General features: G+C 34.4%; 2 protein-coding genes and 2 pseudogenes across 2 annotated transcripts; 3 read left to right on the forward strand and 1 right to left on the reverse strand.

The window, feature by feature from the left end:
- The first annotated feature begins 7,967 nt into the window (after positions 1-7,967).
- LOC136419010 (jerky protein homolog-like) lies at positions 7,968-8,894 on the forward strand. The gene has a single exon (XM_066405200.1). It carries the CDS (start codon positions 7,968-7,970, stop codon positions 8,892-8,894), a length of 927 nt encoding a protein of 308 aa, XP_066261297.1.
- A 15,084-nt stretch (positions 8,895-23,978) lies between these two features.
- On the reverse strand, positions 23,979-28,941 carry LOC136419011 (piggyBac transposable element-derived protein 4-like; annotated as a pseudogene).
- A 19,040-nt stretch (positions 28,942-47,981) lies between these two features.
- On the forward strand, positions 47,982-48,818 carry LOC136419012 (tigger transposable element-derived protein 6-like). The gene has a single exon (XM_066405202.1). The coding sequence runs from the start codon at positions 47,982-47,984 to the stop codon at positions 48,816-48,818; it is 837 nt and encodes a 278-aa protein (XP_066261299.1).
- Positions 48,819-49,482: 664 nt separating this feature from the next.
- On the forward strand, positions 49,483-50,772 carry LOC136419013 (uncharacterized; annotated as a pseudogene).
- Positions 50,773-72,089: the final 21,317 nt, after the last annotated feature.

Consider the following 72,089-nt stretch of genomic DNA (forward strand, 5'->3'; position numbering starts at 1 on the left):
TATATGAAAAAAGAGAAATGTAAATCCCGTTTTATTATTAAAGAACTGAGCAGTACATGAGGTAAAAGAAACTGCACTAGATGTGGGGAACCCAGGTATTACAACAGAACCCTTGGATTCTAATGTGCAATGTGATAGTGTGAATTTAAAACGGAAATCTGAACAAAGTCATTCTAAATTAAATATATGTGAGCTTTCATAAAGAAAGTAATATGGGGTTGCTTATCAACTCATTTAATGTAAATGCAAAAAACATGTTGTCTCATAATATTGTAACTTAGCCTTGGACATATGCAGAATGTCACAGGCCACCTACTGGTGCCCCATTGTAAATTAGAAATGGACTAAACTTGTAGTAGTCAAAATAGATCATTTGTGGTAAAATATAAAGGTCTGTTTATCATCTCACCTAAAAACATATGGAGGTGCGAATAAGATCATTAAGGGATGTAAGCGTGGGAAGAATGTGGAAGGTATGGTGGCAGGCTTTTTGGATGAAAAGCAGATGCACCCGGGGTGATTCTCACGCATCAAAAAGGGATTCATTCGATTCCCGATTCTAGAGAAATAAAGAAATATTGCTCAAACTTGTGTTTTTGTTTCTCTATGAGTTAGGAATCTTTTGACATATTATTATACATACATATTCTGTATACAGGGTAGTTCACGTAACTGTTTCATTAGCAACTTTTGTACTTGTAACTAATCTAAATTTTTCATATTTGGGGGTTAAACTAATATAGATACACTCTACTTTTTTAAAATATTTTGAAGGTAATATCACTTCCGGTTATACCGGAAGTCGAGGTCAACTTCCTTATTTCAAATAGAACACCCAGTATATTTTTGCATTTTTGGAATCTAGTGATTAAGCTGATTAAATTCTTATTAGGTACTCTTATACCTAAACCTAAAAATTTTAAAGATATTTTGGTTTAAAAGAAAAATCTTTTTAAAACACCATTTCTATAAGATTTAAAATTCTCAGCTATTATTGAAGCTGGCTTTACGAAAATTTGCTGACATGTTAACTAGATATGGTAGATTAGGTTAATGTGAAGTTTATATAAATATCATACAGGGTATCCAAAAAGCCACATCATATTTAAACAACTTTGATAGCTTGAAGTCGCTTATTTCAAATGGCATACCCCATATATTTTTATATGTCTAAAATTTAAATTTAATTCTGAATCGATTATTATTAAGCATCCCTATACTTAAAATTAACGCTTTTGCTCTAATTTGCGATTTTTTAATATTGTACAGTAATAATTGTAAGTATCTTAGTTGGCTTTGAAAAGAACATGGCTACTTCCTGTAACATGCGTTAATGTAATTATCAATTTAATAAGTTCGCTCAGCAGTTTAGAATCATGAATTTTAATAATACTTATTCAAATAGTGATATTTTAAATTTATTCTTTATTCATGGAGAGTGTAACAAAGTATTGGAGAGAACTTGCCGTACATTCAACGAAAAATATCCGCATCTTCCCAAAATCACCCATCAAAGTGATATGACCTTCAAAATATTTTAAAAAAGTAGAGTGTATCTATATTAGTTTAATCCCCAAATATGAAAAATTTAGATTAGTTACAATACAAAAGTTTCTAATGAAACAGTTACGTGAATCACCCTGTATATTTCTTTAGTAATATGTGTCTTATTAAATGTTTAAAAAAATTTTATTATCATATCTTTATATAAATCTGGGAGACCTTTTAGGTTTTTAACACCATTATTGATAGTTTGACTATTATAACCCGATTCTTTAATTAATTCTTGTAATTCAGGTATATTGGTCATTAAATTATCTAATCCTATTAATTCACTCTCAAGGGGGTAAATCATTTGATTTGTTTTTCCATTTAATTAGATTTATTTTTTAAACAGTACCAAGCGATGCCATTCAACACAATACTTTACTATTTGCCACGGGACCATTCCTCAATACCATATTATATTACCATAATTCGCTTTCTTAATACTATACAATACTTTACATTACAATTGAATACAACAATACCTTACATTATGATTTAATACTCCACAGTATAATACTTTACAATAACTTAAAAAATAATTTAAATAAATAACAAAAATTTCGAGAACGATTACACCTGATTAATTTATTAAACTTTTAACATCTTATAATTTTTTATCTAATTCTATTAATTTCTTTTGTGAAAAATATAAAATTAATCCTAAAACTGTAATAAAATATTTAAAAGCTAATAATATATCCTATAATCAAAAAGGAGTTGTTAATTTACCACCCTGACATAATTATGAACGATTTACTTTAAATTTACATATCTCCTCTAGGGCAAGCACAACGTGTGTAGTTAAAAAAACTGAAACTATTTTTAAAAAAAGTTAAATTTCAAGAACTGCTGAAAAAATATCGATCATTAAGAGACTTGAATAATGTTTAATTAGTTTTTAATATTCAATTGCATAGTTACGATTTCTTATTTATGTAATTGCGTTATTATTCTTTGGTACATTAATTTTAATGTCTTTTGAAAAGATTTGTAGCTATTCTTTAATATTTGTAAATCAGATTGCTGCTTCTTTGGTGATTTGAATATTCTATTACCACTTTATCTTATCTTGCTTTCATTTTTAATTTATATCAATTAACCTATTTATAGAACTTGATCATTCAGATTTAGTGCATTTAGCACTTGTTCTTTCACAATTATTAATATTTATTCTTACTCATAGGTAATATTTTTATTCTTAATTGTTCCCAAATGTTTCCATTTGTTCTCAAGTTACATGTATTTTTAATGGACATTGTGTTAAGCTCCTATTATTTGGTAAATAAGTAATATCAACTCACGACTGCGTTAGTAGCATTTGGTCTTCAAAAGTTCAGTAAAGTTCATATAGATACCTAATATTTTAGCATTCAATAATAATAAACTTACTTTTAAAACAGTATATAGATATAATGAATGAATTGGTTGAGAAATTGCACAATCTAGAATCTTCTGTTGAACAGAAAAGTCAATTTAAAGCAATGTTTGTTTTATAATTTTGCAAACTGTGTACGTGCATTATTAGAAATGAATTTAAAGTTGTATTCAATTAATATGTTTCTTAACCAATGGACATTACAAGAACAGTAGGCCTATGGACTGAGATGTTAAAGTTAAAGAATCTTGTATTACCAATTTAAATTATTACACGAATATAGTTATTAGTTCGTTGCATACAAATGTTGACGTTTTGTCTGTTTTCATATTTTCTAGATGCAGACGAGAGAGGAACTGCGTGAAGTTTACAAGCAGCGTCGGAAAAATAAAATTTTGGGAATGGTTAATTTTAATAACGTGTATGCTAACATCGGGCAGGGTTATTACCCCGTGGACGTAGAAGTTACTAACGACAGAGTGAACATCATATCTCCCGAGGTAATAAGCCTGTTGTTAACCCAAAGTAGTATCATCACTTATGATGATGGGGTTGGTGTAGACACCGTCTTATTAGAATTAACCTACTCTCATATACCGAGACTGACTTTAAAATTTGCAACTCCACATAGCAAAGAACAATTTATTTCCCTAATTTCGCAAGGAGCAACGAGCAGGTAAGAAATTACGATTACATTTTACAGAGTTGAGAATTTCTATACTAATTCAATTGTTCATTTTGTTTTTATAGTGCCTCCGGGAACTGTTCAGCTGCCAATTCGGTGGATCCGGCAGATATACCGTAATATCCCCGATTGTCAGAATTAATTATAAAAAATTTTGAAAAAAATGTGTATCCTTCATTTTTTCCTGTCCTTCCGTCCTTATCAAGCCTTTGTAAATAAGGAAAGTACATTATGAGGATTTGTAAACCAGGGTAAATGCAAACATTTCTAACAGGTTTTCAAGTAATAATTCTAAATGTATTATTAATATTAACCTTACTCCGGTTACCTAAAGTTCATAACACAAACGGATGTTATGTGTCCAATAGACACATACCATTTACTTATAAATGCCATAATCGTCGAGAGGTAAACTGTACCATATGAACTTGGTACACCATTACTTTTATGTGGTAAGTCAATCTATAGGACTTAGTACAGTTTTCATTTTGTTTTGAAAATTGGTCAACACTTGACTAATAACAAACAATCCTGCTAGATTTGTTTGTACCTGTTTTGATCGTATGTGGACATCTAAAATCGTGACGTTAGTTGTACTTCAACCGTCAAAATAAGTGTATAGTAACACATGTTCGCGTAAATTAGTGCCAAAAAATAAGACTTCTTCAAGAACTAATAAAACTTTTGCTGCGCTGCAGAACATGCAGCTTCCTGAGAATTATGAAAGTGTCGATTATAGTATGTTATTATGACTTTTGTAGTTGCTAAGCTTTATCGTAATATAATAACATTCTAATTCTACTCCATAAAAGATAACTCAACTAAATCTACTCAAATATCAACTGCATGCAAGGCCATTTCACGTGTTGTTACTACAAACACTACTATTTCTGCTGATAAGCTCTGGTTATTCTATAATAATATTTTATGAAATACAACATTCAAATATTAAACGTTCTAAGGAAATGCAAATGATCAAATAACCGTAGAAAATTATTGTCTACTTCGAAGCCCTGAATCGACAATTCATGAAATTAATACAATATAACTTCTTTAATCCGAAACTCCAGTAATTCGAACACAAGATGTCGAAATCATAATCCGAACAAAATCTCTTTAACCCTCCGTTAAATGCCTTGGGTCTCACAGACCCATAATATTTTAAAAATGCAAAATTTCTATGAAACATTTATCCAACGCAACTCATATTACAAGTACCTTCGTAGAGAGAGTCATATTATAGATTTTTATAATTAATAGGTTAATTATGTTCAAAACGGGGTTGAAAGATGGCGTGTGGATTTGTCAAATCCGAGGCATTCATTATTGCAAGTTACGCCGCCGCAGTTAAGGTTCTGTTTTTCTCTTAAAATTGGAATTGATTGTGTGAGTATTTTTATTTTCTTCGCAATTTTTGTAAAAATATTATGTGCTCGTACAAAAAAGAGACCACACGTCTTTTAAGATTATACGAACAAGTAGATGCAGATGAAGAGTGCATAGATGACGAGGATGACTCAGGCGCTGATCCTGATTATGAAGAGCTGAGTGACCATGATAGCAATAGTGAGCAAGAGCTAGAGGATATTGATTTTGAAAATAAGAAGAAACTAACAGGTAATAAAAATAAAGGAAAAGATGGTACGACATGGGAAAGTACATATCCTCCCAAAAATGTACGTACCAAAAGTTGCAACATTATTACCCATTTACATGGTAGTAGAGGAAAAGCTCGTCAAAATTCCGCAAAAATGTTGGGACTATTTAGTAGACGAAGATATGATAAATTTGATAGTGCTAAATACAAACATTTACATAGCCAAAATGAGCAGAAATGAAATACCTACTTATAAAACAAAAGATGCAACTGTTACAGATATCAAGAGAGTTTTTGGTTTGTTATATATAGCAGGTGTTTTACACGGTGGACGAATGAATTTAGAAGAATATTGGACTACTGATGGGACCGGCTATACGATATTTCCCGCTACGATGGGCATAAATCGTTTTCGTTTTCTGTTAGCTTCTTAATAGAAATCTAAATCTAATGATTAGACAACATTCATACAAGAAAAGAATGGCGTAAAGGTGACAAATTAGCAGCAGTAAGAAATTTTTTCGATGATTTTGTGAGCAATTGCAAAAATAGTTACGTCATCGGGGAATATATCACACTTGATGAAATGTTGTGGGCATTTCGTGGAAGGTGCAGTTTCAGAATGTACATTGCAAATAAGCCTATCAAGTATGGCCTTAAAATCTTTACGTTAACAGATTCCAGAACATATTATACGGTAAATATGGAGATTTGCGCAGGTTTACAAAAAGAGGGTCCTTATGCATTGACCAATAATACCAACGACTTAGTTATGTGCATGACAAGACTATTACATGGAACCAATCGTAACATAACCATGGACAGTTGGTTTACTAGTGTAGAGGTTGCCAAAAGAGTGCTTAGTGAGCATAAACTGACAATGGATGGAACAGTCCGTAAAAATAAAAGACAAATTCCTACCGAATTTGTATAAACAAAAAACAGATAATTATTTAGTACAATGTTTGGGTTTACTAAAGATATTACTTTGGCATCATATGTTCCAAAAAGAGGAAAATGCATACTAATATTATCAACCCTTCACCATGATAACAACTTGGATCAGGAAACTGGAGAAAAAAACAAGCCGGAGATTATTACATTTTATAATATCACCAAAGGGGGAATTGATAGTGCAGACAATATAATGCAGCTAATATAATTTAGCAAGAAATACTCGTAGGTGGCCGAACGTTGTTCTGTATGGTGTACTGAATATTGCAAGTATATTCTGTTATTTTTGTTTGTAAAAATAAACTATATTTTGAAGGTATCAATGCATTCGTTATCTACCGTACTAACGATCAGGAAGCAGATGGTATGAAACGAAAAGAATTTTTTAAAAATCTTGGGTTCCAGCTGATACGGGAACAATTGGCAAGTAGATTTGACAACAAATTTCTTCCTCAAAAAACTCGAGAAGATGCAAGACAATTTTTAGGCATGCCTCTAGAAGAAGTTCAAAAGGCCCGTTCTGAAAATAACAAAAGAGGACGTTGCAAATTTTGCAAAGACAGAGAAACCAAGTATTTTTGTGAAAAATGTAATACCTATTTTTGCTTGAAACACTTCAAATTTATATGTAATAACTGCATTACAGACATACTCTGAATACCAAAAAAATAATAAAAATTAAGATTTTACATTCTGAAAAATGCTTCGTTTTTGCATTCTTATATAATTTTTAAAAAAATGTTAAAGATTTTTTTATTACCCGTACGTAAATAAATAAGTTTTTATTGTTCATTGCAATACTCCTATTAAAAAATTTTACAAAAATCAATTTTGGACAAGATCCCGAAATATGGGTCTCACAGACCCAGGGCATTTATTAAAGTATATTTTGAAGGCCATTCACCGTAGGGTTAATCCGAACAGTCAAGTGATTCCTACATGTAAATGAGGGAATCCCTTAATTTAGTGCTTTCACAATTCTGTGCCGTTTACCTTTTAGTTTTATTTAGACTATTAACCTTCATGGGCTGCCTTCACTTTTACTCTATAATTTTCAATATGTCTTCTAAAAGAAAACACGTCACATTGTCTCTACAAGACAAAATTGAGATTATGAAGAACTTAGACTTAGGCTGTACAATAACCTTTTTATCAAAAAAATACAAGGTGAGAAAATCAACAATTTTTGATATAAAAAAAAAGAAAAACAGTATTCTCGCTTATGCCACTTCATCGTCCATTTCTGTAGTGAATAAGCGAAAAACATTGAAAGTAAGTGCTTATCCTAAACTTGACAAAACAGTTTGCACTTAATTTCTGCAAGATCTAAAAGTAAAGAGATTACAAATTATTAATGTACATTTTTAATTCTATAACAAACTCTTAAAATGATTGTAGGTGTGCCAATATCAGAGAATAGTTTGCGTGAAAAAGCACAATTTTTTTTATGGCCATTTTTAAAACGAAGGTTATTTCAAAGCCAGTATCGGATGGCTCGATAAATTTAAGAATAGATACGGAATTAGGCAACTTGCAATTACGGGAGAGAAATTATCAAGTGATGAAACTGCTGTTGCACCTTTTAAAAATTTGTTTCTGAAAAAAATTCAGGAAATGCAGTTGTCTCTTGATCAAATTTATAACGCGGATGAAAGTGGACTTTTTTGGAAATTGCTTCCCCAAAAAACGCTTGCTCAGCAAGCTGAGACCTCTGCTCCGGGCAGAAACATGAGCAAGGAGCAAATTACATTTATGCCATGCCCTAATGCTTCTGGAACGCATAAACTGAAGTTAGTTCAGGTTAGGGAATGTCTCAGAAGCCAAGAGCCTTTGGAAGTGAATCGCTGCCAGTGATATATCAAGGACAGAAAAAAGCCTGGATTACCAAAGACATTTTTAAAAACTGGTTCTATACATGTTTTGTTCCTGAAGTACGCAAAAAAATGCAACAGTTGAACTTAGACTCTAAGGCAATTTTAGTAGTAGACAACGCTTCAGGACACCCCGAAGATATATGCTCAGATGATAAGAAAATTATTTTATTTTTTTTGCCTCCAAACGTAACCCCTTTAGTGCAACCTATGGATCAAAATGTGATTCAAGCGATCAAGTTGCACTACAGGAAGGCTTTGTTAAAACGCATTGTTACTTGTGAGAATACCGACATAGCTGCAGAACTAAAAAAAATTAATCTTAACGATGTTATGTTTGAATTGAGCAAAGCATGGGAAAACGTAAAGCCAGAACTTATTAAAAATTCGTGGACCAAACTTTTAGGTCAAGTGAACGATGACTGGGATGAAGATGATGATCTTCCACTAGCTCAATGGAAGAATAAAATGGAGTTAGGAAACATAGATAAAGAAATCGAAGAAGTTAATATTCTCATAAATCAAATTGTATCCGAAGATGTAACAAGGCAAGAAGTTGTTGAATGGGTTGCTGGACGAGAAGAATCATGTGATTATAACGATATGGAAATTTTGAGGCATGTTGAGTCTGAAAATTCTCGAACTTCAGATGAAGAAGTGGACGCTACGAAAGAGATGTTACAAGGTGTGAAACACGTAGACGCAGTTAAATGTTTCGAAACGTGTTTAAAATGGACTCAGGAAAATGATGAATCTGAAAATCACATTATATTATTATGCGAGATGAAGAAACGAGTTGAAAAGGCTGAAAAAGCAAACATTAAACAAAGCAAAATTATAAAATTTTTTATACCTTCGTTTTAAAATTTATTAATTTTTTTTAGACAATTGGTTTTTTAAATTTTATTCTCGAAATAAAGCCGATTTGTTGAATATTTATTGATATTTTTCATTGTGGATAAATTGAAGTTCGCAAATAATTAGGTAGATACAATCTTTTCAATAATTCGGATAGCCACGTGCAATCATTATTTCGGACTAAAGAAGTTCTGCTGTAATACAAAATGTGTCGTTAACCCTAGAATGTGTCGTTAACCTTGGACATTCGTAAAAGTTACGATACTCCATAAAAATTTTTAAAGTTCGGGTATTCCCAGGTCCTGCTTTACTGTGAGCCTTTAGCTATTTGTCCCAATAGTTGTTATCTAACCGGTGGTGTGTGCATTTCTCATATTTTTTAACGCTTAATCACATATTTTTGAAGCTCGTCGTTAATTTTACGAATATCCAGTATTCACGTTACTTTTTTTGTATATTATTGTGACATCGTACATTGAATAATTGGACTAGTGTTTTTATTTTTTGGTGGTAAGCTACATTTTTGATACGTTGAAATTTTTAATAATTATTTATATATTTTGTAAAGAACATGGCGCAAAAACCCTTGACTTAAAAAGAAATAGAGACTGAAATACAGCGTATAATGGATGGTGAAGGCTGTGAATCTGATCCTTTTGAAGACAGTGGAAGTGATTGGGAGGAGGATAATATATTAGATATCGGAAAAAGTAATTGACGTTTTCTGTTTATAGGTTAGGTGAAAAAATCTGTTAGTTTTCTTGTAATGTTTAATTTAAATCTGTCTATATGACCTTATAGCTTATTGTTCACTCTTTCTAATGGTGTATTTAATTTCCTGATTGGAGATGTTTTTACTTGTCTTTTTGTAAATTTAAAATAGTATATTCAAGTGCTATTATTCGTGCAAATTTTCTTTATGTTTAAAAATGGATTGAAAGCCGCAGAAGCAGCACGTCATATCCGTAATGCATTTGGTGAAGACGTTGTAAGTGATGAAGTCGCACGGTTTTGGTTTCGAAGATTTAAAAGTGGTAATGAATGCATAGAAGATGAACAACGTCAAGGCTGTCCTGAAATTTGTTCCAACGAAGAAATTAAACAATATTTTGGGCAAAATCCTCGCGCAACATGTTCAGAAATAGGCCAGGCATTGAATTGTGATGAGTCAACCATCAGAAAACGGCTTCATGCAATGAATTACCTCAAAAAGTTAGATAAATGGATTCCACACAAATTAACTGATGAAAACAAAACCACGCGCCTTACAACTGCCAATTCTCTAATTGCACGTAATAGAAACGAACCATTTATTAATCGTATAATAAGATGCGACAAAAAGTGGATTGATTACAACAACTCTCGCCGATCTGGACAGTGGATAGAGGCTGGTAAGCCTGGTGGAACAATACCGAAAAAAAACCTAACGCCTAAGATTTTAATGACGGTTGAATATCTGTTTGAAATGAAATCTGTTTGAATATCATATTGAATATCTGCCAAAGGGCCAAACAATTAACTCAACATCTTATTGTTCCCAAATCGATAAAGTTCATCAAAAACTTATTGAAAAACGTACCTCTTTAGTCAACAGAAAAGGTCTTCTACTTCTTCATGATAATGTAAGACCGCACGTTGCTTTTGAAACGCGAAAAAAACTTGAAAGTGTTAAGTGGGAGGTACTACCGCATCCACCGTATAGTCCCGACCTATCTTCTTGTGATTACTATTTGTTTTTATCATTATCTAATTTTTTATGTAATAAACAGTTCAAAAATTAAAAAGAGGTCAAAACCGAAGTTGATCGTTTCTTTAGTTCTGAAAACCCAGAATTTTTTTCTCGTGGAATGAATTTACTTGTAGAACGTTGGCAAAAAGTTATCGATTCAAATGGCGATTACTTTGTTGAATAAAATTTTATTTGAAACAACTTATGCATCTTTAATTTTACACGTTTGAAACGTAAATTATTATACTTTTTCCGGTACCAATAGAATACGAATCAGAAAGTTCAGATGATGACTTGTTTATACCGCAGCCTTCGGCCAACACTAATCAGGCCAATCTATTTGAAAACTCTTGATCTACCACACAACAACCATTAGAAGAAACTAGTAGCAATGATATTGGTGAACAAGGTGTGTCAACTAGCGCAGGTCAGTCCAATTTATCTCAACATTGCCCATCTTCAAAAAGTAATAATTCGGAGAGGAATATGGAAAACAATCTTTTTTTACCTCGTTATATAATATATAACCCAAGACCAAATATTTGAAAGGAAAAAATGGTCACAAATGGTCAGCGGAAATGTCTGCAAGGCGTGGAAAAACTAAAGGAAGAAAAATTATTCATTTTTTACCTGGTCCTAATGCAGATGTTACAAACTGTTCAACTTTTGATGAGTATTTCTTACACTTTTTTTCAAATGAAACATTAGATATCATTCTCTTACACACAAATGCCGAAATCACCATACAGACAGAAAAATATGAGTAACGCGAATGTATCCCAAACAACGAAAATTGAGATAAAAGCTCTTCTTGCAATTTTGATAAAGTCTGCAACGAACAAAGATAACCATTTGTTGACAAAATATATGTTTGATACCAAAATATCAGGAACATTTTACAGAGCCTGTATAAGCGGTAAGCGTTTTTCATTCCTAATAAATTGTCTTAGATTTAATGATAAAGGAACTAGACTGGAAAGGAAAAAATCTGATTCATTTGCACCCATTCGTGAGATATGGGATGTTTTCATTACAAAGTGTAGAAACTCGTACATACATTCTTCTTACCTAACTATCGACGAGCAATTTGGTTGGATTTCGCGGACGTTGTCCGTTTAGGATGTATATTCCGAGTAAGCCGTGCAAGTATGGCATCAAAATAATCATGATGTGCGATTCTTCTTCAAAATATGCCATTAGATGCCAGTCCCTACTTAGGAAAATCTACGAAAACAAACGGATTGCCATTGGCTACGTACTTTGTAAAATAACTTACTAAATCTGTCCATGGTAGTAATAGAAACATTACCATGGATAATTGGTTTACATCTGTAGGTTTGGCTGATGATCTATTGAAAGATCCGTATAAACTTAATAATAATAAGGACTCTCCGAAAAAACAAAAGAGAAATTCCCAAGGAAATGTTAGATGTTAGAGAGAGAAATCCTAACACATCCATGTTTTGTCACGATCGAATGAAGACAATGGTATCGTACATGCCAAAAAAGAATAAAATTGTTTTACTTTTATCCACTCTTCATGAAGGGACTAAAATATCATCCATAGGAAAACCTGCAATTATAATGAATTATAACAAAACAAAGGGTGGAGCAGACACATTCGTCCAAATGTGTTCTAATATAAATTCTAGTCGCAAAACTTGAAGGTGGCCGATGGTTACATTTTACGACATCATAAATATTGCATGCATAAATTCCTATATAATTTATTGCTCAAATTTTGTGAAACTGAACAAAAAATCTTTGAGTAGATATAAATATATTATTGAATTAACTCGTTGTCTTGCAGAACCACGGTAGAAAGAAAAATTAAACATCAAAACTTTGCGTCGTAATATTCGACAAGATATTAACGATATTCTAAATATTTCGGTGGAAAATGTAACAACCGAATATCAAAATAAGAAACGAAAAATTTGTTTCTACTGTCCCAGTAATAAAAGGCGTATAACAACTACATACTGTGACCAGTGCAAGCAAGCCATATGTGGGGAACATCGCGGAAATAATATATGTATTGTCTGCTCTAGAATGTGAAAATTTGCTTCTATAAAATCATTTATGAATTTATGAAAGCATATTATATTTAGTAATATTTTTGCCAATTTTCTTGTAATAAAATTTTTTTTAGATGTAATGTTTTTTTGAAAGTCGTAAATTTTACGACACTCCAGTATTAACGTATGTTTATAATAGTCCAATGTTCTAGGGCTAAGAAATGCTTAAAGTTTTTATTCCTTAAAGTTGTGGACTTTCAATTATACCATCAAAAACACCTCTAATAATAGAACGACCTGCTGTATGTGGGACGAATCTATCAGTGGACAAGGTGGAAACGAAATTGCCTCACATTTATTAACCTTCGAACGGGCGCGCTGGGGTCAGAACAACCCCATCTTCCGTGTTTTGTTAAATAAACCTTAAAACTCCACGCAAACTGGGACTATCTCCCGTTCTATTCTAAAAGTAACTTTCGGACTTGGGTTAGTGAGGGTAATCCGGAACCTTCCCCTCGCTACCAGTGCACTATTTGGTGTGGAAGTTGTCGCTTCACTTTTGGGGCCATCTTGACCTCGCGCGCTTTGTCATGTAAGATTTACAAAATAATTTCTTGTTGCATTTTCTTCATTTCTTTTTTACTTCTACTTTGTTTTATGTTTATATTCTTTTTTATGGTCAGTGTTAAGGCTGTAACTAGTCACATCGGACTATTTCCTTAATTAAGATACCCGATGCTACGCCCCTGTATTTGTAATTTCGTTTTAGTTCCCGAATCCTACTAGGTTTTTTTTCTGTAAGTTAGTTTAGTAATAGTCACGTGCATTCAAGGAATTCTCAGCGTTAGCACCCATCATCCCCAGATGGTGGTTGTTTTATGATTGGGATTTCTAGCAATGTTCTTTGTCGGAGCCATACTGTCCGTCCAATTTAAACGCCGCTCCGCCGGCCTGGCCAACGAAGGCCCAGTCGGCTATTCATCTGGACGTTGCGCGTTAACACAATGAGTAGCCGGGAAGCCGACAATTGCTTCTAAATTAGGGGTACGTCTATGAGTACCGGCCCTTAGCTCTATTATTTAAGACCCAAAAAATGTAGAAATCTCTCTCTCATCTATCATCTCTCAGTGCAACAACATCACGACCAAGAGACTGTGAGATCCTCAGCTACCTCGCGCACCCCTTTCCGACTTGTAATATCCACTCCGGGCGTGAATTATTAAGTTAGTTAAGTGCATTACTTCGTGTATTGTTCAATAGTGCAATAAATGAATTGTAAAGTACTCCCGAGTTCATTGTCCGCGAGTCACGAGATCCTGTAAAATATTCACGAGGGTGGTACTCGCGCCAATCGAGGAACGAACCCCCTAACCCGAACAGTCAGGGAGAAACACCAGGCAGATAATGTAAAGAAAAGAAATAGGAAGGAAACGATGAAAAAACATCGAGGATGTTCCTAAAATTTTGGCCGAAATATCAGAGGAATCTGATAATGAACTCGACGACGAATTTCCAGAATACGATCATGACCTCAATGAAGAAGAAATTATTTCCAGTGACCACGGTTCAGAATCAGAGCAAGAAATCGGCGATGGTGATGATGAGTCAAGTGACAACAGAGACAGTCATTTCTATAGCGGAAAAGATAACGTCAGTTGTTGGAAAAAATCATCCCCCAAGGGGTCCAAAACAAAAAAGAAGAATATCGTCAAAATTTTACCCGAACCTAAATCTCATGCTCGTAATATTTCATCAGAATTGGACGCGTTTTTCAAATTTTTCGACACGAACATGATTGACAATATTATAAAATACACCAACATGTATATTTCAGGCTCTTCCATAAACTATGCGAGGGCAAGAGACTGCAAATCGACAACTAGGGAGGAGCTAACGGCATTTCTTGGGGCTTTGTTTTTGATTGGGACTCATAAGGGTGGTCGTGTGAATGTTATAGAGCTGTGGAACTCTGATGGAACTGGGATGGAGATGTTGAGGGCCTTGATGAGCTAAAAACGATTCCTATTTCTTTTGAGATATGTACGCTTCGACGACCTTCAAACAAGACAGGAACGTAGAGATACGAACAAGTTAGCTCCCATTCGTCAAATTTTTTATTCCTTTGTCACAAATTGCATAAATTGCTACAGCATGAGCGAATATGTGACAATAGACGAAATGCTCCATTATTTCGCGAGAGATGTTTTTAGATCTAGTACATTCCTAGTAAACCGGCGAAATATGGGATCAAGGTGTTCGCGATGTGTGATGCAAAAACTTGCTATACTAGTAAATTGGAAGTGTATGTTGGAAATCAGCCTCCTGGTCCGTGTCATATATCGAACAGACCTCTCGATATTGTGAAGCGTTTGGTAAGTCCAATAGAAAATTCAAACCGAAATATTACCACAGACAACTGGTACACATCTCAAGAATTGGCGGAGTATTTGCTTCACAAAAAAATTACATTGCTAGGGACTATGAGAAAAAACAAAACACAAATTCCTCCAGAATTTTTACCCCACAAGAACAAAAAAGTAAAATCATCCATATTTGGTTTTCAAAAAAACTGTACATTAGTTTCAAACGTTGGCTTCTTATCATATTTTTTATGATGATGAATATTTCGGGGATAAATGGAAGAGTATTATTTAGTTATGTAAACAGTGGGGAAGTACCAAAAAGACGATTTTTTTTTTAATTTGCCATTTGGGCTCATGAAACCACACTTACAGGCACGATCACTAATACCATCGCTACCGACAGTAACAAAGGAATTTTTAAAAAGATATGAAAATCATCCGACGACATCAAATGAGCCTCCTCTAAAATGGCCAACAACATCCAAAAGATGTTTTTACTGTGATAGAAAAAAGGATAAGACTGCAAGAAAATCATGTGATATCTGCAATAATAATATTTGCAAAGAACATTCCAAAGAAATGAAGAAATTAGCCTGTCTTCAGTACTCAATAACTGTTACCTAAACATTTTTGTTTCGTTTTTATAATACACCAAATGTTTCTGTTCTGTTTCTGTGTTTTTATGTTATATTTATGTAACATTGTTTTTGTATGACGTTCACATATTATAGAAACAGTATAAAAAAGTTTAATTTTATTTATATTTATTCATATTTGCTTACCCATATACAATTAAAGTTTATATTTGTTTTTTTTACTATTAAATTGTTTTAAAATGAATGGTTTTTACTTTAAACTATGTTGAAAATCTTACGTAATCATATAATACCTTATATAACAATTTAAAGTATCAAAATTTAATCCAGTACGTAGAACGTAAAGAAAAAATCTTGTGGGGTCAATCTGACCCCGCGCACCTGATCGTGGTAATTTCAGAGGCGCGCCTGCTAAAAGGTTAAAGTGGGCTTTATAAAATCTTGATGGAATTGACAAACTTACGATATGGTCGGACAATTGGCCATCTCAAAATCGTAATATAAATTTAATTTTGGGATACCTATTAATAATGAAATATACTTCGACACTCAAAATAATCAATCACAAATATTTATTACGAGGACACACTTATCTAGAAGTGGATAGTAACCACTCCTTAATTGAGCGCGAACGCAAGAAAATGTCAAAATTTAAAATTATGATTCCGTGGGACTGGCAACAGCTAATCCGTGTAGCCAGCCAAAAAAATCCTTTTTCAGTAATTAACATAGACATTCACGATTTTAAAAATTTTATGGTGCTCTTAGAAGGATCTGGGGCACCCTTTTTAAATAGAAAAAAGTATGAAAATGGAGATAATTTTAAAATATCTCAGTTAGTGCACATTCAAGTATGGGCTGATGAATACGGCAAAACATTTTGTAAGACCAGCTTTGATAATGTAAGTTTCGAGGTAATTGATTTAAATCGTTCCCCTCGAAGCTCAATATTCCCAAATGAACTTCCACCCATTAAGACAAATAAGAAACCCATAAGCGACAAGAAATATAAAAACCTTCAAAATTTGATACAATGAGTTCAAAAAGTTTTCCATGATTTTTATAAAAATCTTTCTCATGAAAGTACAACTGATGAAACTGATTAAGTAGGTAAAGAAATCAGGATTTTAACTTATTTGTTTCACAATTCCGCAACTGAATTTTTTTTTTTTTAAATGAAGTATAAAGTAATCTTTAAACGTTGTTTTAGTTAAGTAAAGAAAATATTCTGCATAAAATTGTGTTTTATTGTGTTATATTTTCCAAAACATGACCAAGTTATCTTGATTTAGTATTGGGGTTCAAATTAAGATCGTAGCGCCCTCTTACCTCGGCATAATAAAATAATAGTGAATACTAAATTTCATATTTCTTCTAGTTTTATACCGGTTTCTTCTGATATTTTAAAATTTTTGGTGAAGTGTTATTAATTTTACGCAGATAGCATATCGTTTATTTTGAATAAGGAGTAGAACTAGAATACTAACAGTTTACAAAATGATCAAAAGGTAATTCGTATTAAGTCCATTTTTTTCAAAATCATAATATTTCAAAATTACAGACCTAATCATATTTTGGGTTGAATAACTTTGAAGTAGTATACTAAGCAATTTTTTCAAATGAATTTAATGACTTATCTCGAAAAGGCCACTTAATCTTCCTTTAAATTGTTCTCCTACAAAATTTACAATTTGTGACTTAGTATAGTTTATCTCTGAGGTACAGATATATAGTGCAACAGCAACGTAAGCGTACCCTCCTCGACAATAGTTCATTTCACATAAAGGATCAAAATTTTTAAAAAATCTTTTAACAAAATGATTTATGACTAAATTTATATTAAATTTTAACTTCAACGAAACACAAAATAAATCTTTATTTTAATGAAAATAACAAAACGTATAATTTCAACTCAAAAAAGGATGCGTACGAATACTACCTATTTATGTTTAGCAATAGATCTCTAACATCTGACATGTTACTGCAAGTTAACTTTTGTTTTCTGTGTTAGTTGTAATCTGACCATCATTGAAATAGGTTGTTCACTAATCAAAGATTCTAACTTCTAAGCATGGCGCCAAAAACTAAAGAGATTTGCACTGAATTACGTGAGCAAATCGTCAGGCTGAAAAATGAGGGAAATTCTTTCAGCACTATTGTCCAAATTGTTGGACGGGCAAAATCTAGTATCCAGCGAGTATTAGCAAATTTTTCAGCAACAAATTCTTTCAAAAGTAAACGTAGAAGCGGCCGACCGGCGAAAATAACTCCTCGCATTAAGCGTTATATTTAACGTTTAGTCACAAATAATCCCAAAACAACTGCAGTAGAAATTCAAAATACATTGGAAAATGATCACGACATAAATGTTCATCCAGAAACGGTACGGGCTGTTCTCCGCAATAGAGGTTTTCATAGTAGAGTGCCCAGGAAAAAACTATTCATAACCAATAACAACAAAAAAAAACAGTTGGAATTTGCACATCAACATATTGATAAAACCAATAATTTTTGGAGTTCCATCATATTTAGTGATGAAAGCAAATTTAATTTGTTTGGCTGTGATAGAAAACAAAAAGTATGGAGAAAGGCATACGAAGGGCTAAATCCCAAAAATATTATTCCAACCATAAAACATGGAGGAAGATCGGTGATGGTTGGAGGTGTATGCCTGCAGCTGGGGTGGGTAATTTAGTATTTGTGGATACAACGATGGATCGCTTTGTCTATTTGAATATATTGAAAAACAATTTGAAGTAGTCGGCAAAAAAACTCGGTCTTTCTAGCGGATGGTGCTTTCAATAGGATAACAATCCAAAACATACATACATCCGCTATTGTAAAGGAGTGGCTAATACATAATGTACCTAAACAGCTTCATTTTCCACCCCAGTCTCCAGACTTAAACCCCATTGAACATTTATGGGATGAATTGGAGCGCGGCATTTGAAAGAGACACACAACAAAAAAGATTTGATGGACGCCTTATCTCAAGAATGGGCTCAAATTTCTTCTGAAATGACAAAAAAACCAAGAGTCCAAAGGAGGACCTACAAAGTATTAGTTATTTTTGTTTTTTTTTTAAATTTTTCGTGGTGAGTTGTCTGGTACGCATATTTTTTGAGTTGTAATTAAGCATTAGGTTAGTTTTATTAAAATAAGGATAAACTTTATGTTTTGTTGAATAAAAATGTTTTGTTATGTTTAGTTATGAATCATTTTCTTAAAAGATTTTTTCTTATTCTGATCGCATATGTCAAATAAGCTATTTTCGAGAGGGGTACGCATACTTTTCTGTTCCACTGTATGTTTTCAACTTAACCTAAGGCATATTTACGAATTTGAATCAGTCCAGGTATTATACAATTTCTTTACCTTAATATGCATTGAAGAAAGGGCGTAAGTCACATTCGCATTACTTCAAAATAAGACGAATAGGCGTATCTCATTTATAATATAGCCTAGCGTACTATATTTAGCATAGCGAAATAAGTTAGAGTGCTTAATAAACAGACTAGATTATTGAGTTTATCCAGTCTAATAGCTTTAGTTATTGTAAGTGCGTCATTGAAAACGGATAAAGTTATTTCACACCGATTTGTTTTAGTTATAAATTATTTAGTAACTTGATATTTATTGGAATGGCCGAATACGGCGTGCAATTTGCTAAGTAAGGGTGCTTTTTATGCTTATACATATTAACTCAGAATTTCTTTTTGCTGATTATTCTAAAGCATAGATGTACCAATTGTTACAAAGTTTTAAATATAAAAAAACTTTTATTATTTTAACATAATTTGCATAATTCAAAATTTGACGACGTGGAAAAGAAGAAAAAGCTGCTACTTTCGAAGAAAAATATAAAAGCTAGATTGCAAATTTGTCAAAAAGTATGCTACCTGGACTGAAGATGATGGGATGAAAGTGATTTGGTCAGACGAAACAAAAATTAACCAATTTGGAACAGATGGTCGAGAATGGAATTGGAAACGGAGAGAAGAAGCTATGCAACCTAAAGATTTTTATCTGATCGTTAAACATGGTGGTGGCAATATTAAGGTTTGGGGGTGCATGACGGCATATGAGGTCGGAACGTTAAAGAAAATTGATGGCATTATGAACCAATATGTATATAAATCTATTTTAACGGACCATCTCTTGAAAACTGTGGATAATTTGCCTTATCCCACAAATGAAGTCATCTTCCAATACGATAACGACCCCAAACACACTGCAAAGTCAGTGAAAGGATGGTTAGATACTCAACCATTTAAAATTTTTCAGTTGCCGGCACAAAGCCCAGATTTCAATCCCATAGAAAATCTATGGGCCTATATTAAATATCACTTAAAAGAAGATTATAATTTACCACCATCTTCAATAAAAGTCCTATGGGAGAGAATGAAGGAAATTTGGAATGAAATATCTCCAGATTTCTGCGAGACCTTAATAAGAAATATGCCAAAGCGACTTCTTGCCGTTATGAAGACAAAAGGTCTCTGGACTAGATATTAGTTATTTTTGAACAAGATTTCCAGTGCTAATATTTTCGGTGCGAAACTGAACCAACTTACGCTTTTTAAAATTATTGAAGTTATATTAATTATTTTTGACAATTTTTTTTAACGTTTTTAATGCTAAGTAAATGTACTTTTGTTGAAGTAAGTGTTAAATTTTTTACATACATATACAGTACAACCCCAACTATCCGAATCGCGGTTATACGAAGTCCTGTTTATCCGAAATGAATTTGAAAAATCAAAAATCCCAATTACACGGAAAAATCCGTATTATCCGAAACGCACTTAGAACTTCTCTAAAAATACATTTTATGCAAGCTTAAAGTTCGCCGCGCGGTTCCTTTACGAAGTATTGCTCGATGGTTCCCCATATAACCTAAAACGCATGTTATTATTGAAGAGGTTGTAGTTTTGCTGTAATAAATAAAGTATTTTACAAAATGGAACGTCATAATAACACTAAGCGTAAACGTGTTGTTATTACTTTAAATGAAAAACTTGAAGTTGTTCGACGTGGATAATGGAGAACTGCTTAAAAATATAGCAAAAGATTTAGGTGTAGGTATTAGTACTGTTGCAGAGTGGAGAAAAAATCGCGAGAAACTTGAAAAATGGTGAACATACGAAAGTAGATGATTCATTATTTTTATGGTTTACACAAAACCGAGAACGTGGAATATCAATTTCAGGGCCAATTCTAAAACAAAAAGCCGTGAGTTTAAGCGAAGAGTTGCCGGCCGTTGATGCGCCTGCAAATTTTTCTGCAAGTGATGGATGGTTACACAGATGGAAAAAAAGACATGGTGTACGCCAACTGAAAGCCTGTGGAGAAAAATTGTCCACCAATGTAACTGCCGCACAAAATTTTGAAATGTTCATGAAAGAACATGGTTTACAACCAGAACAAGTGTACAACTGTGACGAAACAGGTTTGAACTACAAAATGTTGCCGTCAAATATCTTAGCTTCTAAAACCGAAGTTGGGGCACCTGGTCACAAGCATAGCAAAGAACGTAGCACTGTTCTTGTATGCAGTAACGCTTCTGGCAGACACAAACTTCCATTATGTGTTGGTAAATCTGCATATCCCCGGACCTTTAAAAATATCCGAAGCAATGCTTTTCCTGTCTTATATAGGAATCAAAAAAGTGCCTAGATAGATACAAAATTTTTGAAAAACTGGTTTTTCAAAGATTTTGTCTTAGAAGTAGAAATTAAAAAAAAAATGGATATTCCAGAAAATGCATTTTATTATTAGATAATGCCCCAACTCACCCAAATGTAGAGCAACTTAAAAGTGGGAAAATAAAAACTCCTTTTTTTTGTTTTTGCCTCCTGCTGTAACTTCTCTCATCCAGCCTATGGACCAGTGTGTACTGGAAAATTTGAAACGCAATTACCGGCGATTGCTATTGGAGTATATTTTAGATAAAGTAAATGAAAATGACAGCAATTTAATTGATTGTCTAAAGAAGATAAATTTAAGAAATGTTGTTTATTGGATAGCATCAGCCTGGAATCAAGTAAAGAATAGTACTCTGCAGAAATCTTGGTCAAAATTAATTCAACTAAAGGAGGAAGATCACACAGATGCAGAGACCGAAGAAAACGAAAGTTAATATGAAATTATCACAAGAGTATCAGGATGTGAAAATGTTACGGAAATAAATGTTTCTCAATGGTTAAATGGTGATAGTGTGGAAGATTTAATGACTGACCAAGAATTAATCAAAAGTGTATCCCAGAATACTGATGAAGTAGACAGTGGTGACGATGATGATTACGAAGTAGAAGCCAGTTCAATATAAGAAACATATAGAAGCTAAAAAGGGGGCAGTTTTCGGAATCTCGGAAACGGCTGAATTTAGGGATAGGGTAATGTTAACAAAAGATGAAAGATGTAGATTTTTGAATTCTGAACCCAATGCCGTGGAGAAAATTGAAGTATTCCATTTGAAGTCATGCCATTTCGGAGGTTCTAGGGAACCGTTTTTAAAGTGTGAATATGTCAAAACGTAATTTGTGAAATCCTCTTGGAGCCCCAAAAGACTAATTCCAAAATTCGTGGCGGTTGGCGCACAATATCGAATTCCGTGGGATCTTGCAGTTCTGAAAATTTTCAAATTTTCCGGAATAATTCGGAAACAGTAAATTTTAAAGGTAAGACACCTTACATAAAGTGACCTTAAAATTTGACGATAAATCCGAAAATTGCAAAAAATGGGGGTTTCGATTTAAAATAACGAAGTTGGTGGTTACTTCCGGTATAACCGGAAGTGTCACAAAGTTGAAAATATTTTCCAGAGGTCGATAAAGATTTATATGCATTTTTTCAGATTTTTATATTTGATGGTTGACCAGATACTTCTAATGATTATATTTAGCTGGTACACCCTGTATATATTTTTTTACTACTAATATGTTTAATTAAACTCGTCCTACTTTAAAACTAAAGAAATATTTAAGTTTACCTTCTCGCTGCGAATTTAGGCATATCTGGGTTAAAGGCTGTTTTAACTCTTTTGTTAAAAGGAGCACCAATAGGGTTTTAAGGTATATTACCTGCTGTCATAGTTTTTATTTTATAATGACGGCATCTTTATAACAAATTTTTTACTTTAAAAAAATGGATTTAAATCAATAAAAACCTTTAAACGGTAATATTTCTAAACTTGTTATTTTGAGATACGCCCCTTGGCCGTGTTAACGATGAATTATTGTGATGCTTGTTTAATTTCTTAGTTGTTTTATAATAAAATTTTTTTATCGTGTAGCTACGTTTTCACATGTTTTTATTCATAAAATGCTACTTTTCTCGATAAAGGTTCACGTTAAAGCTTTTGACCAAGAAAGTTTTTTGTGTAAAAAACATTAGCGGTATAAAATTCGTTTCCAAAATGCCAATTTTCCTTGTGGCGTAAAAATTAGGGGCAAAAAAATCTCACGCAACTATAAAATGTCTGCCACTGGCACATGAAAAAAATTTAATTAGCACTCGAAATGTAGCTAATACCACTGTTAACATGTGTACACAATCTGAGATCGGTATGTCAAACGGCTCGTGAGATATCGTTAATAAACTGAAAATAAACATATTTTTTAACATCCTGTATCTCGAAAACGGTGCGTTTGTGAACCTATGTTGATAGGAACTTTTTTCATATAATAGGCCAAGGAATCACACCCTTCATTCCTGAACCCCTTACTTTTAAACATCCTGTATAAACTATCCCCTACCCTATGATAAAATACAAAAAATGTAAAGTAACCTCTGTTGTTCTATCTTTCCTAATGTGTTTCTCATTGTTGGACAATGCTTTCTTTCATAAGGCAAAATTTATGAAAGTATCACTTCCATCAGACACATAAATTATTTTTCGATAGATATGTTTGGTCTAGTCCCTCCAGGATTAAAAAAAAAGTAAACACACAGGTTCGATGTATGAGTGTCTGAAGCGATGCTTGATAAATTCATTCTTTTTCTACGTCTTGATATAATAAGACACTCTTTTAAAATCTATCGGACCGAGCATATCAGAAAATAGAAAATCACTAGTAATTAATGTGTTTTCTTTTCATCCTCATGATCCAATACTCATAAATTACACTCGATATGTTTATTAATATAAGTTTAACGTTAATTTATGGGGATCTTCCCCCTGTTTCTTCTAAAAAGTTCTCTTAGTTTCCTCTAAAATGTATATTCCTCCTTACACTTATTGTTGAAATCAACAATGATCCCTACTTGGTTAATAAGGAAAAAATACATAAATCATATACTGAGAAAATTATCTCTTCTCTTATATGGCTAACTGAATTACCTTCCCTTGTTTTGTGTAGTAAATGACGACGTTGCATTCCTGTTTATCCTCCCTTGTATCTCTTCTCTTTTGCGCATCCACCATCTACTCCTAATCCTTCCCCTTTCTTTACTTTACAAACGCCCCACAATGTAGTTTTCATTTTCTTCTTCCTTAAAACTTTGGATCCTACCTGGTACATTTCTCACTCTGATCACAAGTTCTTTTCAAGCTTTGTTTCCCTAGTTGTGATACCTCTGTATCTTGTAGTAATATTAATTCACTTCCTAAAAAGGAAATTATTTTAAAAAGCCCTCTAATCTTCTTTTTTACTTGCTATAAATGCACAATTTCTAAGAAAATTTCTTAATAGTAATAGCAACTGGCTTTGGCTTTACAATTTTATTTTATACAAAATCTATGTGGGAAAAATAGTACCTTTCCACTTTGTAAATAAAAATCTCCTAAAAAAATTAAAATGTATCTACTTGTTCTCCTTAAAGATGAATCTATAAAGTTTGCTCTTCTTAAACTATTAAATATTTCTTATTGATGATCATATTCATTATGGTATCCACTAATTTAACTATAATATAATTTATTCTTTATAAGTGTTTCCCAAGTTAAGTAATTCCCAGAACTGTCATTTGTAAAAACTTGCACTATACTGTACTTGTAAAAGAAAACAAACTACAATATTGAGTTACAAATTCAATATAAAATAACCCTGTGTGTGTAGTATGATGTTCCCAATAAATACTCCATGTTCAACTCCAGAATAATACCTAATTTTTAGTCACCTGCAATCTATTCTTACCTTATCTTTTATTCTTTCTACAATTTTTTGCTTATTTTTTTATAAAATAGTGAAATGTCTTTCTGCCACCAGAATATACCTAGCAAATTTCTAATCAATTTTCACAATTAACTCTCCAAATATATAAATTAGAACCAAATTCTTATTCCTCCTAAATTGATGGAAACTTACCTTGTTGTAATAAAACAATTTCATAATAAACCCTTCAATTGCAATAATCCAAACTTCAATATGTATCTGTGGCCCCTTCCTAGTCGAAGCCAATTTAACAAGTATCCTATTTCCTTCTATTATTCCCTTGTACATGTATGTAAAGAATGGTCTTTTTTCTGAAAAAGAATAAATAAAGCACTCCACCCATACAATTACCATTTTATTGGTAGGTCAGTTTTTTTCGACTCCAAGCTCGAGCCATGTTACCTATTAAAATATACCTTTTCTAAGGGCTAAATATGTAGATTGATGAGCAATTAACCATGGCAATCTTTCAACTTTGAATGGAAGGTTCGGCCCAAGTTACTTGTATCTTCCTGGCTCCTTATTCTTCAAAGATCCGTGCAGGGGCCTTAAGTATTGCCATAATGGTATCACTTTATTTGTACTTTCTAGTTTACTTTACCTTATCTTATGTCAAATTCTTTCTACCCATTACAGCAACAAACCATCTTTTCTTGAGTGTGTAAAACATCACAAACTCTCTCTCCTTACTACTGGCCCCCTTCGATAACCATATAGCGAGCCAAAACCTTGTTCCAGACCTAATGATGTGCTCCAAGTTTCTCTTGTTCCGTTCGTATAAGACATTCTCCAGTTTCTTCCTGTTAATGTTATTAACGTTAGCTTAGTCCTCTTCTAGTACAATGTGTGTATCTTATAATCCTATCCCATCGTCACTGAATAGAATCGCTAGGCATTTTCATTCGTTGTCTACGCCAACGTGAATTTCCAAACGGAATTCGTAAAACGGGAACTTTTCGAATGGTTTATTGCAACACTTAGAATAAACTTATATCTACTGTGTATAGAACATTATTGTTACCAGTTGCTGGATTACATGTAGAGGAGACAGCGACCAAAAGAGGAAAGAGCAAGTTGTTGGTGTGATCAACGGATTTATAATGTTTTCGGTCGAACAATTCGGAATGTATTTCCAGAAACCGTTACGGAAAATGTTTTTCCGCCGTTGTTTGAATTTTCTACAGAACCGAGATGTTGCTCTGGTTCACAGTGCACTGTCACTGTTATTAATAGACGAGGGAGAATGTATTGCGGTGCTGGCTCCGCCACAACTGATTTAGGTGTCACGGGCTCAATTTTTGAAAAATGTTTAATGCCAAAAACCATTTCCCGATATCGTCACCGCCCACTAAGATAAGGAATGTTTTTCGATTTTTAGCCATATTGAAAATCGCCAATAACTTTCTTATTTATCAAAATATTGGTTTTGCGTAAAAACATTACTGTAGCACATTTTTAAGAGGAATCTAATAGAGTGCTCAAAATTTTTTTGCTGTTCACCGTTTTTCTACAAATTGCTACAACTTCATTTTTTCAAATGGAAACATTTATTTTATATTTCATTTTTAAATTCTACTTCAGATTCTAAATAAGTTTCATGTAGCATTTCCTATACCCAAACCCAATAATTATCGAGAAATTTACCATTGAATATCATAAAACGCACTAACAAAATAAATTCATGTAATTGTAAGTCAAGTTGCCTTAGCTTGGTTATCATGAAGGTTACCTTGGTAATTTACTCAATAAATCTTTTTATGTTATCAAGTATTTTTATTGTAACATTTGTGCTCTTCTTTCTTCGTTTCTTTTGTTAATCGTCATATTATTTAAAGTTAAGTGTAGAAATTTAATAAGTATAAGTTATTTTGAGTTTTGTTTTTAACACTTTGACTGCCATGTGTATACCTGAGGATACACGCTTAAATTGTCCAAAGCGCCACGTGTATACAGAAGTATACACGGTCGTAGCAATCGATTCGGTCATGTGCATATACAGGGTTTAGAATTTACTTATATTTCAATGGTTACGTCTATAGGTGAGGCTCACAGCAATATAATTACAGACTTAGCCGAAACCTATTGTATTTTTATATGAAGATTTTCGACAATTTAATATGTGTTGTGTTTATAGCGTTATTAAAGCTGAATGAATCAGAAAACAGCTTTTATTATAAAACTTTATGATAAAATTCATTATGAAATTAAACATAAAACGATTATAACGCAATTTTTACTCTTATTGCCTAAAACACGTACCAAATGTAAAAAATATAGGTAACATTATACTAACTAGAATATAACAGATTTTTGGTAACGCCAAACTAAAATGTAAGTAAGGGAGTATGTATTATACTTCTCACTTTTTGGGGTATACAAGATGTTGTGCAAAAAAGCATTCTAAACATAAGAAATTGTATTCGTAATGCTCGCATTTTGTACTAACTTGTTTGCTAATTTTTATGACATACTCATGTCCATGACTACTTTTGTTTCTCTTATAGCAGAGAACACATTGTCCTTTTTTCCACTCTGAATGAATTTATGTTCTGTTGTCAAGGGGCGACTGGTCCCTTCCAAGGAAAGATTAGTTTTATAGTTATCTGGGCCCAAATATAGCATCAGTTGTTCTCACAACTTCTCTTTGAACTCAATGATACTAGCTCTATTCTTATGGTTTCCTTGATTTTCGTTATATAGATAGTGCGCATTTACTAACGTCGATCCAGTTATTAGTTCAACTGTGACTTTTTTGAACCATCAACTACGCCTAACAGATGTTGAGTACGATGACAACTGGTCGGATACATTAATAAAACTTTTTACCGTATTGTAGTCAATAACAGCTTCAGGTTTCATTCTAGCTTCTCTTCCGAGCATTTCTATCAAAGAATCCTTGTGCTTAGTAGTAAGCATCAAAACATACCGTCGGTCCCTCCATTTCATAATTACGATGCCACTTTTTTCTCTGGCAATAATTTCCCCTCTTTTTAGCTTGGCATTTACGACTTGTGATGGTAAACCTTTGCGGTTCTTCCGCAAAGTGCCCACGACATGTGTATTGCAAGATAACAGTTTTTCTACTAATTTGATGCTAGTATACCAATTATCAGTATACAACGTAACACCTTTGTCTAGAGAGTCCTCATGAGCTCAAGAACTAATTTTGTAGCTACGGACATACCTTCTACCTTCTCGGAGCCACAGTAAATTTTACTTTGATAGGTGTAGCCACCAGATAAGCATAATTTGAATAGTTTTATACCAAACTTATGTCTTTTTCCTTTAACGTACTGCTTGAATTTTAGACGTCCACGAAAAGGAATTATGGTTTCGTCGATACATAACTATTGATCCGGTAAATAGAATTTCTAGAATTTTGAGTTGATGTGATCAACTAGAATCTGCACTTTGTAAAGCCTATCGCCTTCGGGACATGAATTGTTGTCAGAAAAATGCCATAATCTAAGAAGGATTTCAAACCTATTTCGGGATATGTAAGCTGAGACTTTACTCCAGTACAAATCGAAGTTCCTCCAGTAGTCCGTCAGTCTTGGTTTTCTATCTAATCCAGTCCAAATTAAAACACTGAGAAAACAATACATTTCTTCTTTAGTTGTTTCCCTCCATTTAGTGAATTGAGAAAAAGGCCCAATTGTTTCTTCATCTATTCCTTTCACTATTACTTGTTCTGCGTATATATTAGTCTGTTGTACCAACATGTCTGTTATTTCATCATCAATGAAAAGTTTGAAATAGTCCAATTCTTTTTTTTCTTTCCAACTCAACTACTTCTTTAGATAACCCGACGGATTCCTAAAAGGTGTACGACCGTAGATCTCCTACAACTATCCCTTATTCAGGCATGATTTGTTCAAATATTATATCCTCATCGTCGCTTTCCGCATCATCCGAATGTACTAATTTATCAACTATAAAATAATGAAAAAATAAAATAAAATTACAATATTGTGATATAGAAAAAAAAATCGTAGTGTGAATTTGTCGATCTCGTTTGCGGCCTTTTTACAGCCGAAACGAAATTGATGACTGAGCTGTCGTCATTGGAGCTATCAGTCAAATAATCAGGGTCCCGATCCGAGCCATTTTGAAAAGGATCTTCGTCACTCATATCCAGCAACTCCCTATGAAGCCGTTGAAGTTTAGCTTGTTCCTTTTCGTAATTCGACATCTTCCGTCGTAAAAAAATAGCAAAAATCGTGGACTGAAAACAAATTACGCCGGTAATGCACGAGCCTAATGGGACTTCAAGACAACCAAAACCCCACTAACGCGTTCCGACCAGTCGCAATCATGCAAACCTCCGCTGCACTGGGGGAAATACCGGATTATACGTAAATATGCGTGTATATATAAATATACACGCGACTATATTGTTGATTTTTCTATCGATTTTGCGGCTCAGCGCCACGTGTATATTATTTGCTCACGGGCCATAAAACACTATTATTAAGATTTTTTTAAATTATTTTTTATTTTTATTCACCCTTTAATAACTTTTACAAATTTCGATTAAGAATAATAACGTGGCCCATTAGTAAAGTCTGGTGATGTTGTCGCGGCAGTCAAAGTGTTAAAATGAAACTCACTGGGGCACAGAAGATAGAAATTCATATTATAAGAGGATATGGCGATAGGGCAAGGACTCGAGAAGAAGTGTGTCACTTATTCAACGAAAAATATCCTAATCGCCAGCCAATTTCACATTCAACAGTAACTAAAATTGAGCACAAGTTTCTTCGGCTCGATCACGTTAAAGATGCTCCAAGAAGCGGTCGGCCAACGATTACTGATGAAAAAAAGTTTAACGTGTTATTGAGTGTTCAAGAAAATCTCCATGTTAATTCTAAAATGATAGCTTCAAGTCTGAATATTGCGAAGGGAACAGTTTTAAATGTACTGCATCAGAATAAGTACCATCCTTTTAATACGCAAGTTCTTCAGGAACTTCATGAAAATGATTATGAGCGGCGTCTTCAATTTTGTAAACTTTTACAACAAATGGGCCTTAGAGATCCAAATTTTGTTAAAAATATTGTTTTTTCTGACGAATCCACATTTTGCTTGAATGGTGAAGTCAATACGCAAAATTTTCGGTATTGGTCAGATGTAAATCCTAACTGGATGAGAGAAGGGTATACACAGTATAGACAAAAAATAAATGTGTGGTGTGGAATTGTGGGTGATGTTGTTATAGGACCGGTCTTTTTTAACAAAAATTTAACTGGTCGAAGATATTTGAAGTTTCTGGAAGATGATCTTATTCCAGCCCTTGCTACACTATTTCCTGAAGAAGAAAATCCAGATTTACCCAACCGCAATATTTGGTTACAACAAGACAGTGCCCCGCTTCATTACTCAGCAGAAGTTCGTGCTTATCTAAATAACACTTTTAAAAACCGATGGGTTGACAGAGGGGGTACCATTGAATGGCCGCCAAAGTCTCACGATTTAACTCCTCTCGACTTTTTTCTGTGGGGTTACCTCAAAGGTAAGGTTTTCCAAATTAAATCAATTGAAATGGAGGACCTAAAGCATCGAATTACCCAAGGAATACGGTCAATCACTCCAGAAATAGTTAGAAATGTGCAAAAAGAATTTATTGATCGTTTAGGTTACTGCCAATTAACTAATGGAACACATTTCCAACATTTAATAAAGTGATAAAACATTAATTGTCATTTAATTTATAATTTCAAATTTTAACTCTCAAAAAATAAAAAGAAGTTTAGTTTAGGTATAGGATATTGTACGATTAGATGAATTTATTTTGTAAGTGCGTTTTATGATATTCAATGGTAAATTTCTCGATAAGTATTAGGTTTGGGTATAGGAAATCTACATGAAACTTACTTAGAATCTGAAGTAGAATTTAAAAATAAAATATAAAATAAATGTTTCCATTTAAAAAAATGAAGTTTGTTGTCGTAATTTGGTTTTTGGTTACCCTGTATACAGGAATTTACCGTCAGAAAAATCGTAGCCAAAAATAAAAATCGACGGGTCTCACCTTTTTTTCCGAAAATAAACCAATGAATTTTAAATTAAATTGTTCAAGACTTTTTGTCCTAATTGTGTAGAAACATGAAGAGGTTGAGTAGTGTCGTATTTATTTAAAACAGTTAAATTGACTTACCAATAACAATCTGTTACACGTTGAATGTGGTACTCGATGGAGGTTTTCGTCGCAACTAGCTGCAGTGTGCTGTTAGAATAACTATACGGGAGTCAAAAATATAATATTATATTCAGGCTTTGTCTCATAAACAAGTGTATTGTAGTACCCTTGTTTGGTACCTATTACGCACGAATTTCAAAAGTCCAAATATCACTCTCCCTGAAAACCCCGTCGCTAGCACCCGCCTTCAGTCATTGTTATCGTGCCGATATATGCGGCTCTCCCGAGAAAAATTGTTATGAGTGTTTTGGCCAGAATTAACCTCGATCATACCAAGAACCGATAAGCGGGATCGTGGTTGGTCTAGAAGTCGTCATGATCGACGTAGGCATCGTAGCCGTTCCCGATCCCCCTCGCTTCCTCGAAAAATTCGCCGGTGTAATGGTAAGAGTAATAAGCGTGATAAGGAAAAAAGACTAAAGAAACAGTTATTACGTCTTCAGCAAAGATTGGATTATCTGGAGAATAATACTAGAATTTCTCAGAATGAACTGGTAGAGGGTAAGAACACATAAGGTTTACCTATTTGGGTAGCTTCAACTTCTTGTATGAGAGAAATTAAATTTTTTGTATGAAAAAAGTTACTCTATTACGTATTTTTTCTGTGAGAAAAGTACCATTGCCATGGTAACCACGGTTTGTATGAGAACCGTAGGTATAGGGGGGAGAAAATGTACGGGAAATATACAGGGTGGCGCACTTCACCTCCCGTCTCCTATAGCTCGGTTATCATTGACAGTAGGATTTCGATATTTTGTATACTTTACCTGTGTCTTAGGACGTACTCCAGGAAAATATTTCTAATTATACAGGGTGTCCCAAAAAAGTGTGACGATACCGAACTTTTTTTTTAATGGAACACCCTTTTTTTTTCACATTTAAATGTTTTCTATGATTGTCTACATATTCCTAAAATTTTGTTGAGATTGGTTAAATAATACCAGCGAAAAAAATTCAAAACTGAAAAAAATTACATTTGCGCCTCTATCTTGAAAAAATAATAAAAAATAGAGATAATGTCTATGTAAAGAAACTACTCAAGATGCTTATTGAGCATGGTTTAATAGTTTTATTAAAAAAGTTTCGATGATCGATATTGTACAGGGTCTTCAAAATTTAGCGTCACATTTTTCAAACTTTAAAGTGTTTTATTTTTCTTATTTTAAATTGGGACCCCCGTATATTTTAATTTAGTTCGATGCAGAATTCAAAAACAAACATTTTTCGAATTACATGTCTGTCGCAATTCTTAATCCTTCGAGAGTTGTTTGCGGAAAACCATTCCAATAGTAATTAAATTGATTAAAAAACTACGATTGCTATGACAAACGAATTATTTATAGGACTTATTTTATAATTACAATTATCTTACAACCATTACACATCTAAAGTATGTGTTCGAAATGTCCTCCGTTCTGTTGAAGACACAAATTAAGACGACTATGGAAGGTCTTGTAACCTTCTGCAATTCATAAAAAAATCGAAGGTGGCTTTGAACGAATTCGAAAAAAAATTTCGAACACATACTTTAGATGTGTAATGGTTATAAGATATTTGTAATTATAAAATAAGTCCTATAAATAATTCGTTTGTCATAGCAACCGTAGTTTTTTAATCAATTTAATTACTATTGGAATGGTTTTCCGCGAACAACTCTCGAAGGATTAAGAATTGCGGCAGACATGTAATTCGAAAAATGTTTGTTTTTGAATTCTGCATCGAACTAAATTAAAATATACGGGGGTCCCAATTTAAAATAAGAAAAATAAAACACTTTGAAGTTTGAAAAATGTGACGCTAAATTTTGAAGACCCTGTACAATATCGATCATCGAAACTTTTTTAATAAAACTATTAAACCATGCTCAATAAGCATCTTGAGTAGTTTCTTTACATAGACATTATCTCTATTTTTTATCATTTTTTCAAGCTAGAGGCGCAAATGTAATTTTTTTCAGTTTTTAATTTTTTTTGCTGGTATTATTTAACCGATCTCAACAAAATTTTTGGAATATGTAGACAATCATAGAAAGCGTTCAAATGTGAAAAAAAATAGGGTGTTCCATTAAAAAAAAAAGTTCGGTATCGTCACACTTTTTTGGGACACCCTGCATAATTAGAAATATTTTCCTGGAGTACGTCTTAAGACACAGGTAAAGTATACAAAATATCGAAATCCTACTGTCAATGATAACCGAGCTATAGGAGACGGGAGGTGAAGTGCGCCACCCTGTATATATGTTTTTCTCGACCTCCTTGAGACGATAATCTGGTAGACGTTTTCTTATATAAGAGAAGTAAGTCTACTAGGACCGCAAAAAAAGAGCTCTCCTTTTAGCTTTTTGTATGAGAAAAGTTATTTCATTGGTTTAAGGATTCCTTGGAGAACGCATTTCGTTGTTTCAGACAACCCTGAAGACCAAGTGATCATGAAATCTGATGAAGATCAAGCTAGCGTCGGAGCAGCAAATTATGTTTATTTGTCGGAAGATATTTGTATATCTTTTATTATTTGTATAAGTGACGATATTCTTGAGCTCTTGGAGGATGATAGTATGAGTACAGCGAAGTTTGGCCCACCTCTTCACGTAACCTTATTATCCCGTTGGCAGAATATTATCACATAAGGGCTTTCTGAAGAGAAACGTAAGGAACTCATGGAAAAATACCCATATCCAGAAAATTAAAAAAATCTTTCTCTGCCAATGTTAAATCCAGAAGTAAAAGATGCAACTAACACTTCTGTGCAGCGTCGAGACGAGCGATTAATGCTAATGCAACAGCAAATTGATGCTGCTTTATCTGTTATTGGTCTGGCTATATCTTCTCTTTTTAAAGAAGGGGAGAGGCGTAAACAATACACTACTAACACTCCTGAGCGACGCCGGAAAACTTTTGAGCGATTTGCATTCTACGGAAACCCAGGCGAGAAGAGAATTAATTGTATTAAATTTGGATAGTCACCTGAGGGAAAAATTGACTAGTGTTCCTGCAACTCATCAGTTATTTGGAGATAATTTGGAAGAGCGAATTAAGACTGCCAGGAACTTGAAGAAGATCACTTCATGCTGAAGCCTTTCTCTGATCCTATTACGCCTAACAGATCATCATCCAAGAGATCGGTTACATTATCATCGTCAGTCTCAAGGAACGCTTTAAACTTCAGAGATCTGCCCAGACAAAAAAAGGGTTTGCGTCGGGGCAGACATCTAACTGAACAGCAGCAAGCCTCAGACACCAATTGGGGAAACAAGTGTCGCCGATATGTGAGGAATTTCAGAAACGGCAAACAGAGCAGGGGAAAAATTCCTCGCTCCTAGTAGGACACCTAAATGTACAGGTCGGTAAATTAGCAGGTCGTATAAGGTTTTATTATAAGAATTGGCTTAAGCTTTCATCAGACAAGAACATTTTAACATGGATTAAAGGTATAAGAATACTTTTCTCACGAATTCCCATTCAAGAAGTGATTCCTACTTTGCCCAGGTTTTCGGAAAAGGAGCAGAAATTAATTGATCAATTCGTCAGCAAGTTGGTTGACAGTGGTGCCATCTCGCGAGTTTCCCCGTGTGAGGGGCAATTTTTGTAAAATATATATATTTTTTTGTAAAATTCTTCTTAGTGCCTAAACCGGATATAGGGTGATTTTAAATTTAAAGTCGTTGAATAAGTATATTAGTACTAGCCATTTCAAATTGGAAGGCCATAAGACGGTGATCAAGTTAATAAGGAAAGACTGGTTATATGACCACTTTAGATCTTAGAGAGGCTTATCTCCTTTTACCTGTATGCAAGGCATATAAAAAATATCTGAGATTTAGTTTTAGGGGAGATTTATATGAATATAATGCAATGCCATTTGGGCTTAATTGTGCTCCTCTAATTTTTACGAAACTTATGAAACCTGTACTTTATTTTCTTAGACGGAATGGTTTTGTATCGGTTCTTTATTTAGACGATTTCTTCTTATTTGGAGACTCTTACACGGAGTGTCTTAAAAACACTCACCACACTATAGATACTTTACATTCCTTGGGTTTCTCAATAAATTATTCAAAAAGTAATTTTATACCTTGCCAGCAAGTACAACGTTTAGGATTTATGTATAATTCTAGTGCAATGACAATTTCCATTCCTAACCAAAAGAAAGTGAATATCCTCACCTTTGACAAGAAGTTTTCAAATTCAAAGAGTTGTAAAATGAGGGATTTTGCTAGATTTATTGGCAATTTAATTTCTGTGTGTCCGGCTCTTACATGTGGTTTTCTTTATACTAAGTTGTTTGAACGTGCAAAGTTTTTGCCTCTTAGAGAGGCAAGAGGACAGTACAACAATATCATAAATATTTCAGTAGATCTACAATCAGATTTCAATTGGTGGGCCGAGAACTTGCCTCAGGCTGTAAGGTCGATAAAGGTTGATTTCTTTAAAATAGAAATCTTTTCCGACGCCTCCTTGACCAAGTGGGGTCTCTTTTGCAATGGAATAAAATCTTATGGTTTCTGGTCAGACTTCGAAAGTAAACTTCATATTAATTACCTAGAGCTGCTTGTGATTTTATTTGGGCTGCGGTGTTTTGTAAGGGATCCATACAACTGTAATATTCTCTGCAGAGTGGATAACACAACAGCTTTTGTTTACGTCCATAAAATGGGTAGTATTCAACACCCGGATTTAAACGAATTGGCGCCGGTTATTGGGCAATTTTGTGAAGTCAGAAATATTGTTATATTCGCATCATATATTAAATCTTTCTGCAATATTGTAGCTGATCAGGAATCGCGTCAGCTTAACATTGATACAGAATGGGAATTGTCAGATGGGGCATTCCAAAAGATTATTTATAAAATGGTAGACCAGAGATTGATATCTTTACTTCTAGATTAAGCCGGAAATGTGAAAGGTATATATCGTGGTTGAGGGATCTCGAGAGCGTCGCGGTAGATGCTTTCACGATTAACTGGAATAATATGTTCTTCTATTGTTTTCCACCATTTTCGGTTATATTAAAAGTTCTCCAGAAAATAATAAATGAGCACGCAAGAGGGATTGTTGTTGTCCCCTTTTGGCCCTCTCAGCCATGGTATCCCGTTTTCACTTCCTTATTAGAGGATCATCCTACCATGATTGACCCTGATAAAAATTTTCTTTCTTTTAACAGAATTCCACATCCGCTGGGGGAGAAGCTTTCCCTGGTGGCAGGTATCCTATCTTGCAAGCCTTGCAACGAGGACAAGTTCTCTAAAGTTGCTTAGATGTATGCATGGCCTCAATTTCTGAATCTACCTTGCGACAATACGGTTCAAGATTGCGACTTTGGTGAGAATTCTGTTCAGAGAAGAGATTAGACATATTTTTAGCGGATGTTGTTACATTTTTAGAATTTTTAGCAACGCAATTTAATAGAGGGGTATCTTATAACTCCTTAAACTCATATAGGTTAGCTATAGCTCAGGTAGCTTCAGTGAATATGGGGCAAGATTTTCGTCTTAAAAGATTCTTTAAGGGCGTTTACAGCCTGCGACTTAATTTATCAAAATATTCAGAGACGTGGGACCCTATAATAGTTTTGAATTATGTTGAGAATATTCCAAATAAAACATACCCCATTGAAACATTATCGACAAAATTGGCAGTTTTATTTTGTTGGCATCTGGTCAGAGAACTCAAACCTTACCTTTTATAAAATGTTCGAATATCGTCCAGACCAGAGATAAAATAGAAATTAAGATTCCTGATTGTCTCAAAACTTCTGCTTGAAATAGGTTAATTTTACCGTTTTTTAACGAAAATAAGAACACGTGTGTTGCTAGAACTTTAAATTCATATTTAGAAAGAACACAAGACAAACATAACTCTATTCCGGAGTTTTTCCTTACAATAACGATACCCTATAACAAGGTCTCCACCCAAATTATTTGTAGACGGGTAAAAAATATTCTTGGTAAGTCCGGCCTGGACACAAATAGGTTTACAGCGTATAGCATGCGTCATGCGACCACTTCGGCAGTTGCTCGTAAGAGAGTTAGCATTGACACTATAAAACGTGCTGCCGGATGGACCGAAAAGTCTAAGACCTTTGCCTTATTCTATAACAGATCCATAGTTTCTAGGAACAATTTTGCTGAGGCTGTTCTTAATCCTTAGATTAGTTTGTCCTTTTAACACCTGTACCTCTTAAAGGTTACTTATAATTGCCTTGTATTTCATTTGTTCGTACTAGTGTCGGTATGTTTGTTATACAGGGTGATTCGCAACGCAAGCGACACAGAAAAAGTGCGTGTAGAGGACCTCAAAACAAATCGATTTTTTATATGAAGTTTTTTTCTGCGATCTGCGATTGCTGAAATATCGGCTTCAGAAGATGAATAAAAAAAATTCTGTATTTCAGGAAAGGCTTAACCTAGAATAACCATATTTAGGAAATATTTTTGCTTTTTTGACGTCTTTATTTGTTAAAAACTTGAAGTGGCTGAAAGCTTAATAAGGGGTGGTTTAGGGGTTGGTCACCCTTAAAATTATATGAATCTTTTTAACCTTTACCAAATTAACAACTAAGGTTTATCAATATAATAGTAAATTTAATTTAATATCTTTTTGTATTCTTGTACATTTTTCGAGAAGTCATTCGTTATTGAGAAAAAAAATGTTTTGTGATTTGGTGTCAAAACTAATCAAATCGAACAAAAAAAGTACTTTTGTAATAGTAAACTATGAACTTAATCATAGCTCGTCAATATTCTTATTTAGAAGGATTTTGCAAACGATAACTAAAACGTGGTCTCATTATTAATAAATATTAAATAAAATTCATTCAAAATTTAACGATATTTGAAACAAATTATTACTAAAATAAAATAAACACTAAAGATATTGTTCAAAATAGCTACCATTTTTGACATGTTTTGAGGTCCTCTACACGCACTTGTTCTGTGTCGGTTGCGTTGCGAATCACCCTGTATATTACTTCACAAGATAACTCGTGAAGGGGTTTTATTGTAAATATCCTTTTCTAAACATCTACACTACATTTGTTTATGAGACGAAGCCTGAATATAATTAATGAATTAAGCGAACTTACCTGAGTGAAGTTCAATCCAAATTATATGAAGACTTCGTCGAAATAAACAAATCCCACCCTATCCAAATAATATACCCACAAAATTTACAATAAAATAGCTTTAAAGAAGACTGAAGGCGGGTGCTGCCGACAGGGTGTTCAGAGAAAGTTTGGCCTTTGAACTTTTGAAATTCGTGCGTAATTCAGTTTTGTAAACTTCGGGGTAGCTTAAGCTCGGGGTAAGTTTTGACATTTACTGGAATATCGAATTTAGTAGGTATTTTATGCATTATCAAGTCAGTGTAAGATAATAAATTGCCTTCTAGATGAAATATGTGATTATATTCGTGACATAGTTCGATGAAAGATGCTTTTTCTTCGTTGTTTAGATGGTCATTGCGTAAGTACGTTGAGATTTTGGTTAGACCATTTGGATCGAAGTTTTTAATGGGTTTTTAATGGATTCGATATTGAGGATATTTGCGTTAGTCTAGGAGTTTTCTTCTGTTTCGATTTCTTCCACATTGAATTTGAGTTATGTGATTTCCATAGGTTTTTCAGTGATATTCATTATTAAGGTGAGGACTTGATTATTGCTATCAACTGAAACCTAGACTGTCGCATAGAAACACACCTTTGGTAATTTTGGATGAATACCTTCGTGATTTGAAGGAGTGTTCGAGACGTCTATTTTGACTATGTATTCGCATCTTGCGAGAATAGTGATTGGGCGCGTATTACTTTCGGATACAGGAGCATTCGATTTGAACGAGAGACGTGGAAAATTGGAAGCTGGTGACCATTAAATAGCATTTGGTCGGACTCATAGTTAATAATGGCTATATTTGCTATTTCTTTATTCCTTTTTTGTAAAATCCCTCCAGATAAATTGAACAAAGTATTTGTGATATCTGAATAATATTCATATTCACAGAAGGCGAGTTAATTTTAAAAATGGATCGTAAATATTCTGAAGTTCCTGGTCATTTAAGAACGTTAATTATAAAATTAAATAACGAATGAAAATCGCAATGTAAAATAGCCAAAATTATTGGTAGATACAGATCAACGGTCCAATCTATTATAAAAAATAAAAAACATCGAAAACAACTGCAACTTTGTCAGGAACAGGAAGAAAATGTGCTTTGACCAAACGTATGAAACGAGAAATTATTAGAACAGTGATAATAAATCTAAGAGTTACGGCCACAGATTTCACAAAAAGCGTTGAACATCATTACGGACTAGTTGTACATGTTGCAACAATAAGAAAATTATTAAGAAACAATGGTTTGAGGGCACGAGTAGGTACGAAAAAACCATTCGTTAATGAAGTGAACAGAAAGAAGCGTCGGGAATTTGCCCAAATGTATCAGTCCAAAGAATTTTTAGAAAAACGTTATATTTACGGATGAGACTAAAATTGAACTATTCGAAAAGCTAAAAAAAGTTTTAGTGTACAGAAAACGAGGAAAATTTTATAAACCTAAAAATAAAATTCCAACAGTGAAACATGGAGGTGGTTCTATTATTATCTGGGGGTGCATGTCTTGGTACGGGAAGTACGACTTCATTTTATTGACAAGATTATGAATCGCTTTGTCTATTTAGACACCCTTAAGAATAATTTACACGAAAGTGCAAATTATATGGAAGTTTTAGATAAATATGTTTTTCAACAAGCCAATAACCATAAACACAAAGCTCGGATAATTAGGGAATGGTTATTGTGTAATACACCAAAAGTGTTGGAAACGCCACCTCAGTCACTGGATATAAATCCCATAGAACATTTGTGATCAGAACTGAAAGAAAGAGTAAAGAAATATCAAATATTTAATAAGGAGGAGCTAAAAGCCAGATATCTGGAAGAATGGGCAGAAATCCCAGTGAAAATTGTCAGAAAATTAGTTGAGTCAATGCTTAACAGGTTGGGAGAAGTTATAAAATCAAAAGGATATCCTACACGAGACTGAATTGAGACATTTCGCATAAATATGACAGTAGACGAATAATTTTTCTCCTCTGGTTTTTGGTTTTTGTGAATTTGTTATTTATTTTTGAAAGATATTGCTTATATTCTATTTGCATATTTGAGATACAAATGATACATTTTCGTTTATGAAATAAAGCTAATATAAATTTAAGTAATTTGGATTTTATTCCAATTTTTTAAATATTCTGCTAGTGGACAAATAATTAATCTCGCGACTGTATGCGGCTGACTATATAGAAACATGAGAAGGTTAAGGAGTGTCGCATTTTTTTTACAGTTAAATCGACTTACCAAAAAATTCTTTACCCGTTGAACGTGGCACTTGACGGAGGCAGCAAACGTAGAAATGAAATGAAATATTCGCCGTATTCCTATTTTTATATAGGACCCTGAACTTTTTTGCCCAATTTCATTCAGCATAAAAAAATCTAAAAATCAAATAAACGCACTGCGTTGCCTCTTTGAGAGCTGTTTTCTCAAATCAATACTTACAAGGGGAGGACACGAGTTTGGAGATATAGAGTACCCTATTAATATGTTACCTGAGTAAAAAGATGGAATACAACACTTAATCATTCAAAAGAAAAAGGCATTAAAGGTGCGCTATCCGTTTTAAATACTTGGGTGTTTGCAACGTTTAGCAGCGATTGGCGTGGCGCGGTGGGTAAAGTAATTGCCTGATACATCGTCGTCTTGGGTTCAATTCCTCCCTCCGTACATTTTTTTAAATTTTATTTTTTCATTTTAATGTTATTTAATTATCAATAAAATATTCGAATAATTAATAATTACTTAAAAAATAAATATTGATTCGAAATTGGTACGTTAACCATTTTTTTATTTAATTATAAAAATATCTGTCTATAAATACCCTTTGAGGTTCAGGTAAAATCACATCATTTAAGAAAACCATAAAATATTTACGAAACTATAAGACTTACAGTGCTTATAGAATTGCAACGTGAATATAAATTTATTTTATATTATTCGTTTATAACTATTTTAGAACAATCATTATTATGAGATTTATCATAAAAACAATTGAAATATAAATGTTTCCCGCATGATGCACATAATATGATAAACGATATACTTTGACACTCACCATTTTTTTAGTTTTAAATTTTTTCCTTATACAATAACTAAAAAAAAATTCTATACAGGGTGATTCACGTAACTGTTTCATTAGAAACTTTTGTACTTGTAACTAATCTAAATTTTTCATATTTGGGAGTTAAACTAATATAGATAGACTCTACTTTTTTAAAATATTTTGAAGGTCATATCACTTCCGGTTATACCGGAAGTCAAGGTCAACTTCCTTATTTCAAATGGAACACCCAGTATATTTTTGCATTTTTGGAATCTAGGGATTAAGCTGATTAAATTCTTATTAGGTACTCCTATACTTAAACCTAACCGTTTCAAAGATATTTTGGTTTAAAAGAAAAATCTGTCTAAAACACCATTTCTATAAAATTTAAAATTCTCAGCTATTATTGAAGCTGGCTTTACGAAAATTTGCTGACATGTTAACTAGATATGGTAGATTAGGTTAATGTGAAAAGTTTTTATAAATATCATACAGGGTGTCCAAAAAATATGTCATATTTAAAGAACTTTGATAGCAAAAAAGTCGCTTATTTCAAATGGAACACCCCATATATTTTTATATGTTTGGAATCTAAATTTAATTCTGAATCGATTACTATTAAGCATCCCTATACCTAAAATGAACGCTTTTGCTATAATTTGCGATTTTTTAATATTGTACACTAATAATTCTAAGTATCATAGTTGACTTTGAAAAGAACATGGCTGCTTCCGGTAAAATACGTTAATGTAATTGTAAAATATCTCAAAAATGACTGAAAATAACTTTATCGATGTATAATAATTTTCGATAGAGAATTTATTGATTTTTCATATGCCATCCAAAAATATAAGGTGTTTTATTTAAAATTATGATTTAACACTCACATTTATATCCTTCCGATATCGCATTAATTTTTCCACGCCCTGTATGTAAATACAAAAAATTTATAATACTACAAAATAAAGATAACTAATAAGAGTCTGTAGCTCAAATTTCAGCGTTCTAACTATGATAGTTAAAAAGATGTGTGCTTTTCAATTTAGAGGTATTTGTTGCCAAATCAGCCAAAAAAAAATGTACAATTTGAAAACGGTTCATCATAGCTATGACATATGGTGCATAAACTGAGGTTTAAATCTTCTGAGCAATTCGAAAATCTAATAAAATATTGGCTGTGCCATTTAAAATAACAAAGTTGTGTTCAGTTACACATACATCTGGCAACGTCGCAATGATACCAACATTTTAATTGAATAGATCAAACTCCATTACATTGGTATCCAAAATTTCAGATTTCTAGCTATATTACAACCCCGTAAACTTTTAATAGGACACTCACCGTGAATGACCCTGTATATGGACTTTGTTAAAGTACATTGATAAGGGTAGTTTGAACTTTAAACAATACTGAGGCCTTTGGTTTCAGTTCATTAGAATTTTGTGAATTTAGCTATATCAGACAAAGAAATTGTGTTTCTAAATAAATATATATTTTAATTAGGTCGTAACATTGCCCTTAGGTTTCCATGAAAAGGTAATACAAATAATGTAAAAGGACAACATATAGACGTAACCTGGAATTCATTACATAACGGTTTTTTCTTTATTTGTATATCTCGAGCTAGGTTGGAAACTCACTCAACTCACCAGCTACTATCCATAATGAAGGTTCTCTCGCCACTTGTAAGTTATTCACGTTGACTTTGTCATTTGCAGAGTCAATTAAGTATTAAAATGCTAATTCCGAAAAGCTCTTAAGTTTTACTTTTTAACTTATCTAATCAATTAAAAAACATTACCTAAGTTAATAATCAACCCTCTGCAAAACTGCTGTTGCGCTGCTATTATTTTGCACACCACTGTATGTGTACATCTCTGTCTAATCTTTCTAAAATTAATGGAACTATGGAGTTTGGTCAGGTTATAAAATCCATTAAAAAAAAATAAGATAAAGTTGGTGAAAACATTGCACTTCTAAATAATGTACAAAACAAAGAAAGACTTCGCTACAATATTGCGAGAAAAATCACCGTATAAAGTCTACAGGTCATAGAACATTTTATCCAAAAAATAATACAGATTTAAATAAACGCGATGAGATTCCATTTAATTTTGAAGTGGTTGAAAAATCAATAAATTTTCAGAGAAGTTATCTATATACAGGGTGTCCGAAATAAGGAGATTTTTGACGTAGAAAACTATTTATAGTAGGCCTTGGTCGGATGAGTTAGAAAACAATTTTTACAGCATAAATATAGTTTTTTATTTTCTATCTTTTGAGCCTTGGTTCTTTGAAATTGAGTTATAAATGTAAAAGTTACAGGGGTGTTTCCATCTTAAATGGGTCACACTGTATATTATTTGTGACCATAGGGGTATTACAAACGGTACGACAAATTACTGTCAAAGGTGTTTCTCAGTTTGTTTCGCAAGTTCCCTTTACAGATTTACTCGTATAGCACTTTATGGTTTAGTTCCGTTTTAGTTTTTTTTCGGCCTTAATCAAGAACATTTTTATTATGGACCTGTACGTAGTTTTTTAATTTTTAAGAATAACAATTAGCTACAGTGGGTCAAAAAAGTATTTGCACACCAACACTTTTTGAAATATTTGAAAACACGTAAGACTTATCTTGATATCTAATATTTTCTAGCATTATGCTGAAGTAAATTAAGCAAGATTTAACAAAATTTCTTGTTCCAATTGAATGTATACAATACTATAAAGGAAAAAGTGAATATTTTGCCTCAAATAAGTATTTGCACATCTTCATACTGGGTAGTAAATTGGTTTTTGCAAAAGGGAATTTGTTTATTATCTGCTTGAGCATGAACTATTTCTTTATCAAAATTGTATTATTAGACCTATTTGGTCAGTTTAAAATCATCAGTGCAAATATGAGTCCGAAAAAGGGTGAAATAGAGTTATCGAAACGTATTAAGATAGTTGTTTTACATGAACGTGGTAAAAGCTATAGAGCAATAGCAAATATTACTAATGTGAAATTCTCAGCAGTGCGTTATATCATTAAAAAATATCAGCAGATAGGAAACGTCAAAAACAAGCCCCGTTCTGGAAGACCACAAATACTAAATGGACGAGAAAAACGAATGATTATTAATGAAGCTCAAATAACCCATTTATTAGTGCTCAAACTTTGGCGTGTGATGTTGCATCAACAACCGAAAAGTCTGTTCATCCTCAAACTATCAGAAATATTCTTCATTCAGCAAATATCTACGGCAGAGCAGCACGAAAAAAACCATTTATTTCGGAGAAGAATCGTCAAAAACGTTTGGAGTTTGCTAAAGCGTATATTGATAAGCCTTTAGAGTGGTGGAAAAACATAATTTTCTCTGATGAAAGTAAATTTTGCCTTTTTGGGTCTGATGGTAAACGTTTTGTATGGAGAAAGCCTAATACAGAACTTCAAACTAAAAATTTGAAACCAACGGTCAAGCATGGTGGAGGAAACGTCTTAGTTTGGGGATGTATGGCGTACAATGGGGTAGGAAATCTTGCTTTTATTGAGGGTACAATGACAGCCAGAAGTTACATCGACATATTTCGGGATAATTTGATCGAAAGTACTGTAAAATTAAACATGGAACATTCTTTTTATTTTCAACAAGACAATGATCCGAAGCATTCGGCCAAGTTAACACAAGAGTGGTTATTGTACAATGTTACCCATAGACTTTTAACTCCACCGCAGTCACCGGATATTAACCCCATTGAGAATTTATGGAATACTTTGGATGTGCAAATTCGGAAACGGCACATTTCCAACAAAGAAGATTTAAGAAAAGCATTACGCGAAGAATGGTCAAATATGGCACTAGATTACGTACACACTCTTATTAATTTCATGCCCAGAAGACTAAAAGCTATTATTGATGCAAAAGGGATGCATACGAAATATTAGAAACTGTTTATTTTCACCTCAATTTAATTTAACCATTTTAATAACATACTGTGCAAATACTTTTTTGAGTTAAAATTTTTATGTTTCTTTTTTTATTATAATTATGTTTAAACTTATAATAAAAGTTTTTGTTAATAATGATTTGTGTCGTCTAAATGTATTCTATATTATGCAACAAATGATGATAGGTGTTCCCTGTTTCCACATATTTCAAAAAATGCTAGTGTGCAAATACTTTTTTGATCCACTGTATATCAATTATCAGTGTATGTCATTTAGGTGTTTAATAATAATCTAATGACTGAATTGATGCACTAATTTAATAGAGTACACAAAAAGCAAATAAATTAAAATTAACAGAAGTTTCTAAAAATTGAACGAAAACGAATAAGACAACTAAATTTAGAACATATATCCGAAAAAAATGCCATTATTTTTCAAGCATAAATAGCACCTTGAAACCGTCGATTCTAACGCCGTAGTCAACATTTGTGAAGTAATACCGGTAAATGCGTGCAGAACTAACCCCTTCAGTTTCTGTGCTATAGCAAAATTTTGCTGATAAACTTAATTCTTAACGAGCTCCCATACGAAGAAATCAAGCGAGGTGATATCAGGTAAACTATTAAATTTTATTTAAGGATAAATAAAATAAGGAGCAATTTAGCACACTTTGAATTTTATTCAATACGAAAAATATGGGTCGATAGTGTTGATATGTACCCAAAGTCGCCGCAGGTCAGTTTTCTTTAGTACGAAAAAACAAGATTCGATCGTGTAGGTATATACCCAGAGTAGGCTCAAGGTCGAGGAAAGAAAAACTTTAGAAATTCTTTCAGAATTTGTTTGCGAGTTAAATATTTGTCACTCCAATCAAAAGAAAGAAAAAGAAACAGCCGAAAATGCGTAAATTAATTACAACTCAAGACAATGGGACATCTGTACACTCCGCCACGAAGCATCTCATTAAGAAGCCGAAGTGATCCACGATCCCTAAAGAACAAGGCGGAATTTCTCAAGAAAAATAATTAAATGCAACAATGATCTATGTTCGGATACGTAAATCCGCACAGATCTGGCTCGAAGGACCAAATTATCATGGAGGTCAAATTCCTCCGGTGGCCAAGTGTCCACATTCTGAGTTAAAAAATTTGGTCCCTTCCACCAAAGATCGAAAGTACTGAGTTCGAATGGGAGCATCCCTTTGCTACCACAATCGGTAAGATTATCGGTACCAGAGATGTACTATGTTGCCTCGTTCATTGGTCTTCGAGGAGCATGGTTGCCAAAAAATTAATAAAACACCTTATTATACGATAAAAATGGTATTTTTTCTGTTAGATGAGTTGAAATATGGAGTCTCATAAGTAAACATAAAAGGAGAAGTAATTTGGGCGTAAACGTACGAAGCATAAAGCTGATCACTGGGGAAACCCGTACCGAATCCTTGAGAGTTTGGTGAATGAAAATTAAACGTTGAATTGAAAAAAAAAGATGTCAGGCTCAAAGGACCGGGCCAAAAAAGGGATATATCTCAGGAGTAGCAATTATCATGTAGAATATGACTTTTTTAAGGGCTCTTTTTTAATTTCTTTCTCGCAGAATTATTTTCCAATTTTATAAGTCTTTTTGAATTAAACTAGGATCACTAATCCTTTTATTCTGATCACAGGTAAACGACATGGTGATGGCAAACCTCTGCCCTTCAGTAACTTTTTTCCAAGGAAAACAAATTTTATAAGAAAATATACAGTTGAACTCATTTATAACGAACCCGGGTTATAACGAACGCTCGCTTTTATGGAACAAAATGCTTGTAACGGACAAAGTGTCTATTTAACTACATGTTATTCTTGTTCGGATATAGCGAACGATCGGCTTTAGCGAACGCTTTCCGGTAAAAATTTGCAGGTCCGATCGGTTATAACAAACTAATCTATAAAAAAAGACCATTCTGTACAATTTATTAGGTTAATTTTAGGGTATTTTTTGCCGGCATAATCTCGATCCGGGAAACCCTCGTGTATTGAATCATAGTAAATTTTACGCGAAATCGGTATGGACCGCATTAGTTGCATTTCATTTGTGTAGGAAGAAGCAAAATCGCTTTCAGGTTAAACATGAAAGCTAAAAAGCGTAACACGTTAACCATTCAACAAAAATTGAATATAATTAATGATTTAGAAATCGGTTTTTCCAATTCACAAGTGTGTAAAAAGTATAAATTGCCAAAATTTACAATTTCCGCAGTTTCCAAAAATAGAAATAAATTTAAAACTTTGAAAGTTAATGTAATAAAGCAATAGAAAATTCGAAAATCTATAATAGATGACATAGATCAAGCATTTTCAAATGGTTTACGATTCAAAGGAATCAAAACAATCCCATTACTGGCGTGATTCTACAAACAAAAGCAGAACTTGGAAGACTAACGTATGGAGTAGGTGAAAGAGTAGTGAGCAGTTTGTGTGTACAAAAGGTTGGATTGATAGATTTAAGTCAAGACATAATATATCAGCGGACAAAATTCATGGAGAGGCTGCAGAAGTATCAACAGAAATAACATCAAAATGGCTAAAAAGTCAATGGCCAGTCATTAGTACAGGATGCGATATGAATGACATTTTTAATGGAGACGAAACAGGTTTATTTTACAAAATGACTCCGGATAAGACCCTAAAATTTAAGGGCGAGAAATGTACTGGTGGAAAGCAAAGCAAGAAAAGAATAACTGTCTGGGTTTGTGCTAATATGACTGGAACTGAAAAACGCCCCTTGATGGTTATCGGTAAATCCAAATCGCCTAGACGCTTAAAAAATAAAGGCAAGTTACCAGCCATCTATGAGTCGAATCAACGAGCATGGATGACTAGTGAAATTTTTGAAGGATTACTTAAAAAATGGAATGACGAACTTCGCAAAAAACGAAGGAAAATTTTACTTTTTGTAGATAACCATGTGTCCAGCGCATCCCAGATTAGAAAATCTTGAATACATCAATCTTGTGTTCCTACCACCAAACGTGACAGCTGTGTTACAACCTATGGATCAAGGCGTTATACACTCTCTAAAATCTTTTTATCGAAAAATGTTTTTGGTGCGACTAATAAGCGCTTTTGAAAGCAATGAAGACCTTAAGTTTACATTGTTTGACGCTATAATAATGATTAGCGCCGCATGGCGAAAAGTCTCGCTAAACACCATCGAAAACTGTTTTCGTCGTGCGGGGTTTAAACCGCACATAATACAAGAGTACGATGATGAAGACGATATACCGTTGGCGCGTTTGGTAGAATTTCAACGAGAGGAACTTGTAGATCAAGATGACGAAGAAGACGTTTCATTGACAAAATGGATTAAAAAACATAATAACATTGATCTAAAAGAGTACGCCAAAATAGATAACGATTTGATAACAACTGATTTTCCTAGTGATGCTGAGCTAATGAATAATGTTAAAGTACTCTTTACAGACGAAATCAAGGAGAGTGAAAACGAGGAAGAAGAGGAACCAGACGACGATCCTATGCCCACTGTGTCACAGACCCTTTCTTCTCTGAACGTGGTTTCGAAATTCATTCACTGTATAACTGCCGATTCTTCTGTATATCAAGCCGTCGATAAAATATATATGGCTATATTGAAAAACATTAGCTTATTAAAAATCAAGTGCAAAATAAAACGACTGACTACTTTACAGTACAAAATAAATAGTAATAAAACGTATATCTGTATTAGGTACAAAAGAGCAAATAAAATAAAAGTGTTGTTTTTACCCATCTTTTCCTTTTAACTATATACGTCAAAAGAATTAATTTTTAGAGCATAAGAAGTTTTAAGGTTAACCCAATACATATTAGGTAAAATTCGATTTAACGAACGCCCGATTATAACAAACAAAATCTTTTGTCCCCTCGTGTTCGTTATAACCGAGTTCGACTGTACGTAGTTAAGTACTTTTTCAACAAAATGAGGATTTTCCGCCCCGGAAGTGAACATTGACACTCGTCCTTTCCGCAGTTCCACAGTTACATTTGCCTGAAGACTGTCCGAGTAAATATTCTCTCCAGGACATCCTTACTGTAGTCGTTGAGGTAAAGCAGCGTTATACGGGGTGTCTCTAAAAGGTCTTTACAACGCTCTACCATAGGTAGCTGAGATCAAAATAAAACGATTTAACCATATTTGCCTTAGTCCAAAAGTTGATAATAACCGAGCTACAGGGTGGCAAAGTTGAAATGTAAAATTCAATTTTTAGCCATAATTATTAAATGGAAGTTCCGGGCGAATCGTCGAGAGAGGCGGTCGTGCGTTCTGCATATAAACGATAGCAAGTGTTTGTTTATTTACTGGAATCCTTATCGCGACGAAACAACCATAAACATATTCCCTAAAAACGTACGGTACAAACACCCCATCGCCTGGGCAATAGGTACAGGGGCACCTCGGAAAGAAGGATGGAGCCTGGGAGCTCGCAGGAGTCCGAATCAGACCGCGCCTCCCAGGACGACGGGTTTACGAAACCGCACTCCAAGAAGAGGGGCAGGAAACCTAAGGTCACCCCCACTACCCCAACACCAGAAGCAAAAAGGCCGGCACTACAAAGGCAAACTGCAAGTACTTCACAAATGCAAGGAACTACAACAAAAGCAATAGCATACATACCAAATATTCATTCAAAATGTTCCCACACGTTCGTGGTGTATGCACCGCCCACAACATCCAGAGTACAGATGGCCCTTAAATGGGAGGACATCAACACAAACAACAAGGACATCATTATTAAACAAGAAAATAACTTTCTCATTAAAACAAATGATGAACAGAAAACAACCGAGGCCCTCCGACTCCTCTTACAACAAAACGTAATAACATCATTCAAACTAGGCAGGAATGAAACTACATCTACCCAATATAAAAAAGACACCAACCACCACAACATAACAGCCTCCTACTCAGTAGTAGCAACTAGGGTAGATCTTGAAATCACCGACGAGATGTTCTTCAAGCACCTTGAGAGAATGGAACTGCGAATTAGATTCTGCAAGAGAATTATCTCAAGACAAAGAAACGCCCCGACTCTCATGATGAGACTGATCACCGGCGATCTCGCCACATACGTAAAGCTGATGAACGAACGCGCGGTACACTTCCTGGGGCGCGTTTTCAGAATTGTGGAAAGCAAACCGCCAGCGCCCATCCCGACACCCTGTAATAAATGCAACGCATTTGACCACCGGACAGAGGAATGCAAGACACCTATCAAATGCAACAAGTGTCAGGGACCGCATCCGACTACAACCTGTAAATCTCCACTTCCCATCAAATGTGCTGCATGCAAATCGGATGACCATGCTGCATGAAGTATGAAATGCCCAAAAAGGCCTACAGCCCCGATAGATGGTATACCCAATGTTAAAATTAAGTGCCTTAACAGGAGGACCAACGAGGTGTCAGACGGGATAACAGTAGGAAGCAGAATTCATCGGCCCATTACAACACACGACTTCATAATCAACAAATATAAACACCAACTTAACAAAACGACTAACACAAACAGAGAGGAATTGGTAAAGAAACTGCGTAAACAATTTGTTGAAGACTTTAACATTGACACCTCGGTGGTCTTCTTTGGATCCCATATGTACATTCTAATGTTCGACCTGCTCCAGCCTAACAGGACCTCCCAAACTGAACCCCTTGAACAACTGAGACAGACAATCACGAATACGGGACATTCAATTTAAAACTGCTCTATGCCAACATCAATGGATTAAACCACAAAAAACAACTAACCTACAATTACATAGAACGTAACAAAATCGACTGCGGCATGTTTGTGGAGACTAAAACCAAACCAGGACAGACTCCGACATACAGAGACTGGCAATACATATGCAAGCACGGCAATACAAACTCGAATGCAAGAGGAGGCGCAGCAGCCCTGCTCAAGCCAAACATTAAGCTTGGGAAAGCAAACCTCCCGTCCTTGAATAATCCCCTAAACGAATGTCTCCACTTCACTATACCACACGCAGGCGACAAAATTCACATCTTTCTTGTCTACATACATCCACATTCCAACCTAGAACAGAACATATTCACTAAGGCATGCCTATACAAATATGCAATAATTGTGGGAGACTTCAACCTTAACAGAAACAAAACAAAACACCTTAATACCCTCTTAGACAACTCAGACTTTATAAAACAACAGACACCGCCGACATTCCTGATGCCAGGAAATGAAGACACAACACCAGACGTACTGCTTTACACAAGAAACCTCACTCATAGCATTAATGACGTCGAACTAACTAATGAACTAGGATCAGACCATCTGGCCATGACATTCAACATAAACATTCAAGATACACAACACACAACCGACCCAAAACAAAACAATGGACAAACTAACCTCGACAAAACGAACATTGACAAAGTAAGAAAACAAATGCACGACTACATTCAACAGCAGACGCAACCTACTTCAATAGAAGAAATACAGCAGCAACTGTCAATAGCAATAGAAACGAACTCACCCAAACAGAAAAAAGTCTACTATCAGCATACCCTACCAAAATTCATAATGAGACTAATTAAACATAAAAGGGAACTATACAGACTTTACACTCAGAATCAAGAAAACGACTTAAAAAGAACTATCAACAACCTAAACAGAAACACAAAGACTCTGATTGACCAATACCGACAGGACAAATGGCTAGAAACTTGTCAAGAAATTGAGAACGAGCAAGGAAAAGCATATTGGCAAAAAATCAAAAAAATATCCAGATATAAAAAGACTACCTCAGTTGGAACAATCAACGAAAACGGAACCGAACACTATACAGACAAAGACAAAGCTGATGCATTTGCGAGACACTTTCAGGAAGCATTCAGCACAAAGGAACATCCACTATTTGACAAAGATAACTGGAACAGAGTAAACCGCTGGTATGACAATTACTTCACCGAACAAACGAACTCTAGACACGAGATAATTACAGAAGAAGAATACGACAAAGCCCTAGACAAACTTAAAAACACAGCACCTGGAAGACAAAATAAAGAGCAAAATACTAAAAAGTTTGACGCCAGAAACGCACACTGAAATCCGGAATCAATTAAATAACTGTCTTACGAACAACGCGATACCGCAATCGTGGAAGAATGGAATAATAATCCCCATTTCAAAAAATGGGATGGACAACACTAAAACCCAAAGTTACAGACCGATCACCCTACTACCTACCATCAGCAAACTTTTCGAACACATCATAAAAGACAGACTTGAAAAATAAATCGGTCAACACATTCCAAAATATCAATTCGGCTTTAAACCAAAACACTCGACAATCCACCCACTTCTGGTCCTAACGAATAACATACAGACTACACACTTAAAGGGAGGAAAATCAGCAAGTCTATTCATGGACATCAACAAAGCCTTCGACACTGTATGGCATAAAGGACTATTGTACAAACTCTTCGAATTACAAACACCAAAAGGCATGATAACAACCATAAAACACATTCTTGAAAACAGACAACTAGAAGTTCGCATAGACAATACTCTTTCATTCTCCTTCTCCCCACAACAAGGTCTACCGCAGGGCTCTCCGCTTTCTCCTCTGCTCTACAACATATACTGCCATGACATATACAACCATAACCTTCAAGACAAAGACCACATAGACAAATCGGCATACATTTTACAATACGCGGATGACACGGCGCTCACCGTACATGACAAAACCACCAAGAAGGCTGTAGAAAGACTCCAAACACTTACTAACCAAACAATGGGGTGGTTTTACAAGTGGAGGCTGACGCCAAATGCTGGCAAAAACCAGCTTCTACTGTCAAACCACCGAATTAAACCCAACTCCCCAGCAATAATAGCGGACGGACAAGCAACGGAACCAAAAAACGACGTAAAATACTTAGGAATGATACTTGACTCCAAGCTGAAGTTCACTAAACATGTAAAGACCATGAGAACAGAAACAATCAAAAGGGCAAAACATTTCCGATCACTAACATACAAAGACAAAGGGATCAGTACAAAGACTGCAACAAAAATATACCAATCCATATGCAGACCACTCCTGGACTACGGACATATCCTAAGAGCAAACGCACCAGAAAAGACCATAAAACACATACAAACAGCGGAACAAATCGCCCTACGAACTATCACAAAAATAAGAAACCCTAGAAACCCACTATACAACCCATCTAACCAACTATTGTACGAACGCGCACACATGATAAGAATAACGGAACGACTACAGCACATTCAGACAAAATGGAAAAACAATCCTCACAATCTAGCACTACTGATCCCACTGTGCCTAACAAGACAAACTAGACAGTCGCGCTTCCATTCTCCCACAAACACCCTCCTAGAACTAGAACACCTCCAAACATAAATCCTATCCTAATATCTTACCCCCTTACTCCCTGCACTGCTGCCGCTTATACCACACATATTTTAGGGAAAATTGTAAATGATTAGATTCTAAAATGAAATGTACACACTCAAGGGCAGAAAGACCAAAAGGTCGATAGCCTATTTCGTATGAAATAAAGATTTTGTATATATATATATTAAATGGCAAGAGGAAAACTCGTGAAATTTTCTACAAGGGGGTTTTTCGGGATGAGGAATTCATATCTATAAACAAAATTTCGATAAATCGCAGAGGGCCCCACGTATACGCATTAGGTACTTGTTTAGGTCCTTCAAACTTTTTTGTTTTTAACGGTAAACCAGTTTTGGAGGAAAAAACGTATTTACGCGGTATTTTTGCTTAAAAAAGGTATACCGTAATCAAGTCGCTAACTGCAATCATTTTCGAGAGAAACGCTTGTAAAGTAAATGGAAAGGAACGCAACCTTTTCCAGTCTCAGGTACCAACTATTGTTAGTTGCCAAGAAAATTAAATTATTATTATCAAAAAATTATTATTGTTGTTGCAATCAAATTGATCTTCCCGAAAGTGAGAGAACATTTTTGTAAGAGTTTTCATTTTATGCTTTTAAGTTAAGTGGTAAAAGTAAATTTTGATTTTTATTTACATTATGGCGGTTCACTATACCAATGCAGAATACACGGATATGATATTGGTATTTGGATTCTGTCAAGGAAATGGTCGAGAATGTGTTCGAATTTACGCTGAAAGATTTCCTCACCGTAGAGTACCAAGTCATCCAACTTTTGCTGCTGTAGAAAGACGCCTTAGGGAGACTGGCCACTTTGCACCTGAAACAGCAGATTATGGACGACCGCGTTTTTGTAAGAGTTCCTGAAGTTGAAGAACAAATCTTAGAGCGTGTGGAAGAAGACCCAGAACTAAGTTACTAGGCAAATCGGGACAGAACTAGCACTTTCGAAAGATGTCGTTCATCGAGTGCTTACAGAACAATTGCTATACCCTACCACAAAACACCAGTACAAGATCGTCTACCACAAGATTCGGAATCTCGCTTACGTTTCTACCAGTTTGTGATGTTTCAAAGGGAAACTGATGTTAATTTTGGAAGAAATGTTTTGTTTTCTGACGAAGCTGGTTTCACAAGGGAGAGAATTACCAATTGCCACAACGAACATGTGTATGCGGACAAAAACCCACACGCAATCAAAACTGTGCATTTTCAAGAGGAATTTAGAATTAACGTTTGGGCTGGAATACTTGATAATTTTATTGTTGGCCCAGTTATTCTTCCTCAGCAATTGACAGGAGAAATTTATTCACAACATTTACAAAATACCTTACCAGGTTTGCTGGAAGATGTTCCTCTGCAACAAAGAGAAAGAATATGGTTTATGCATGATGGTGCTCCACTTCATTTCATATTAATTGTCAGGAATTATTTAAATCAGCAGTACCCAAATAAATGGATTGGCAGAGGTAATGACGCTCCCGTAAATTGGTCACCACTTTCCCCGGACTTAAATCCATTGGATTTCCTTTTGTGGGGACACCTTAAGTCCGTGGTGTACCGAACACCTGTTACTACTCAAGAAGAACTTTGGCAACGAATTCAAAATGCAGTAAATGATCTTCGGGGCAATGACGAAGTAATGCAAAGAATACAATTTAATTTTATTCGTCGCATTAATTTCTGTGTGCGTGTAAATGGTGGGCATTTTGAATAGTTACTTAAGTAATTTTTTAAGGTTATTTTTAATATTAAAAAATAAAACTTTAGAAAATTACGTTTCTTTCCATTTACTTTACAAGCGTTTCTTTCGAAAATGATTGCAGTTAGCGACTTGATTAAGGTATACCTTTTTTAAGCAAAAATACCGCGCAAATACGTTTTTTCCTCCAAAACTAGTTTACCGTTAAAAACAAAAAAGTTTGAAGGACCTAAACAAGTACCTAATGCGTATACGTGGGGCCCTCTGCGATTTATCGAAATTTTGTTTATAGATATGAATTCCTCATCCCGAAAAAACCCCTTGTAGAAAATTTCACGAGTTTTCCTCTTGCCATTTAATAATTATGGCTAAAAATTGAATTTTACATTTCAACTTTGCCACCCTGTAGCTCGGTTATTATCAACTTTTGGACTAAGGCAAATATAATTAAATCGTTTTATTTTAATCTCAGCTACCTATGGTAGAGCGTTGTAAAGACCTTTTAGAGACACCCTATATAGCGAAAATATTTATGTGTTCAGAAAAACCGACATTTCACATGCTTCTAGTATATAGTGTCTTCCTAATTAACCAGTACCTTATCTATAAGAACGTTCCAATATTCATCATGAATGCTCATACCAGCTCTTGCTGTGAGCCTTGAAAAAAACATCTTACGTGTCAGAAAAAGTTTAGTCGCATCCAATCCAAACGATTCTGCAATGGCTTTTTGGATTTTTTCCCTAAAATGTCCAAGTATAAAACATGGGAGTAGCTTCAATTAGAAGGTCTTTACCGGACAGATCTGTACATTTTCAAATCATTGGAGATGGTAAAGTTCGTTTTCATGCTTTTGTAGAAGTTAATGAAGTTTTCCCCATGAGATAATGCTCCAGAATATAGGTCCATAATTGTTGCTCCTCCATTGGAACCACCCAAAGACATACCTGTTAATTTGTAAATTAACATTATGATTTGCAAATTTTTTCAAGACGGTATAATATTCTGAATATCAAGATGGCGTCTAAGTAAACTGGCGCCATCTTACGACAACTTAAAGCAAAATTGTATTGAAGATAATCCATGTGGAGCTGCTGATATTCTAATATTATACTTTTTTTTGCTAACCACAATAAAATATCTGTCTCATATTCTGTGATTATTCAATCACTGACAAAGCTACCACATTTCCTTGGAATAGAGCCAATGTACTGTTTTACTTCATCCATATAGGATTTGTCGCAGTCAACGTGATGCCCTCGCCCATCATATGTGTAATCAAATGTTGCTAAAACATTTTTTAGTTTATTCTGTGATAATAATAAATTATGAAAATATACTTAAAATTGTCTCTTTCCCACCTTTTGAGAAGTACCATACATAAATTAATACCCCAATGATTATGATGATTCTACTAAATATTCTTTGCCCACTAAACTTTGGTAAGGGGCCATTTTTACTATAGGAATATGTTAAGAAAAAGGTAACAGGACGTAATGCTTAGGAGATAAGGAGTAATTGAAACTTACTAGGGGACACCTTTTCCCTTCAACTCATCTTTTGCAGTTTCTTCGAGATGAAGTTTCAACGTCTCCTTAGCTTATTCCTGCCTTTTGCAGACCTTCAATTCAATGCTCACAGTCCTTTATGTTTGTTAGGAAAAAGTGGAAAAATAACTCCTTTGTTTTTAAATATTCAATTTCTATAAAACTATGTTTATGGAGTAAGAGAATGCCTGCGGTCTACATGACGCCACCAGAGCAAGTGCCCTTCTTGCCTTCTTCAAAATTCCCTTTTTTTTATCTAAAACCCCAAAGGTGCCCGACATCGTCTGTTCTCTGTCTCCCTGACAGATTACAAATTTTAGCATTCCAAAATGAAAGTGTAGCCTCAGCTCATAAATTAGATAAGTTCGACATGCCTACAATTACAAACTACACAAAACAGAACACTATCATTAATATCTAATCCTAAGAAAAGGGGCCCTTGTCCTTGTTGCCTGGTACGGTGTCGAAATATGAAGGGAATGCTCCTACGTATAATACTTTAGCTATAACTATACAGGGTGTTTTTTTTTTGGTATACCTACCATTGCTATCTCCGAAACGGTGAGAGTTACAACTTCGATTAAATTAGACTAAATTGGCTTCTTATGGAGCTGATTAAGGAAACCGCTGCAAGGTTGCCACATTTTCAGTAGTTTCCTAGATATTTGAAAAAGTATGAAAATGGTCCGAAACTTCAATTCCTCGTATTTCGTATACTATTTGTGACAGAAAAGAAGTTTAAATTACAAAGTTTCACAACTTTTTACTCTCTACAAAACGACATATCGAACGTCATTGTACAACTTTTAGTAACTAAGTAATCGGTATCAATTTCATTATTTTAAATACGAACCTGGAATTTTTATTTCATATTTCGAAAGCGCTTTTTATTCCTGACAGACCCATGTATAATATGTTTACATTTATTAACGTTTCAACCCGCATAATTCATCATCAGGCTCTTTTTTATTTACCTTTTTAAACTACACTATATACTCTTTCTTATTAACCTATAATTATCCTAAATGTTCAAAGTGTCTCCCATTCGCACTTAGACATAACCATACATTATTTATTAGTTTTTTCTGGATGCTTCTAAGTGTTCTGGGTGTAATGCTTTGAAACGCAAAGGTAATTTTATTTTTTAAGTCGTCAATATTTTCTGGTGGGGTTTTATAAATTTTGTCTTTAATAATTCTCCAAATAGAAAAATCCATTGAAGTCATATCGGTAGAACGAGGTGGCCATAATATTGGGCCGTTATTTTCTATTCAGCGGTTAGGTTTAAATAAATCTAAAAATAACTTTATTTGACAAATAAATGTCAAACTTGTTAGAAAATCGTTTCCATAGTAACCTAGTACGTAGTGTAGTTTAAAAAGGTAAATAAAAAATAGTCTGATGATGAATTATGCGGGTTGAAACGTTAATAAATGTAAACATATTAAACATGGGTCTGTCAGGAATAAAAAGCGCTTTCGAAATATGAAATAAAAATTCCAGGTCCGTATTTAAAATAATGAAGTTGATACCGATTACTTAGTTACTAAAAGTTGTACAATGACGTTCGATATGTCGTTTTGTAGAGAGTAAAAAGTTGTGAAACTTTGTAATTTAAACTTCTTTTCTGTCACAAATAGTATACGAGATACGAGGGATTGAAGTTTCGGACCATTTTCATACTTTTTCAAATATCTAGGAAACTACTGAAAATGTGGCAACCTTGCAGCTGTTTCCTTAATCAGCTCCATAAGGAGACAATTTAGTCTAATTTAATCGAAGTTGTAATTCTCACCGTTTCGAAGATAGCAATGGTAGGCACACCAAAAAAAAACACCCTGTAGAGCCTTTAGGCTCTCAAGAGGGACCAAAAAAATCAATATGTTTGACCGAGGGGAAATGATCAAACTCGGTTAAATTGAGACTTCAAGATTATTATGATGATGAATAGAGGTGTTATATTTAATTGAGAAACAATTTTAATTTAAACTTTAGCTGAAAGCAAAATTATTAATAAATTTCGAGGTTATGGAAATTTGTAGGTGTATTTCAGGTTACGTGATAAACAGTAACAATGTTGACAGGAGCAATTCAATTTTTAAGTGCAACCATTGTTCAAATGACCCATCTGAGGCAAGCGAAGTTACTATGGAAACAATTAAAATTCTTCAAATAACGTTTCAATTTTGGAACAGATAAACTATGTCCCTTCTTTTATTACAAACAACTTTAAAATACACAGTATATCATAATACAAAAAAAAATAGTTACTCACATATTTTGGTCGATCAACTTCTATTGTTGGTAAGCTGAGCATAATCTAACTTTTACTTTAGATGTATCGAAAAATTCTTCCTCAAAATGGTGTCAACATAGAACACTACTTGTGTTTGGAACCCAGTCAGGCTTTTTTACAAATTTAATCCAAAATTCCCTTCTATTTGCATGCTTGGAGAAGCTAAAAGTATTTTTCTATGTGAACTTTCATAAAGAACACTATGAAGGGTTTGTTCACGAATGCGTTTTAACACGTTGAGCACGGGTGTTAATGGCAAAAAATATATACTACGGACGGGAACTTTTTCTCCATTAACTTATTCGGATAAACCATAATTTATAAACATTATACGTTCTTATTGCAAAATATTATTTATTTTGTAATTTTTCAATGTTTTTTTTTCATGGCATGACATTGGTGTCTCGCCGTCTTTAAATAGTAATTTAGAACATACAGTGACACAAAAAAGTCTTCGTACGGTTAGTTATCACACAAACTTATGGAGTTTTAGAGGCAACATAAATAGTTTATTATCAAAATATATAACAGTCTATAACAAGGAACATTTCTTAGTCCATCAACAATGATATCCAAGAAATTAGTCAAAGAAATTCAAATTTTAGACAAACTTTTCTTAATATTGGACATGTTCTTTTACAAAAAAGTCTCCGTACGATTTCATATGACTAAACTAATATTAACTAAATTTAATTAAATTATTGGAACAATAGATGTTTAATATTTTGTCGGGTTTCTTTTAGACTTTAACACTGCATGTAATCGTCGATTCATAGAATTAATTAAATTTGATTTTACATTAGACGGTATTTTTGTTCATTCTTTTAATAATGCTTCTTTTAAGTCATTTTTATTAATAATTGTATGTGACCTTATTTTCCGCTCTAAGTATTCCCACAAAAGCTCAATTGGATTTAGATCCGGCGATTGGGGTGAGTGATTTAAAGTACTCTTAACGTTATATAACAGCCATTCTTTTGCTAGACGTGAGGTATGGATTATTGTCTTGCATAAAAGTAAAAGATCTACCAAGGCCCAACTTTTTCACATTAAATTTAAGATTTGTTTTTAAAATGTTCACATACACTTTGCTGTCCATTATTTCATCAATAAAACACAGATTTCCTATTCCTGCTGCCGACATGCAACTCCAAACCATAACGTTTCCTCCTCCATGTTTGACCGTTGCAGATACATTTGTAATTTCAAACTCAGTATTGAGTTTTCTCCACACTTTTCCTTTCCCATCCGACCCATGAATGTTAAATTTGCTCTTGTCGCTAAACATTATGTTGTTCCAGAAGTCCTGGTTCTTATTTAAATGCTCTTTAGTATATTTCAACCGTTTTAGACTGTTAGCTTTCGAAATAAAGGGCTTTTTGCGGATGGATCTGGCTTTATAACCATTACGTCTTAGAACATTTCGAACTGTTTCCTTACTGCAGTTAAGGTTTATGTCTTTTTAAAAATTTTTATTGATTTGCGTGGCGGTTACTTTTGGATTTTTCTTAATGTGACGTACAATATATCGTTCCTCTTGCGCTAGTTACGTTTGAAGTTCAAACAAACTTATTTAAAAAAAAATTATTTGGAAGTACCACGACTACTCTAGGAATCACAACAGAGAAAAATCCGCTGTTCCCTATTTTAAAACTATTTTATATGTTTTTTTTTTAAATTTAATATTATAGTGCCTCGACTGCATTGGTCATTGGCACTCGGTACAATGTTTTATATAATCAGTAAGTTACACTATATACAATTATATACATCGATATCTTTTAGGAAGTAAATGACATTTCTTTGATTTTCTATCACACTGAGATTCTCCCGTAGGTCTGGTTTTATTCTATGTAGAGTTCGGCTTTGGCTATATTGGGGGCAAGTTATCAAGATGTGCTCGCATGATAGTCGGGTATTACAGGTTATGCAGTTAGGGGGCGTCTCTCTCGCCATAAAGAAGCCGTGTGTTACTCTGGTGTGCCCTATTCGAAGCCTTCTGATGATTATGGTGTCTTTCCTGTTTAGCGGTGGGTTGTTAGGTGATGATCTTGCGGTTCCTGACCGTGCCAGTTTTGAGTTCGATTGATTCCAGGTGTCCAGCCATTTGGTTCTAGTTGATTGTTTGAAGTGACGCATTAGATCTCCAGAGAGTGTTATTTCAGCTGTTGGTGATTTTCTGTCGATCGCATCTTTCGCAGCTAGGTCAGCTTGTTCATTTCCAGGGATGTTTCTGTAAGATGGGATCCAGATTATATGGATTTTGTTGTGATTTGTGTTGAGGACTTGACATATGTCATGGATTTCTTGCACCAGGCGGTTGGTAGAGTATGGGTTCTTGATGGAATGCAGAGCCGACAAGGAGTCTGTACAAATACCTATTACTTGACCTGTATCATTTACAGTTTTTAAGGCCTGAAGAATTGCATAGAGTTCTCCGGTATGGATGCTACAATATTTGGGCAGGGTGGAAGTCCATAGTGTGTTATTTGCTTTTATGGTCGCACAGCCCACTCCTTGTTCATTTTTCGAGGCGTCAGTGAAGATGGTGATATTGGGATTGATTGTATGCATGCTTTGCATAAAAGATTGATTGATGACGGAAGATGATGTTTCTTTTTTGCCATGGTGTAAAAGGGATTGGTGAATATATGGGATGATTTTCGTCCAAGGGGGAGTCATTGGGAGATAGCTATTATTTGTTGATTGGTATTCGACATCCTCCAATAGGCCACACAGTATTTGAGGAACAGAAAGTGGGTGTTTGCCGGTGGGTTCCAATGGTGTTAACATATTAAAGAGTCTGGAAGTCGGGTTTTTCGGGCATGTTATGATTCGGGCATAGTATGCCAACGCCAGTTGTTGCCTTCTGAGCGAGAGGGGTAGTTCGTGTGCTTCAGTGCAGAGTGAGTGAGTTGGGCTGGATCAAAATGCACCCAGGTCTGAGGGCAGTGTTTTGAATTGGGTCCAGCGTTTTGAGTGTGGATTTGCTTGCGGATGAATATGCGACGCTGCCATAATCCAGTTTTGACCGAATTAGAACTCGGTAGATTCTAAGAAGTGTTGCTTCGTCACTCCCCCATTGCTGGTTTGATAGAATTTTAAGGATTTTCATGCGGTTAAGGCAGACAGCTTTGATGTTTTGAATGTGTCTGTTCCAGGTCAATTTGCTGTCAAAAGTTAGGCCGAGAAAGCGATGTTCTCGGACGACTCTTAGTGGAGTGGAATTTAATGTAATTTAGGGTGTAAACTTCTTGTGTTTTCGGCTAAAGAGAACCACTCTGGTTTTCTGCGATAAGAAATTAAGTCCTGTCATGTCTGACCAAATTTGAAGGTTGTTTACAGTGTTTTGTATTAGTCTGCAGGTACTTGTTGTGCTTCTTCCCGTACAGTATATGACCAGGTCGTTTGCATATAGCGAGTGTTTGACTGGGGTAGGAATGGAATTACAGATGTCATTGATGGCTAGGTTAAATAAAGTTAGACTTAGGACTGATCCTTGAGGGACTCCCTCTTTCAAGGTGACAGTGGTCGATGTGGCTCCGTTTAGAGAAACTTTGGCAGATCTATCCGTTAAGAAGTTTTTTATGAATGCTAGCATGTTACCGGTTATGGAATATTTCTCTAGTTTGTTATACAGGGTGTCTGTAAAAGGTCTTTACAACGCTCTACCACAGATTCTCCAGATCAAAACAAGACGATTTAGCCATATTTAGTCTAGTCCAAAAGTTGATAATAACAGCGCTAGAGGGCGTCAAAGTTGAAAATTAAAAATCAATTTTTTAACATATTTTCCATACTGTACAACATAAAAACGTGAAAGTTGGTGTAGGGAAGTTTTTCAAGACGCCGAATTCATATCTGCTAATAAATTGCACTTACCTGGTAGAGGGCGCCACTTACGGCCCACCGCATGTATTAAATTGATTGAAACTTTTTTGCCTCCTGGTATAAATGATTTTCGAATACAGTAGTGTATTTGGTCATCGTTTATAAATAAAAAAGGTATACCTTGTTGATGTTGCTACGAGGAACCGTTTACGAGATAAATGCATTTTAGTAATTCAGGTGTAAGATTTTAGATTAAACAACTTATTTACTACAAAAAGGTACTCTTGATAAGACCTTTAATAATTCGCAGTAGTTTTACAAGAAAACTTAATTACCAAATCATGAATACAAAGAAATAAGAATATCACAAAAACTGTTCAAAGAGTCCACCATTTGCACGTATACAAAGGTTTATACGCCGAAGAAAAAAATTAGCACACAAAAATTTAGCAAATATTCTTTAGATAAAAATACGACTTTCAGAAATGTATTTTTAAAAATACGACTTGCTTTTACACGAACAATTTTTATTAGTTGTGTCCATTTTTCCATCTAAATAAAAGTATTGTCAATAATTTTAATTAATTTGAAAATTAAATTTGCGAGACTTATCATGGCCGTGCAATATACCAATGAAGAGTATACTGATATGGTATTGGTGTTTGGATATTGTCAAGGAAATAGTCGTGAGTGTGTCAGAGTGTACACCGATAGGTTTCCGAATCGTCGTATACCAAGCCATCCAACTTTTGCTGCTGTGGAGAGACGTCTTCGGGAGACCGGTCAATTTGCTCCTTCAACCGTTGATTGTGGAAGGCACCGTTTTGTAAGGGTTGTTGAAGTCGAAAAAGAAATTTTGGAACGTGTCGAAGAAGATCCAGAAATATCCACCAGACGACTAGGTAGGGAAATAGGATTATCCAAAGATGTCGTTCATGGAGTACTTAAAGAAGAGTTGCTATATCCTTACCATAAGACGCCAGTTCAAGATCTTTTACAACATGATCCTAATATGCGCCTGGTTTTTTGTCGATTTTTTAATAGGCAAAGAGAAGGAGATTTAAATTTTGGTAACAATATTTTGTTTACCGATGAGGCGTGTTTTACAAGAAAAGGGGTAACCAATTTTCTTAATGAACATGTTTATGCAGATGAAAATCCGCATGCAATAAAAGTAAAACATTTTCAACACGAATTCAAAATTAATGTGTGGGTTGGAATAATTAGTAATCATATTGTTGGTCCTGTCATTCTTCCACAAAGATTAACAGGGGAAATTTATTTGCAACATCTACAAAATTCGTTGCCAAATTTGTTAGAGAATTTACCTTTACAACTTCGGAGAGATATGTGGTTTATGCATGACGGATCTCCACCACATTTTGCACTAAATGTTAGAAATCATTTAAATCAACAGTACCCAAATAAATGGATAGGCAGAGGTAATGACGCCCCTGTAAAATGGCCACCACGTTCTCCGGACTTAAATCCAATGGATTATTTTTTATGGGGACACCTTAAGTCCATGGTTTACATGACAACTGTCGATAACGAAGAACAACTGTGGCAACGTATTCAAGATGCAATAAATAATATTAGAAACGACGAAGAAGTTATGCAAAGAGTACATTTTAATTTTCTTCGGCGTATAAACCTTTGTATACGTGCAAATGGTGGACTCTTTGAACAGTTTTTGTGATATTCTTATTTCTTTGTATTCATGATTTGGTAATTAAGTTTTCTTGTAAAACTACTGCGAATTATTAAAGGTCTTATCAAGAGTACCTTTTTGTAGTAAATAAGTTGTTTAATCTAAAATCTTACACCTGAATTACTAAAATGCATTTATCTCGTAAACGGTTCCTCGTAGCAACATCAACAAGGTATACCTTTTTTATTTATAAACGATGACCAAATACACTACTGTATTCGAAAATCATTTATACCAGGAGGCAAAAAAGTTTCAATCAATTTAATACATGCGGTGGGCCGTAAGTGGCGCCCTCTACCAGGTAAGTGCAATTTATTAGCAGGTATGAATTCGGCGTCTTGAAAAACTCCCCTACACCAACTTTCACGTTTTTGTGTTGTACAGTATGGAAAATATGTTAAAAAATTGATTTTTAATTTTCAACTTTGACGCCCTCTAGCGCTGTTATTGTCAACTTTTGGACTAGACTAAATATGGCTAAATCGTCTTGTTTTGATCTAGAGAATCTGTGGTAGAGCGTTGTAAAGACCTTTTACAGACACCCTGTATATGGTCGATTTATGAACTGTGTCAAAAGCAGCTGTTATATCAAAAAAGAGAGCTACTACTTCTTGTTGAGACGTTAGTGCGTTGGATATTTCTGTTTGGAGTAATATCAAACTGTCCATGGAACTACGTTGTGGTCTGAAGCCAAACTGGAATGGGTTTATGAGATTGTTAGACTCCAAGTGCCATCTTAGTCTTCCATTAATTATTTTCTCCATTAGTTTGCACATTGTACATGTGAGAGAAATGGGGCGAAATGAGTTTTCATTTGGCGGTGATTTGTCATTTTTCTTGAACGGCAAGATTATGGTTTCTCTCCATATTGATGGGAATGTATGGCTTGTCCAGATCTTGTTGTACAATTCTAGCAGCTTGCCCAGTGCAGAAGGAGAGATGTTCTTCAAGAAAATGAACGGAATGTCATCCGGTCCAGCAGCCGAGTTTTTACATGTGGATAGCGCATGCAATAGTTCTTCGAAAGAGAAGGGCAAGTTCAGTATATCTGAGGGTGATGGTATCTTTTGCTGCGGGGGTATTGCTACCACTGGGATTGGTGTGGTATTGGATTTTTCCTGAAAGGTTTTTGCTAGTATGTTGGCAATTGTTTGGCTATCGGTGATAATGTGATTGTCATAGTTAATGCAATTTATTTTCTGATTAGTCTGCTGCCCTTTTAGTTGTTTGATTTTCTTCCATACTTGTTCAGGAGGGGTGTCCGAGGAGATGGTGTTTACGAAGTTATTCCATGACTGCGCTTTACTTTCGTTCAAGACTCTTTTGGTTTTAGCTTTAAGCTTTTTCAAATTTATATAGTCAGTCATTTCCCTAGTACACCTGTAGCGGTTAAGTGCCTTTTTACAGTCTTTGACTGCGGATTTACAAGCATCATTCCACCATGGGAGTGTTTTTTTTGTCGGGTCTATTTTCTTCTTTCCTATACACTTGTTAGCTGCGAGTAGAATAGTGTCTGATAGTTGTTTGGTGGCTTCGTTAATATCCCCGGAGAGGATTAGTTGATCACTTAGAACTCTCGTTTCCTTCTCAAAGATAGTCCAATCTACCCCGGGTAATTTCCATCTAATAGGCATATAAGTTTCAGAGTTAACGTTATTGGAGATCACTATGGGGAAGTGGTCACTGTCATAGAGGCTGTTCAGTGTCTACCAGGTTAATTGTGTTGCGATATTTAAGTCAGTGAAACTCAAAGTCAAAAAAGAAAGTCAATTGAGGAGGATGCTCCTGATGAAATGTTGAAGTGTTTGGGATGACCGGTATTCAGAAGATGAATATTAGAGACATCCAGTACATTCTCAATGATCTTTCCTCTGCCAAATGTTTTCTCAGATCCTCACATTTTATTGTGGGTATTGAAGTCTCCAACAATTATGAAAGGTTTCGGGAGTTGTTTGATGATGCCGATGATATCAGACTCTTTGAGGGAGTAGTTGGGGGGAATACAGATGTTACATATTGTTGTTTTTGTTGGGCACCACACGCTGACAGCAACAGTTTCTAGTTCGGTGTTTAGAGGTAGGAGTTCTGAGTATTCTTTATTGGAGATAAAAATTGACGTATCTCCACTGGCTCGAGTGTAGTCTTTGCGTATTTGATGATATCCTTGATATTGTTTTAGAAATTTTTTGTGTGACTCTTTAAAGTTAGTTTCCTGCAGGCAAAGAATATCTGGGAGATGATCGATGATTAATTCTTGAATTCTAGTAAGGTGCGGATAGAATCCGTCACAGTTCCATTGTATAAGTTTGAAGACGAAATTTTTAATATGAGGTGTTATTAGTCTGTTGGGAGCAGTCCGAAAAGGATTCTTCTCCATCTGAAGATTGGGATATGCTTTCGATTTCCACTTCTTCCGATAATAGACGCGTTTTGATCTTTTTGTGCAGTCTTGTAAGTCTATTTTTGATGGATCGTTCTTGCAGATGAGGATACAGTTTGTAGATATTCTCCAGTAGTGCCTTTATGTCACTCGTGAATTTTGTTGCCTCAGTATAAGGGTCATTTCCTTCGAATTAATTTTCTAGAAAAGCTATGAAGTTGTCTATTGATAGTACAAAATTATCGGGTTTTTCCTGATATCTCTCTTCAATTATTTTTTTTGCGTTTTCTGATAGTGGGTCTGGCGTTGATGAGGTTTTTCGTTTTTTCTTTTTGGCTGGTCCTGATTTCGTAGTTGGGGGCGGCATAGCTGTTTCTGTTAGCGATCCTGGTTGCTGCTCTATTGATGAAAGTGTGTCTGAGTGTTGCCGTTTTGGATAATGAGCAGGACTGTTATTGAGTGAAAACTGTGGATCATTAGATTGGGTGATTGGCTGCGCAATAATATTTCCTGAGAGTGTTGTGGGAATTGGGCAGTTCGCCGCGATGTGTCCGGTTTGTTTGCAAATAAAGCAATCCATTTTGTCGGTTGATACAAAAATTCTGTATTCATTGCCATCGTGTTGCAGGATTATGGATGTTTGCAATTCAAAGTCCCCCGAACTTGGTAGGATATATACTTGCCTACGGAAACTTAGAATATGGTTGTATTCATCTCCAGGTATACCCGCCTTCAGGAAGGAAATTGGGGATGTCAAATTTAATCCGATGTTTTTCAAAGAGGCCTCCACCAGTTCGTGCGGGATGTTTGGGCTGACGTTAGAGATTACTATTCTTTTTGTTGGGGAAATTAGTCTACAGATGTTCATTTGTATTCCCTCAATGGTGACTGTTTGGTGAGTGCTCAGAAGTTGATCCACCATAGTACTATTGTGTAGATAGATGCAGACTCTATTATTGGATATTCTTGAGGCAAATGTTATATTTTTTGGACCAGTTAGTTCTCCTATTGCTTTTACGTAGTTAAACAATTTGAGAGTGGGTTCAGCATGTAGTACTATGGCTTGGTCCTTTTTTGGAAATACAGGTTTTGGAATAGTTTTCGTTATTGACGAATAGGTCATATGGTTTTCACTATTTGGCAATTTATTTTTACTTACAGTAGGAGTTTGTTTGGCTGTTGGGGTTATCTTCATTGTTTGGGAATCCTTGTAGACAAAGACGTCCCTATCTGGGTTAGGCATCTTGCTATGCTTCTTGGTAAGTTACTAAACTATCGGGCATTCTTGCCTATAACGTTGTAAAATCTGAATAAATGTTAGGAGCACTCGTATTTCCTTATCGCCGGCAGCGTAAAAAAAACACACCGGGATAGCACTATCAAAGATGTTTACACTTTGGCAGTCCTACACCGAATCCAAACTTTTTTTTAATACTACACATAATTTTAAAACTTTTTTTTACTCTCATCATTTTTGCATATAACCAACAGTTGGCGTAAAAAAAAATAAAAATCGTTTTTCTTACCCTATTAGGCATCTTCTCTACTTATGCCAAGAATGTGCCGGTGACCATTTTGAACGTTTGATGTAAATTTTATTATTATCTGGGGGATTAGATACAGTGATTTCAATTTGTTCATGTTGCTAATAATCGATTAAATTATTTATTTCTCAATTTTTGCTCTTAATTCCTGGTTAGTTAAATATCGATTTCATCTCTTAGACCTAAACTTAAGAAAAATAAGAGAGGCGCAATTTGGACGATTTTGTTGACAACACCAACACTCTCTACATAACAATCGCCTGCTGCATTTATCGGTAACCAGTGACGAAAAGATGCCTAATAGGGTGAGAAAAACGTTTTTTATTTTTTTAACGCCAACTGTTAATTATATGCAAAAATGATAAGAGTAAAAAAAGTTTTAAAATTATGTGTAGTATTAAAAAAAAAGTTTTATCGAAATCGTCTGTTAAATCAAAGTCCTTCGTTCAATTTCGTTGTAAGTGTTTTTATTGAACAAAAACCAAGTGTATGGGATCAAAGCTTTATTACGACTAACTAAAAAACAAAAACGGCGTTGGGCAAAAATGAAATATAGGCAGAGTATCAATTATCATAATGCTGGCCCAGCAATCATATATATAATATATATAATAATATAATATATATATAATATATATAATATAAGGCTGCCGCCAAACTTGTAGTTTATAAAGAAAATAAGATTATCCGTGGAACCTTATCGGTCGCCGTCGGCACAATTTTCAAATATATTATTGATTATAATCCTAATACCGTCTATTGCAGAAAAAAGTTCTGAAAGAAATAAAACTAGGAGTTGCTGATTCCAATCCTCCAGAAACGTGAATCGCAGAACAAACACTATCAAAAAATGGAGTTGAACTAGCTGATAATGTGTACCAAAATTGAAATTTCTAAGTGTTACCATTTTTAAGAAAAAAGAGAAAAACGATTATTTTCCGTCATTTTGAAACTCGAATATCTCTACAAGAAGGACCCAAATTGAAAAATTTCATACGAAGATCCCCCGTAAAATGGCTGATAGAACACCATGTTAAAAGATTTGACCATCATTCCGGAACACCCTATATATCCCTATCGAAGACCTTAACCTTTCAGGGTTAACGTGACGCAATGTTACACGAGATGCAACGTCGGACTCACAGTCCGCAATGCATAAAATATGAAAAGCATACAAATTTTTGGAAAAATCGCCTGAGAACTTGTAGAAATTTTGAATATATGATAAAAATAAACAAAAGAAAGTATATGTAAATAAATTTTGTTATAATTTGCATTTAAATTTACATTTTAAGAATAAAAGAAAAAAAAACTTTTCCGCATTTTGCATAAAAAAGGATTATAACGCAATTTATATAGAAAAATATCTCTTATTCTAAAGAATTAAGTAACAACTAAAGGAAAAAACTGCTTCAGTAGTTTATAAAACGTAAACATAAACAGGTCAATCTTCGCTACTTTCTTCGGACATACCATCTTGTAGACAGTCAGGGCAAATGCATTTTGCGTGTTCTAAACACACAAATTTTTGGCATCTTTGACAAGCATATCTGGTTGGCCTATTTTTTGCCTATTACAATAGAAACGACGACCTCGACGCTCAGGATGTGGATTCGGGGATGGATTAATTTGTTCTTCAATACGACAAATTTCTTTTATTCTTGTTCTAATAGACCTTGTAATGCGTTTATTCAAAAAGCGTCTTTGCAGATGATCATTTACCAGTTCCATACCAAGATTTTCTAAAAAAATTCTTCGCTGCGTTTTATATATATACAGGGTGTTTCAGTTTTAACCCGCATAACTTTAATAGTGTATTGAACGTCCAAAAATAATATCAGTTTGCTATATAAACCAACGTCCAAAAAGGTTTCCTTTAGTAGATACACGGGGTTCAAATTTAATAACAAAATTGAAAAAATTAAATTTCTTTAAAACGACTAGAGATTCTTTAACGAAATTTTGGAGGTATTAACGACTGTAAATGACGCATATGTTTTACTGAAAAAATATTTCTTAGCTTTTCCAATGGCGTGCCTACCTCCATGTTAGGAGATATTAAAAAAAAAAAAGTGGTACGCTACTGAGTTTTCTGAAAATAAAAATTATTTTTGGATTCCTCGTTTAGTTCTGGAGAAATAGTTTCTCTTGAGATTTTTTCGTCCGACTCACCATTTCTAAGTAAAAAAATTAAAATAATGTTAATTTACGTCCTAAATAAATAATTAGAACGTAGTGGTACCATCACTTTACTGGAAATTTTAAAAGAAAAGGAAAACAATTCACCGCATTTATTAAAGAGTAAAGATAAGTTTTGAATATTTTTACGTCAAAAATTATTATTATGTACATATGTATCAATTTATGTAAGTATTAAATTAACATTAATATGTAAACAAACTAAACCTTAAATTAAGTTTTCAAAATGTCTGTCATCTACTTCAATACACTTTCGACTTCTTTTTACCATTGAGTTAATGGCAGCCCCTATTAGGTTTGGTTGTCTCTTCAGTTCATCACAAGATTGCACAATTCGTTGCTGTAATTCATTCAATGTGTCAACAGGAGTTTCATAAACTTTACCTTTAAGGTGCCCCCAAAACCAATAGTCCAATGGATTGAGGTCGGGGGAACGAGCTGGCCAAACTACCGGGCCTAACAGAGGTACCAAGTTTTGATCTTGCTCCCTTCGATATCTACCAATCCACCGATTGGTATAATTGGTATCTAACCATTCTGAAATCGCTCGACTAGAATGGGCAGGAGCACCGTCCATCTGTATCCAACTTTCGATTCTGTTGATTAAAGGGATGTCTTCCAATAGTTCATGCAGATCTTCGTTCAAAAAGTTTCGAAATAACATAGAATTTAATCGATGTGGTAAAAAATGTGGTCCGCAGATGTTGCGGCCTATTAGTCCCACCCATACATTACAACTAAACTCATTCTGAAATGTGGATGGCCTGATCGTATGGGGATTTTCATGTGCCCAGATATGTAAATTATGATAATTCACTACACCTTTTCTGGTGAAACATGCTTCATCGGTCCACAAAACTTTCTGGAGAAATTCAAAATTTAGAGCAGTTGAGTCCAGGAGCCATTTGCAGAATTGTACTCGTTTGTTGTAGTCACCTGGCAGCAAGCCTTGTAATGGTTGTAGGTGAAATGGCTTTCTGTGATCATTTCTAAGTGATCTCCAAACTTTTACGTGCGATCCAAGGTTTAATTGTGCTGATGCTCTTCTAGTGCTCAAAGTTGAGTCAGCATCAAATAGTTCTAAAATTTGAGGATTTATCCGTGGTTGTCGTTCAATTGCAGACCTTCCAAATCCCAGTTCTCGAAATTTTCGATGGGTCTCAATAAAAACCTCTCTATTGGGAAGTACTCGTCGTGGATACCTCCTCCGATACTCTCTTACCGCTGTACTGCTATTTCCATTACAAAATCCATAAATGAAATGGATATCTGCATATTCTGCGTTTGAAAAACGTTTAGGCATGATTATGGGTAAGTATTAAATTATTACTAATCAGATCCACTTAACACATAATTAGCAGCTTGACATAATTTTTTTGACACATTCCAAATAATAAATAGCTGCC

This window comes from Euwallacea similis, unplaced genomic scaffold (assembly GCF_039881205.1).
Source record: "Euwallacea similis isolate ESF13 unplaced genomic scaffold, ESF131.1 scaffold_57, whole genome shotgun sequence".
NCBI classification, from domain to species: domain Eukaryota; kingdom Metazoa; phylum Arthropoda; class Insecta; order Coleoptera; family Curculionidae; genus Euwallacea; species Euwallacea similis.

Bases quoted from the DNA above. Each gene is read 5' to 3' on its own strand.
- LOC136419010 (XM_066405200.1), top strand. From the start codon at position 7,968: ATGTCTCAGAAGCCAAGAGCCTTTGGAAGTGAATCGCTGCCAGTGATA.
- LOC136419012 (XM_066405202.1), top strand. From the start codon at position 47,982: ATGTGTCCAGCGCATCCCAGATTAGAAAATCTTGAATACATCAATCTT.